The following is a 72,089-nucleotide window of genomic DNA, read 5'->3' as shown; positions in this document are numbered from 1 at the left end:
CCAGACTTAGGCTGAAGTAGATTTATGCATATCAGGGTTGAAGCCAAGGGTCCAAGGCGAGAACCTGATAATGCCCGGCTTCAGCGAAATTGCTCCATTTCCCCAAATTGATTGAATTGCATTTGCATTTGGCATAATAATCTGATAGAATCCTTTCCCAAGAGAAATAAGCTTCCAATCTAAATTACACTTCCATACCTGACTCAATTTTTGCTTCAGCTCAGCATGTCTCTATGGACGATCCCCCTTGTTTAGCGAAATACGACCAATGATCGAGTGTTGAAAAGACCTGACCCGTTCATCAGTAGATGTCTTGCCGTACTTTAACCGCCTTAAAGCCTCCCTCCTCCGATACCATCGGCTGAGAAGGTGCAAAAATTTCCACCGGGATCGCACCCTTTAGCACGGCTGCGAAGGAGGACTTCGTAGAGTCGACTGACTTGGGAACATCATCAGCTTCCAGAGAACTGAACCGGGAGAACGCCGATCTATCGAAAAGATGGGCTATGACGAACGGTGCCGCGCTGACAGGGGTGGACGATGATGGAGACATGAGGTATCTAGGTCATCGCTGTCTTTCTCAATCCAAATTTTTCAATCAAAATAATTTTTTCAGCACCTCACGATCCAACAAACAACAACCAGCAAAACCGCACAAAGCAGTACTTACAGCCAACAACACAGAACACAAAGAAACCCCAACCAGTAACACAAGTGATCAAAACGCACAAAACATCATCATAGTAACCAATACTCTTCAGTTCCGGAATAATCAATTGAAAGATTAAGCAAAAGTCACAAAACGGCAAAGATTATGAAGAATGCCCAATTTCTACCCAAACACAGATCCAAGTCCTCAAACAATTTCAATGGAGACCCGCAATTATCAGCACTCCCTAAAACAGTAAAAGATTCAAGGATAGACACAAGAACCTGAAAGAGAAGCCTCTTGTTCGACGATCCGGCCACCCCCTTTCTACCTCCGCCGCACCCGCAAAATTCGGAAGAGGAGACCAAGAAGAACCACGCTCAGTTTAACGGCGACCTCTTTCTGGTAGTCATCTCGAAGATTGTTCTCATGTAAATGGCGGCGAGCTGTTTTCCAGTTTCGAGAGCTCTAAAATGGCGGCGACCTCAGGTTTTTTTCAAATAAATTGATATTATTTTGAATCAATTCAAAATTGTACCATCATTAAAAAAATTCCAATATTCTAGTGAATGACTTCAAATTTTACCAACAAAATATCTAAATTTTGATATTTTGGTCAATAAAGTCATTACAGTCTCTCATCCTAAAAAACCCACTGAAATGATGAAATAACAAGACAAATCCATATCTAACTAACAAATGATCAATATCGGGTAACAAATTTTTAACATGTCATCACCATATGTAATTACATAGTTACAGCTATTTGAAAAAGTACTTTTATTTATACCATGGTACATGTTGTCAACGTGTCAAAAATCAACTAGTTTCAATAATCATTTCTTAGTGTTTTCTTTTATAGGTCATTATTGCAAACCAACTATAGAATGTTTTGTTATTATTATAAAATAGTGTGTGTTTATTAGGTTTAGTTAATTTTGTGATATTTACAATTGGTGCAAATTTAGCCACTTTTTTAAGACACAAAGTTAGCAACCTTAGTCCCATATATATATATATATATATATATATATATATATATATATATATATATATATATATGGAAAAGTACACAAATAAATCTTGTGGTTACACCTGTTTTCGATCGGCATCCTTATGGTTTAAAAATTTACAAACTGGTACCTTGAAGTTCATTCCGTTAGCAAACACAGACCAAATTGACTAACAATGTTAAAAAAAAGTCAAAAGTCAAAGGAAAAAGAGTTAATTTGATCATTATATTTATTTATTTTATAAATTAATTCCCTTATTATCTAATTATCAGAAAGAAACCCCAAAGCAAAACGAAAATTCAAACTCACCATCTTGTTCTCCTCTCACATCTCTAATAATCTCTCTTTTTTCTTCTCACCAACCCCCTAATTCTTTCATCCTCGCTCAAATCATTCCGGCTTTTCCATGATCTTTTTTTTGTTCTTTCTCTCTTTTCACAATTTTTCTTTCTTCATCCCTTATCCATCAACTCCGGCCACCCATTTCCTAATTTCACTTTCTTGTTTTTGTTTTTTCTACTCTGAAATTGGCAAGTACAACCTGCATCATCTCCCACCGATCAATGCGGCGACTGTTGTTTCGCCTCCTGGTCACCTAGCAGCTAAATACGAATTGGTTAACTAAAACTAATTCATATTTCAAAAAATGAGACTGTTTTCTAGCTTTAGCCAAGTGAAGAGATGTGTTTCTATTGTGCACGAAGTGGGTAAAGATGGTTTTGATGTTCTTCTTCTTATTTTTGAATTTCTGTTATTGAAGTCTGATTTTCTTGGGTTCATTTGATGTATTTTATGCTTTAGGTAATCCATTAGAAGGTTATTTTAGAAGATAATAGATTGTATGTAGTTCTTTAATTGTTTGAAATGATTAGGTATTTTATCATTCTTTTATCATGTGTTGGCCATAGGAATTATGAGACAGACAATAAATACTTAGATAAGATAATACTTGGATAAGATATTCGGATACTAGGCGTGCTTGCAAATATTCACATTTGGTATATGATTTTTTCCCATTAAATTTGAAAGCAAGTACATGGCTTGTTATGAATAGCCGGAAATGCGATGACTCCGCCTTCTCCTCCACAACCGCAGCAGCATCGCCGCATCAGAGTTAAAAGCAGTTGCGGAAAAATTAAGAAAGATGAGAGGGAAAGAAGAAGAAAAAGAAAAGATTATAGAGATATGGAGAATATGGTATAATTGATTTTTATTTTTAATTTTTGGGGTTTGTTTCTGATAATTAGATAATAAGGGGGGTTAATTTATAAAATAAATAGATATAAAGATCAAATTAATTATTATTTTTTTGACTTTTGACTTTTTTTTAACACTGTTAGTCAATTTGGTACGTGTTTTCTAACAGAATGAATCTCAAAGTACCAATTTGTAATTTTTTAAATCACCGGTGTCAATCCATTTTTTTTAAAACTCATTTTTTTTTACGTGTTCCTTTCCTTGCTTCCTCTTCCCTGTAATCACATAAATGGCACACCAATCTCAAATGACTACTATTTCCGGTTAATGGATGATCATTTACTGCTGAAACCTTGACATTTCTCTTATACTTTTAGACCGAAATCTTCCGAAACAACAATTGATTCTATCTTCTTGATTGAAAAGATATCCAGCCGATATCCTCCTTTTATTTCGGCAAAACACGTTGAACCTGGCCGAAATCCTCTTTTTGTATTGGAGAAAAATTTGAACTCAAAAAAGAAGACAAGAGGATGAAGAAGAAGGATCAGAAAAAGAACAATAATACATATGCGAGATCGAATATTTTCAGGTCATCTTCTCAAGATCAGGGATAGATCTAATTTTTGATATTTAAAGTTTTCCAGTCCTCCATTGTTGCGCCGAGCTCTGAAGGGTTGAAACACACAAAAAAAAAAATGTTAAAATAAGGGTAAATAATTTATTAGTCCCCTAGTTTTTACCTACCTCACTGTTTAGTCCTTTTATTTTGAAAAACACATTTTAAGGTCTCTATTTTTTACCAACATTAACTCTATGGTCCTTTTATCTATTTTTTTAGATTTTTAACCGAACATATCTTAGCTTTTAGGACAACCACGGTACAATACAAGTTGACCATGTTACTCTGTTATTTTATATATGTCTATTTATGTTAAAATATAATGGTTACAGGTCTAAAAAACTAGACAAAAGGACCAAAGGGTTAATATTGGTAAAAGCTAGGGACATTATAATGTGTTTTTCAAATTGAGGGACTAAATAGTGTGTTAGGTAAAAACTTGGGGACTAATAAATTATTTACCCTAAAGATAAAGATATAGGGCTTTAATTTGTTTTGTTGTTTCTATTTTACAAAACGCATCGTTCCATTTAAGTGGAACTGCACCGTTTTATAAAACAAAAAGCTAAAAAAAAAATAACACCCAAATATCTCTTCTTTGGATTTGGATAAAAGAAAGCTGTCAAGTCACTGTAAGAGAAATAAAATATTAAAAAATGAAAAAACATACTTTACCAAAATGACAACCTCGAATATAGTATCTTTTACTTGTCCCAAAACTCAGCAATGACAAGGATTAAACTTTCTGACTTTTATTTATTCACTATATTATTTTTATTAGAAACAAAAACAACATAGAACTATAATTATTAATATTGAACTCATCCTTAATTATAATTACCTATGCTTAACTTGCATTAACAAAATAATTAACACTAAATTGTAATTAGCTTGATTAGATTGTTGTTAATTATTGTTTTATATACTTTGATGTTTTATGTATTGGTAATTGTAATAATAATTTCGAAGTTGATACGAAAAATAAGTAAATTACCAATTACCTAAGCATATTAGTAATTTCATTGGAGTCTTAAGCAATTTATCAATTTAGCATTTTCAAGGTAACGTTAAGTTACATTACGTTAGGCCACGTTAAGTTACTTTACATTAAGATACGTTACATTATGTCACGTTAAGTTACGTTTTAGGATTAGAGTTATGTTGGGGTTAGGTAATGTTAAGTTACATTATGTTTCGTTTTTTTACTTTACATTACGTTATGTTATGTTATAGATTGTAAGTTCAATGATTGTTACAAATAAAAGCTTAAAAAAATTAAAAAAAAATAATGATTAACAAATTGTGTTTACAATCCTAAGGATTTATATATAGAGCTTACAATCTTGAGGATTTATAAATTGAGCTTATATTTATTACGTTACATTACTTTATGTTATGTTACATTACGTTTGTATGGGGATATAAATCAATTGCATGGAATGAGTAGTATTTAATACGACATCTAAATGGATGATATTACACATTTATTAATATCATTAATGTGGCATTATAATATATGAATTATAGAGATGGTAAGCTTAATGGTTGTTTATAAATAAATGAAAGGTTAAAAGAAATAAAAAAAACTTTAGAATTTACAATTGAGCTTACAATTCTAAGGATTTACAAATTGAGCTTTCAATCCTAAGAATTTATAAATTGAGCTTACAATTTTAAGGATTTATAAATTGAGCTTATATTTATTACGTTACATTATGTTAGAGATTGTAAGCTTAATGATTGTTTATAAATAAAAGAAAGCTTAAAGAAATAAAAAAAAAATTTAAGGATTTATAAATTGAGCTTACAATCTTAATAAGGATTTATAAATTGAGCTTACAATGCTAAGAATTTATAAAGTGAGCTTATATTTATTAACGTCACGTTAAGATACATTATGTTAGGTAATGTTAAGTTAGGTTACGTCACGTCACGTTAAGTTACGTTACATTACATCACATTATATTACGTTATACTACGTCACATTAAGTTATGTTACGTTACGTTACATTAGGGATTGTAAGTTCAATAATTGTTTAGGTTATGTTACGTTAGGAATTGACAGCTCAATGACTGTTATAGAGAAATGCATCACTAAAACTTATACTTTCATTTAATCCCCTTTCTACATGTAATATGGGAAATAATAATAATAATAATAATAATGTGAGTAGTAATTGAGATTATGAAAATGGCAATGGTAAAATATGAATAAATATCGGGAGTATCGAGTTTTAGATCTACGGGTTTCTAAAATTGATTTGTACCTCGTTCGGTTTTTCCACACTCCTGGATTATTATAGACAAAGAGTCGTTTGTAGCTTTTCTCACCAGGTTCTAGTCCGTGATTCTATACGACGCGACATGGGGTCCACCTATAACATATTGAGCAAAGGTAATATAATCTCATCACGAGGGTTGGAATATTCATGCTCACAGTTACGTTAGGTTATATTACGTTATGTTACATTATGTTACTCTAATTTACGTTATGTTACGTTATGTTATGAATTTATATATTGATCTTACAATCTTATGGATTTATAGATTAAGCTTATAATGTTATAAATCTACAACTTGAGCTTAAAATCCTAATGATTTATAGATTGAGCTTACAATCCTAAGGATTTATAAATAAAGATTTTATTTATTACATTACATTCAGGATTGTAAGCTCAATGATTGTTTATAAATAAATGAAAGATTAAAAAAATAAAAAAAACTAAGGATTTACAAGTTGAACTTACAATCCTGAGGATTTATTGATTGACCTTACAATCATAAGGATTTACAAATTTAGATTATAATCCTAAGGATTTATAGATTGAGATTATAATCCTAAGAATTTATAGATTATGCTTATAATCCTAAGGATTTATAAATTAATCGTATATTTTTTTACATTACATTATGGATTTTAAGATCAATGATTATTTACGTTACGTCATGTCATGTTACGTTACTTACATCATGTTACGCTACATCACGTGACATTACATTACGTCGCGTTACGTTACGTTACGTCACGTTATGTTACGTTACGTCACGTTATGTTACATTACATTACGTTATGTTACATCATGTTACGTTACGTCACGTCCCATCATGTTACGTTACGTCATGTTATGTCATGTTACGTCACGTCACATTTTGTTATGTCACGTTATGTTACGTTATGTTAGTTATGTTACGTTACGTACATCATGTCACGTTACGTTACGTCACGTCACGTCACGTCACGTCACATTATGTTACATCACGTTACGTTACATCATGTTATGTTACGTTATGTTACGTTACATTATATTACGTTATGTCATTTTACGTTACGTTACGTTATGTTACACTAAGTTACGTTATGTTCGGTTGGGGATCGTAAGCTCAATAACTGTTTATAAATAAATAAAAGCTTAAAGAAATAACAAAAGCTAAGGATTTTAAATTGAGCGTATAGTCATAAGGATTTATAAATTGAGCATACCATCCTAAGGATTTATAAATTAAGCTTATATTTATTACGTTATGTTACGTTAACTTACGTCACATCATGTTACGTTATGTTAGGGATTGTAAGCTCAATGTCTGTTTATAAATTGAGCTTATAATTATTACATTATGTTATATTACGTTACGTTATTCTAAGTTATGTTATTCTAACATACATTATGTTATGTTATTCTAAGTTATGTTACATTATGTTACGTTATATCATATTAAGTTACATGAGATTAAGCTATGTTCGATAACATGACGTTACGTTACGTTACGTTACGTTACGTTACGTTACGTTACGTTACGTTACGTTACGTTACGTTACGTTACGTTACGTTACGTTATGTCATATTACAGTGATGTTTCAGTTCAGAAATGTTTCAATTTAGTAATGTTTCAATTTGATAATGTTTCAGTTCAGTGATGTTTCAGTTTAGTGATATTTCAGTCCAGTAATGTTTCAGTTGAGTGATCTTTCAGTTCAGTAATGTTTGAGTTCACTAATATTTTAGTTGAGTGGTGTTTCAGTTTAGTAATATTTCAGTATAGTAATATTTTAGTTTAGTAATGTTCCAGTTGAGTGATGTTTCAGTTTAGTAATGTTTCAGTTTAGTAATGTTTCAGTTCAGTAATATTTCAGTTTAGTAAAGTTTCAATTCAGTGATATTTTAGTTCAGTAATGTTTTAGTTGACTAATATTTGAGTTTAGTAATGTTTCAGTTCAGTAATATTTGAGTTTAGTAATGTTTCAGTTCAGTAATATTTCAGCTCAGTGATGTTTCAGTTCTATGATATTTTTGTTGAGTGATGTTTCAGTTCAGTAATATTTTAGTTCATTTATGTTTTAGTTCAGTAATATTTCAGTTGAGTAATGTTTCACTTTAATAATGTTTCAATTCAGTAATGTTTTAGTTCAGTAATGTTTTAGTTCAGTGATGTTTCAGTTCAGCGATTTTTTGGTTCAGTGATATTCAGTTTAGTAAGATTTCAGTTCAGTGATATTTTAGTTCAGTAATGTTTGAGTTCAGTGATGTTTGAGTTCAGTGATTTTTTGGTTCAGTGATGTTTCAGTTCAGTAATTTTTCAGTTTAGTAATATTTCAGTTCAATGATGTTTCAGTTTAGTAATGTTTCAATTGAGTGATGTTTTAGTTCAGTAATATTTCAGTTTAGTGATGTTTTAGTTTAGTAATTTTTCAGTTCAGTAATGTTTCAGTTCTGTAATATTTCAGTTTACTAATGTTTCAATTTGGTAATGTTTCAGTTTAATGATATTCCAGTTCAGTAATGTTTCAGTTGAGTAAGGTTTCAGATTAGTAATATTTCAGTTTAGTGATGTTTCAGTTCAGTGATGTTTCAATTCAGTGATGTTTCAGTTCATTGTGTTTGAGTTCAGTGATTTTTTGGTTCACTGATATTCAGTTTAGTAAGATTTCAGCTCAGTGATGTTTCAGTTCAGTAAATTTTCAGTTTAGTAATATTTCAGTTCAATGATGTTTCAGTTCAGTAAATTTTCAGCTTAGTAATATTTCAGTTCAATGATGTTTCAGTTTAGTAATGTTACAGTTTAGTAATGTTTCAATTGACTGATGTTTCAGTTCAGTAACATTTCAGTTTAGTAATGTTTCAGTTTAGTAATGTTTCTGTTGAGTGATGTTTCAGTTCAGTAATATTTCAGTTCAGTAATGTTTGAGTTGAGTAATGGTTTAGTTCAGTAATTTTCAGTTTAGTAATCTGTAAGTTCAGTAATGTTTCAGGTTAATGATGTTCCAGTTCAGTAATATTTCAGTTCAGTGATGTTTCAGTTTAGCAATATTTCAGTTCAGTGATGTTTTAGTTCTGTAATATTTTATTTCAGTAATGTTTCAGTTTAGTAATGTTTCAATTCGATAATGTTTCAATTGAGTAAGGTTTCAGTTTAGTAATATTTCAGTTCAGTGTTGTTTCATTTAAGTGATGTTTTAGTTTAGTGATGTTTCGGTTCAATGATATACAGTTTATTAATATTTTAGTTCAGTTATGTTTCAGTTCAGTGATGTTTCAGTTCAGGAATGTTTCAGTTTAATAACATTTCAGGTGAGTGATGTTTCAGTTCAGTAATATTTCAGTTGAGTGATATTTCAATTCAGTAATATTTCAGTTGAGTGGTGTTTCAGTTTAGTAATGTTTCAGTTTAGTAACATTTTAGTTTAGTAATGTTTGAATTCAGTAATGTTTCAGTTCAGTGATGTTTCAGTTCAGTAATGTTTCAATTTAGTAATATTTCAGTTGAGTGATGTTTGAGTTGAGTGATATTTCAGTTGTGTGATGTTTTAGTTCAGTAATGTTTCAGTTTAGTAATATTTGAGTTCAGTAATGTTTGAGTTCAGTAATATTTCAGTTCAGTGATATTTTAGTTCAGTAATGTTTCAGTTTAGTGATGTTTTAATCGAAATAGGAAGGGAAAACCGTTTAAAACTGAAAAACGTGTTTCATATTTTTGGTAATTACGGAAACGTGTCTAGAAACATTTCTTATCGGTTTCCGAGAGTTTCCATTTCCCACATTTGCCAGAAACGGGGAAACGCTTGTCATGAAGAGTTGTTGTGCATTATAGGTTATTATTATTCTCATGAAACATTTAGGATCTTCCACTTACAAAGTCAATAATTGAAACAATACTGAACTGAACTGAAACATACTAAACTGAAACATCACTAGACTTAAACATTACTGAACTGAAATATCACTGAACTAAAATATTACTGAACTGAAGATCACTAAACTGAAACATCACTAAATTGAAACATCGCATCACTGAACCGAAACATTACTAAACTGAAACATTAACGAATTGAAACATTACTGAACTGAAGCAATACTAAACTGAAACATTACTCAACTGAAACAATACTAAACCGAAACATTACTGAAGTGAAACATTACTGAACTGAAACATCACTAAACCAAAATATTACTAAACTAAAACATCACTAAACTAAAACAGTATATTATGTTTGTTATGTTACATTATGTTACGTTACGTTATGTTACGTTACGTTATGTTGCGTTATGCTACATTACACTACATCAAATTATATTACGTTACATTACGTTATGTTATGTTAACTTGCGTCATGTTAACTTAGGTCGCTTCACGTTACATTACGGTAGGGATTGTAAGCTCAATGACTGTTTATAAATTGAGCTTATGATTATTACGTTATGTTACGTTACATTACATTACGTTATTCTAAGTTAAGTTATTCTATGTTACTTTACGTTATTCTAAGTTATGTTACATTACGCTACGTTATTCTAAGTTAAATTACGTTACGTTATTCTAAGTTATGTTACATTACGTCACGTTAAGTTACGTTACGTTATTCTAAGTTATGTTACATTATGTTATGCTATTCTAAGTTATGTTACATTATGTTACGTTATTCTAAGTTACGTTACATTAGTTACGTTATTCTAAGTTATGTTACATTATGTTACGTCACGTCACGTTAAGTTATGTAGGATTAAGTTATGTTCGATAACATGACGTTACGTTACGTTACGTTACGTTATTACGTTACGTTACATTATATTACATTATGTTACGTTACGTCATTTTACGTTACGTTACGTCAAAAGTGTAACTTATGTTAAATACAAAAAAATGTATTGCACACGTCTTAAAGAAAGTAAAATGACCAACATCGAAGTATTGTGGTACTAATAGATAAAAGAAATAAACTCTCACAATCATATACTTAATTAAAGACGTACAGTTAATTATATATCCATTAAAAAAGTTCCTAAAATGTAGGAGTATTAATTATAGAGTTAAGAAGATTCATTAATCCAAAATGTATTAATTATTCCATTAAAAAAATGAATTAATTATAGTTCTATGTATATCCACTAAAGTTAGAGATAAGATTTGTTGGAGAAGAAGTTAAAGAAGTCTATATGCCGTAAAAAAGAATGAAAAAAGCCTAGGTAGGAGTCTTTAAATCTAATAACCATTGTGGCTTATATTGAGTTAGTAACAAAGTGGAGTAACAATCCATTAGAGTGGATTAATTTTTCAAAATTTTATAGGGTCAAAAAAAAAGTATCAATTAACAATAGATACTAAAACTATAATTATTCTTGTATTAAAATGGAATTTATCCATCCTGTAAAAGCAGATTCTCAAAGTTAGGGAGGATGCCTAACTCGCCAGAGATGGCGCGTGTAAGCCACGCGCCAAATCTGGCGCTCCTAGCACCCTCCGTAGCTTACAAACATTAAATCTTTGGATTTTAGATACTTCAAAAGTTTGTTACTAAATATTATAACAAACTACATTTTATTACAACCACGCTAGTGGATAGTTGTTACTCCACATGTGTAAGTAACAACCAATTGACTACCACTAGGATGGTCTTAAGATAATAAAATTGAAACAATTTGAATGGGTCCTATCTAGCACAATGGCATCATTTTCTACACCGGAAATTATAAAAAATTGAAACCAATCTAATCTTTAATGGTATTACATCCATTTGGGTACCTAAACTAAAATTTTAAAATCAATTAGAACCCTAAACTATCAAAATCATCAATAAAGAACTAAGCAAAAATTATCAATTGAGTGCTCATTTTATTCTAAAACCGAAAACTGACTGTTTGATACAGATGGTAATAATTTCTGCGTTGGTTCAAAATGGATTTGTGGAATAGGGTCTGAAACTGTTTAGCGAATTATTTTCGATTAGGCCTCAATTGATGATTTTTATTTAGAATGTGGACTTAATTGATGATTTTTTTATTAGTTTAAGGATCTGATGATGATTTTGATAGTTTAAGGCCGTAATTGACTTTGAAACATTAGTTTAGGAAGCTAAATGGGTATTATTCCATCTTTAATCTTCTTCTACCTTGGGATATACTGGAAAGCTTAAACTTCCTTTCCACAGACAACAATGGCAGACTCTCAAAGATGAAAAGTTATGTACAAGGGATTTAATATGTTTTTACTGTGGATCTGTCACTATTGATGAATTGCAACTAGCTTTAGATAAAGCTTCAATGCCTAATAAAATGGTGACCATCATCGCAATCAACAAGGCTTACCCAACGCCGACGACGACCGGTAAATCGGAATCTTTTTCACCAGAGTTTTTGGTTAGGGGAAGACACTCGGCGACTTCTAGACCACCTAAACCATGGCTGCTGTTGAGTTTTTGTTCTCCGTCCACATTCATTCATACGAAAAAGAAAGAAAAAAACACCAAAAAAAACCACCTTCATTCCTACGAAGAAGAAAGAAGGCAGACACCAAAAAGAAAAAAAATGGATATAATAAGAACGAGAGAGAGAGAGAGAGACGGCTCATCTTGAAAATTGGATTTTAATTTAATTATTTAATTATTTAATTAAATTATAAGTGACTGTCACGTCATCAAGTAGCCATTTTATAATAATAAATAATAAATTTAGACCATTGGATCTTAATCTGATGGTTATTAAACACTTTCCATAAATGGAGATAATTTATCAATCTCCATTGAGAAAGCCCCCCCATATATATAAGAGGGATAAGGTGAAAACACCTTCCTGTATGAGAACAATTTGTTATGTGAGAACGTTCCCATAAAAAAAAAAAACATATAACATATGTAAGATTATTTTGAATATTTTACTTAATATTTTAGAACATATGCTATAAAATATATAACATATATTCCAGTATATGTACTATTGTCTTATGTTCTAAAACTAATTATTTAGAACATTTTACTTAACGTTTTAGAACACAGGCTATAAAATATAGAATATATACTCCAACATATGTTCTAAAACTAATGTCTTATGTTCTACAACTAATGTCTTATGCTCTAAACTAATTATTTAGAACATTTATTTAACATTTTAGAACATATGCTATAAAATATAGAACATATACTCTGACAATGTTCTAAAACTAATGTCGTATGTTCTATAAGTAATCTCTTATGTTTTGAACTAATTATTTAGAACATTTTACTTAACATTTTAGAACACGAGCTATAAAATATGAACATATACTCCAACATATGTTCTAAAATTAATGTCTTATGTTCTACAACTAATCTCCTATATACTAAAACTAATTCCTTATATGTTTTTAAAGCATACTGGCCGGAAGTGTGAGATTGATCGGAGACGAAGGAAAGACCGAAGATGTTGAACGCACGGGAGTGACGCTGGTGATTGAAGACTATGTTTTAAAAATAACAAAGTATTTACAATAATATCATTAGTGAGTGTTCTCACATAAGAGATGTGTTCTCACTTGAGCTATATATATATATATATTTTTTGGTAGACAAGGAAGAAAAAAAACAAAACAAAGCAAAACTTAACCAGGGATCAGCCTAGGAAAGCTGACCCCAACCCTATCTTCAAGAAGAAGGGAAGAAAGAAAAGAAGGACTAGAAATAATGGTAACTCCCAGCATCCCCTCATGCCCAGCAGCAGCCAGGCGGTCATCAATACGGTTTTGCTCTCTGTAGATATGTCTGAACTCAACAGACTCAAAGACGGAGACAAGCCTCCTAATGGCTTTAATGAGGTTTTGGCTATTAAAACAAATAGCATGAATATCAGAGATCATATCAATGGCCTCCTTATTGTCAGACTCCACAGAGAGCCTCTTGACACCCAGACTCTTGGCAAGCTTAATACCAGAGAGGATACCCCACAGCTCCGCCGAGAAGGGCGAGCCCATACCCAGGTTATGAGAGAAACCAGACAGCCAGGTTCCCCCTCCATCCCTCAAAACCCCTCCAGCCGCGATTCTCCCACTACTAAGACAGGAACCATCCGTATTAAGCTTAACCACCCCTTCGTTAGGCCTAACCCAACCTACAAGATGAACCTCTTTCTCCTGAGTAGCACTGGCCAGGGAATCCCCTTTAAAACTGTCAATAACTGAAGAGAGCTTCCTCGAGAAAAACTCAGATAAATTATGAACATACACCTCCCTCTCACCAAAGATTTCCTCATTCCTCCACTTCCAGATTTGGTAGCAGATAATAGCAAAGATAATATCCCCATGCTCCAAATTGGCCAGAAGCTTCCCACTCACCCCAAAGTGGAACCAATCATTCTCATGATGGGCAAGGAAGGAAGGAAGAATATGAGGAGGAAGAAATTTTTTCCAAACCTCCATACTTTTCGAACAATCCCTGAGAGCATGGCAAAGGGACTCAATATGGCCAGTACACCTACTACAGGCACCTGAGACCGCCAGATGCCTTCTGTGTCTGTCAGCATTGGTCAGCAATCTGTCCTTTACTCCCAGCCAAAGGAAACTCCTAATTCTGTAAGGGATCTTCATGGCCCAAATGGATTTCCAAGAAATGGAGGGATGAACAGACCCATTACAGGAGAAGGCTTCAAAAGCAGACTTACAAGAATAAATACCATTATTGGAAAGAGCCCAACAATGTTTATCCATGTCTTCCTCATGAGTGCTTATCTTGACTCCCCTGATTTTAAGGAGAGTTTCCAGGCTAAAGAAGGACTCAAACATAGGCCACCTTCAGTCCCCATCAGCGTCAACCACGTCAGCAATCCTCCAATTATGGATACTAGCAGGCGGGGGGGGGGGGGGGGGGGGGGGAGCTACAGACTTCCATAAGAGGTCTATCCCCAATCCAGGTGTCAAACCAAAAGCTAATGGATTTACCATTCCCCACATCCAGACCAACGCCTGAGCAGAACTCGGCAAAGACATCGCTAAGACCTTTCCAAGTAAAAGAGCAATTAACTACTCTATCTTTCGGACCTCCAAAGATTTTATCCTTTCTGTATTTACCACAGAGCAAACGCACCCAAAGAGAATCGGGGCACTGCCACATACGCCAGAGGAGCTTCATCAATAAGACTTTATTATTATCCTTAGCCTGTCTAATACCGAGACCACCCATGTTCTTAGACTGGCACACCTCCTTCCAGGGAACCAGGTGGATCTTCCTACCTTCTCCAGACTCTCCCCATAGGAAGCGATGATTAATCTTGTCCAGGTCATTAAGAACCGGCTCGGGCAACTTACAGGCTTGCATGATATGGTTGGGAGCCGCACAATTGACAGATTGAACTAAGGTAAGGCGGCCAGCAAAGGAGAGAGAATTGGCTTTCCAACTCGCACATAACCCATTAGTTCTATCCAGAATCTCTTTAAAGGAAGCTTTGGACACTCTATCACTGTGGAGCGGAACCCCCAAATACTTTCCCAAGAAGTGAGTAAGGGGAATGCCAGACAAATCACTAAGCCTTTTGCAAACACTCCTATCCATATTCTTAGAACAGAGCATTCGAGACTTATGGATGTTAATCTTCTGGCCCGAGGCAGCACAGAAACTATCAAGGATATTCATGATAACACCAATTTGCTCCTCATTCCCTTCCATAAAAAGCATCACATCGTCTGCAAAAAACAAATGGGAAATAGGAGGGCAAAACTTATTAATAGACACAGGATGGAGGGTTCCATTAGCCACTGCTTCTTGAATAAGGAGGGCCAGCCTCTCCATAGCTATCACAAAGAGAAAAGGGCTCATAGGATCCCCTTGCCGAATACCCCTAGAAGGAGAGAACTCCTCCGACATATCCCCATTAATCAGGACCTGGAAGACAGGGGAAGAGATACAATCTTCAATCAGCCTTCTCCAGTTCTCAGGAATGCCAACTCTAATTAAGTTATCCATAAGAAAGCTCCAATTTAGGCGATCATAAGCTTTCTCCAGGTCAAGCTTAAGAGCCACAATCCCTTTCTTACCTTTCCTCACTTTCATAGAATGAACCATCTCCTGGGCGATTACCACATTATCCATCATTTGCCTGCCAGGAACAAAGCTACCCTGGTTCTGGCTAATTATCCCTGGAAGGATAATCCGGAGTATATTGGCTATAATCTTAGTAACAGCTTTATACATAACATTACAAAGACTGATTGGCCGCATTTGCAAAAAAGAAGAAGGTTTCTCAACTTTAGGGATCAGAACGAGGAGGGTTTTATTCACTAGACTGATGTCAATGGAACCCCCAAACACCCCTAAGATAAAGTTGTAAACGCCATCCTTGACCGTATCCCAGTGTTTATGGTAAAAACTTGCAGGAATACCATCGATCCCCGGAGCTTTAGTAGCTCCAATACTAAAGAAGGCGAGATCGATCTCTTTAATGCTAATAGGCCGAAAAGCTTCTTCCCTAACATCCTCCTCTAATCTAGGAAAGGAAATCCCAGAATGAGCTCTACTCAGATCCACCTCACCGGCTTCAAAGAGGTTCTTATAGAACTCGAGAGCAAGGGGGCGAATAATTTCCTCCTCCTAAATCCAATCACCATTGGAGTCTTTAATAGCGTCGATTCGATTCCTCTTCCTCCTGATGATAGTAGAAAGATGGAAAAATCTAGTATTACGGTCGCCATCCTTAATCCAAGCTTTTCTAGACTTCTGGAACCAGAGGAGCTCCTCCTGTCTGAGCACCGCTTCCAATTCATTCTGGAGAGCTCTAAGCTGACAGCTCAGGCTATGGTCGAAGCGAGCCTCCAAACAACGCTGAATCCCTTCCATCATACTCAACAGTTTATTCTTCCTTCGGATAATATGGCCAAAGAGGTTTTTATTCCATCTTTCCACCTCCCTTTTGAACTCCTCCGCTGCTAGAAGAACATCAGAATGGGGTTGCCAATTATCTTTAACAAAGTTTCCAAACCCAGGATGGGCATCCCAAGCCACGAGGTACCTAAAAGGTCTATTCCCTTTCATCTTATTACTCTTAACCATTCTAACCAGGATAGGACAGTGGTCAGAGTGCCAGAAAGGAAGATTCAGCACGTACAAATCAGGAAATCTGTAGAGGGCGGCCACATTCACATAAGCTTTATCCAGTCTAACAAACACACTATTCATTCTCCATGTGAATTTATGGCCCGCGGCACCCAAATCAGACAGCCCACAAAGATCCATATTCTGCTTATGATTAAGGCACCGGTTAACATAATGATTACCCCCCCCCTTTTTGATCACTCATGAGGCCAATATCATTAAAGTCACCAGCAACAATCCAAGCCTCCACCATACTAGTACTAATAGAATACAAAAGCTCCCATAGACGTTTCCGGTTAGAAAGAACCGGGTCAGCATAAACAAAAGTCACATAGAAAGGGTTATTACCTGGATAACAAACCTTACTATGGATGCATTGTTTATCCAGATTAATAATATCAATTCTAATCCGATTTGGCTTCCAAAAAAGCCAAATCCCCCTAGCCCGACCAGTAGCCTCTGATCTGATACAACTCCAAGACTTAAATTTACTAACCACCTCATCAGCCTTGACTCCACTAACCTTGGTTTCGAGGAGGGCAAAACAAGAGGGATTAAACTGCTTGATTAGATCGTTTACATGAATGCGAGTAGCCTTACTAGCCACACCCCTAACATTCCAAACGCAAAAATCCATCAGAAAAGAGGAAACTGATCAAGGCCCAACCTTAAGCAAGGTATTTATTAGGGCCTCCTGAGAGCCTAGAGGAGGAACCCGCGGGTCCCCTCTTATCCCAAGACCCCACAGAATTCTGGCTCTTCTTGGGTTTAACTTTAGGTTTCTTCAATTTCAACTTGTTAACACCCATTGCTTTCAAAGGAGGACCATCCACAGGGGATTTAGAATTATTGACTTCACTGGTTGATACTCCATCCCTAGGGCCAATGACTAGGGAATTTACCTTAGTAGTAGCATTAGGATCAAACAAAGGATTGATAGAGTCACCCAGGACGGAGTCTTGCTCAGCAGATTCCAGGCCCGGCACATTTAACTCCAAGCGCTCCTTAGATAAAGCGTTATCCTGACTTACATCCAGGGCCAGGGCACCAAATCTCGACCCAGAACCGGAAGTAGAAGCAACCTCACCACCGGTCCTAGAATCAGGGGGCCTAACCTTGATTTCAGGATTAATCTGCAAAGCATACACCTTCTTACTAACGTCAGAGCTCTGGTTACGAGCAGGAGCAACCTGAGGCTTTCGTCTAACCGTCCTTTTGGCCAGCATCCAAGGGCCAAAATTCTTTTCATCCATCTGAGGCTCAGCTCTACCTATGATAGGTTCCACCATCTCATCAACCGCCTTCCATTTCCTAGGGCATCCCTCAACGGTATGACCAAACAAGCCGCATTCAAAACAAATATTATGGATCCCTTCATATTCAATATGAAAAACTTTATTACGGATGTTGAATTTGGACAGAAGTGGCTTAGCCAAATCAATATCAATACAGACCCTGGCAAACTTGCCTCTCTCTGCCCCAACAGTGGTTTTATCAATATGGTGGACTTTTCCAACTAGACCACCAATTTTATTTAGGAATCTTTCATTATAATATTCTAAGGGAAGACCTGGGAATCTAACCCATGTTAGGATCCTATTAACCGAACAGTCATGAGGGTCAAAGTTTGGGACCCAAGGTCTCAAGGCCAACACATGATTGGAAATAATATAGGGGCCACCGTTGATAATCCTATTATAATCCTCAGCCTTAGTGAATTTGACGACATAATAGTCATTCTCCAGGTCAGTAATGGTGACCTTCCCTTTACCTGCCCATTGGGCCTGAATCCTCTGAGCAAAATATTTAAAGCTTATTCTTTTTCCAAGAACGGTGACAATTAGAGACAGCTTCCATTTTGATCTTAAGACACGTTTGTCTTCAGAAGACAGACGGATCTTCGGACAAAGAGGGTCATCTTGCACCCCTTCTTCCTCAGTATCCGAGTCAGAAAACTCAACCTCAGAAACATCCTCTCTACTGACATCTTCCACCATGGGGTCCTCCTCAATCACCCCTAAAACTTTGTCTCTCCAGGATGACTTCCCAGGACTAACCCTATCAGTAGGATTAACCCCGGAGGCCATCGAATCCACCGGATTCCCTCCTTCTTTCCCAATCTCCCCACAACCTAATTCAGATATTCTTACGGACTGCCCGGCGTGCGCGGCCTACGCGTTCAGCGAGGCCAGCGCAGCCTGCGCGTCCATAGTGGCCTGCGCTAATTTCGCTGCCATAGAGGCAGCGCTCCCTTCTCCCACACTCACACCAGGTCCCTTCCCACCAGTTCCAGCCGCAGCAGGGGGAACCTGCGCGCCAAGGCTGGGTTGCCTCACCACCACACTCCCAGAATCGGATCCGAAAGCAAGGCCCCCCGCAACAGGAGCAAGGCCACCGAAGGATAACGCACCGCATAGCCCTCCATCCCCAACACCAAACGCCGAAGACCAGGAGGGCCGCTCCCGACCCCGCTCCAACCCGACGTCTCCCGCACCCACCAAGCGCCCCGCCGGATCCGTCACTCCACCCCCATCACAAGCCGCACGGTTCCGCTCCTGCGACCTTTCCCTCACACGATCGCCGCTCCTCCGCCTTTCACGCGGCAGATCCGACAAGCAGCCATCCCCAACCTCCAGGCCACCATCCCGCGGACCCACCATACTCCTAGCACAGACCTCCCTTGATCCGTTCGCCAACGGATCCTCCTCCAACGCATTCCCCTCCGCCAGATCCAGCAAGATCCGCGTCGCTCCGCCGCCCACAACCCCTATCCCTGCAGCCGCCTTCGTCGAAATAGGTTTAGTCATAGAGAGAGAGAGAGAGAAACTTTAAAATCCCTTTCTTTATTATTATATATATATATATATATATAAAAGCTTGCTTACAAGTTTTTTTATTAAAAACAATTTGTTTCAAATAGTTATTCAATCATATAACTCCTACAACTTCTTCCATAGTTTATACGGATACGTGGTTAATCATCGATTTTTTAAATCAAAAGTCATAACCTAATAAATCAGTATCGGTTGACTTATTTTTTAGTTTCAGAAATTGGCTTTTCGATTATTTTTGTGCAATCTTAGTGTCAAGTTGATCAAAATTAAGAAGCTAGAGACTTTTTTATTAGCATTAATTAAGATGTATCATAATTTTAATGGAATTGTTTATGGTTTTTATGGTCAATTTAAAATTTTAGTTAGGGCTTGTTTGGTTCCGTGTAGCTGATAAATATTAGTTAGTTTTCTTTTCAAAATAATTATTATTTTCATTCTAACTAAACAATCACATTCTATTATTATTTAAAGTAAAAAAAATCTAAAAAGAATCAAAATGACACTTAATTAATATCGCACAAGAGAACATTAGTTTTTAATGGATTAACTTGATCCATAAATTTTCTTTTATAATTAATCGAAAATAGAAAAAATTGAATGACTCAAAGGGGCCTAAGAATTTTAAAAAATGAACTCCTTACAAAAAAGGATGTATTTATAATTAAGGTGAGACAGAGAGATGTTATTGTATCCTTAGGGAGACATGAGCCAAGCACTTCCATTTGAAGCATTCTTCATCCATTTAATATTTGCCATTTGTTGCTAATTCAAACCATATAATCTCACCATTTCAAATCTTTACCTATAAATTCTTACTTTTCTTATCTACATTACTACGACAATAAATACATTTAAAATGACAAGCCAAAGTTTGTTGGACAAATCTGATATCGGACAAGCACAGGTGCTGGTTTTTCTTTTTGTTTTGTGTTTTTGTAGAATATATGTGTTTAGTTAGAATCGATAATAACAACAACAAACAATGGATATGAAACATATTCGGATTGCAACCATTAAATTATCGTTATGAAATGTGTGGATTGCAGTTGATAAGGGAAGAGTATGCAGACCAAGCATCTGATATATCACAACAAGTAGGTCAATCTGGGGGAGACAATTCATATTCATCTCAGGCATCTAACTTTATTCAGCAGACAGGAGAGCAAGTCAAGAACATGGCTCAAGGTGCAGCTACTGTTATGAAAAATACACTTGGTATGAAGGCTGCAGATGACACTCACCCCTCCACCAAAAACAATAACAATAACCATCCTCCCACTCACTCTTCTTCTTCTAGCCTTTGAACCTTTTCCCATCATTTCCTCTTTCTAATAACTTGAAATTATTATTTATATAATGTAACCAAAATTCATTATTTACAAGGACGAATCCACACCATGGTCAGAGGCTTTCGCTCTTTGATCAATTTAAAAATCAATCTTATTATGGTTGGTAAAGGATTTTAGTACAACTTAAGATCCCCAGATGGCCCTTGCCACAATCCAATAGTCCTATTTATTTTCCAAATCCAACTTCAATTTTGTTGTTTTTCTTGGTCTTTCATGATATCGGCTCTTCTCAAAATGTTCAATTTTTTTTTAATTTGGCATTCGTTCCGCCCTGTTGCAAATTTATAATTATAGATTTATGTTATATGAATTTGTATGATCAATATCTTTCATATTATTTATATTAAGTGAGAAATCTCTAATTATTTTAGTGTAAATTTGATTATAAATGATTTTCTCAACTTGAAAGAGCAATGGTTTCTATTTTGATACATTAAATATAACATATATTTTTTATATATCTTCATTATATATGATAAAAAATTATTAAAAATTTAGCTTTCCATGAGATTTTATCATGCATTGACTCTGATTATGTATACTAACTCATTACTTTTTCTTAAAGAAACAAAAAGAAGAAATTTTATAGATGTTGTGATTGTTTTTAAGATTTGGGGTTGAGATTCAAATTCATCTCCAGTCTCCAGAGATGACAAAGCAGAATATAGATCGCACATATATTGTCATGCATCTTGAAAGGGTTATAAATAATAATATTTTCATCCAAATTAATTTATGTCTTTCTCATCCGTAATATTAATTATGCATAAATACCATAATTGATATGAAAATAATAAACATTCACTGATTAGGATTTGATATAACTGTTTATATATATATATAAAGACAAGGTACAAAAACCGTTAAAGTTTACGGTCAAGAATAATTTAACTTTTATTGTCCGAAATTGTGCAGTTTAATCTATATAGTTTTGATAAATTAAATCCATTTGGAGAATTTCTACAATGGTCTTGAAGTAATATATTGGACCAATAAATTGATACTACTAGTATATATTTATTTCTTAACACCGAACATGTCTTATGAATGAAGTGGTATGTATCATTTTTTTTATTGGTCGGGAGTATTACTCTAGGAGTATCAGTAGAAATTCTCTAATTTCATACATGTTTGTCATATTATCATTCATCAGTAATAGATCACATGCATATATACACATGAAAATAAAAATAAAAAAAATATTCTCCACGTGTTGAACAAATAAAAATAATTCGTTGAGTTTAAAGAAATTGCATCTCCAAATATATTCTCAAATTAACAAAAAAAATAAGAATCTTTTTTAGAACCAAATGATATCCAACTTGTGCATAATATGAGAAAATAATATTTGCATTTCTTAATGATGTTTAAATTTGTTCGACTTACCAAATTGATGTGGTTGAATCTTGTAAGTCCATTTATAAACCTATAATTGGATAAAAATAGGGTCAAATGGGGGATGGGGAGGCAGAGTCTGGCTAACCCGCAATGAGCATGAATTTCCATCCAGTTTTCATGATGAACATAATTACATATTTGCATCCGATTCGATTAAACGAGTCAAAATCCAGTTTCTCGATAAATTCCAAACTCTGAAACCCCTGCAACGGTTACATTAAGACCTTACAAATTTTATTTTGAGGATATATCATTACATATTTTCGTATTATATTTTTTTGTACATTCTTCATAATTTTTCTGAGAAACCCCGAAACGCTGTGTTTCCCTTCACAGACCAAGGCGAGGGCGAGCTTGGAAATGTTTAATTTAGTTTTAAAAATAAAAATTTTATTCCTGGTAGTAACTAAGAATTTACAATTTATTTCAGATTTTTCTGAACTTTTTTCGGTTTCCGTGGCTCTAATTCACGCTCTCAGCTCTATTTTTAATTAATTAGAGCCGAGCCGCCTTAATTAGAGTCGAATGATACGAAAATTATTGTTTAGATATGCACGTCCCAACACGAACTGATTGATAAATTTTTTTAAAAATATCGTTGAAAAAGTATGCACTTTTGTACGACTTTGAGCTAGTCCGGCTTTATCCCTGCCCCCCAGCTCAAATTTGTAAAATGCAACACATTTTGGATTTCAGGGATTTATTTTTCTATAAATAACAAGCAATGTTTACTGTTCAATAGATAAAAAACTTAGAGCTAAAATTACTCTAATTCATAAAAAATACTTAGAATTTTTTTTAGGAAACTTTTTTCTAGAGAGAAAAACTAAGTAGAAAAAGAAAATAGTGTTTTCTTTAATTTATGAATTTCAAATCAAGGTTCTGGGTTTTGATTGATCAATAATAAATATTTCAAACATTTTTTCACCTTTGTTCGGGTGTTGCAAATCAGAGTCAGGAAGGATTTGGCGGATTGAAATCAAAATCGCATTAGAAGCAAGCTCGAAGTGTAATTCCTAAGAAATAAAGTAACATTTTACTTCATTTTTAGTTAGATTTATTTATTTATGAGTTTTTTACTTTGATTTGAGGTTATTCCAACCTATTTTCAATTTATTGTGATTTTTTGAAGTTATTTTTCGAAAAACTAAGGGCTTTCTAGGCAGGGGCAGATGTAGGGCGGGGCATTTGCCCCCCCCCCCCCCCCCCCCCCCCCCCCTTTCATCTCGAATAAAAAAAAAATTTAGTCCAAAACGACGTCATTTTGGTTCCCCTCAAAATGACGTCATTTTGCCTTGTGGGGTTTTGATATAAAAAGAAGGGTTAAGGTGCAAAAATACCCCTAACGCTTTGGGCCAGGAGCAATTTTACCCTTAACGTCTAAAATGGTGCAATTTTATCCCTAATATTGGAAGCCAAGAGCAATTTCACCCCTAACGTTGATAAATTGGGTCAATTTGAGAAATAATTCATCAAATTGTCTTCTCGGTCATGAATCTTGTCATCTACACTTCACACATGCGTTATTTTATCAGTAACAAATCACAAATATATGTTGGGATGTGAAAAAAATATACTATCTTTTGTACGAATTAGATAAAAAAATTCAAAAAAATTCACCAAATTTATAAATATTAATCTCCAATTTTATTATTAAATTACAAAAAACATTATATCATTTTTTAGAACAAATTGATATGCAATTGGTGCAAAATAAAGAAAAAAATGACTGTATTTTATAATAGTGTCTGAAATTGATCCAATTTATCAACGTTAGGGGTAAAATTTCTCTTGGCTACAAACATTATGGGCAAAATTGCACCATTTTAGAAGTTATGGGTAAAATTGCTGCTGATCCAAAATGTTAGGAGTATTTTTGCACCTTAACCGTAAAAAGAAGCAGTATAGGTAGAGGCAGCAGATCGTTTTCAAGCTATGACAAATCGTAGATGTCAATTGTCACCTCGTAATCGTCGATCTACTTAGGATTAGAAGTTTTTTTTTTTATTTTAACACATTTTGTATCGAATAACAATTATGTACTAAAGTATATTTTTTTCAATTAATGTTATTTTGTCTAAATTTTTTTTTTTATATAGAGTTTTTTCCCCTCTACCTCCCTCAAATCCTGGATTCGCCATTGTTTCTAGCTATGTTCTTGATGAACAAAGCCATGACTCTTCCCCTTTTGGATCCGTTTTTGAAATATTTTTTTTGCTAAAATCAAGAAAAAAAACTGCAGTTTTCAAGAAAAATAGGTTTAAAATGAATTTTAAGTTGAAGAGCTATTCATTTTGCATTTTCTTTAGCTTTTTAGTTTATTTTTTGAGATTTTATTATTAAAAATAGACCCTTTACAAATATAAATCTTATATTTTTCCTAAGGTTCAAGTAGCATTCAACTGAATATTATGCTTATTGGAATATTTTTTGAAATTATTATATATTTATTATAATATTTATAGCTTTTATTATGAAAAATAAATTTATTTCTGATAAAAAAAACTCTCCTTTTATTTTCAAGGGTTCCAGAGGTATTATAATGAATATTTAAGTATTATTTTGTTTTTTTTACATTTTATAGAGTTATTCACTATTAAAAATAGGAAATTTATTAATAAAAGTTCCACGTACTTCTAAAAAAATTCAGAAATATTCAAATGAATATTCAACTTTGGAAGAATCTTTTGGAAATATTTGGATAATTATTATAATTTCCTAAGTTTTTTTTAGATTTTATAAAAAAATTTACTATTGAAAATAGGAAATTTATTAATAAAAGTTTTTCATTAGCCATACATAGTCTTGTACATTCACTTTTCGGTGCAAAATTAATACATTGTTATTCCATCCACATACAGATTTTTTGTGTCATTAATCGTACGTTGTCCCATACATTCATCTTTGATGAAAAATTAATTCGCCGTTATTCCATTCACATACAACCTTCGTGTGTGATTAATTATACGTATGCTCGTACATTTACCTCTTCGGTAAAAAATCAATTCGTCGTTATTCCATTCACATACAAATTTTGTGTGTGATTAGTCATACATATTCTCGTACATTTCCTTTTTGGTGTAAAATCAGTATGTTGTTTTCAGTTCACATCCAAATTTCGTATGTGATTAGTCCAGTGAATTCCTTTTTTTTAGTATAAATCAATAGGCCATTATTATGTTCACATTCAAATTTTGTGTGTGATTAGTCGTACGTAGTCTCGTACAATTTCCCTTCAGTGAAAAATCAATTTACCGTTTTTTGTTCACATTCAAATTTCATGTGTGATTAGTCATACCTAGTCTCGTACAAATCTCCTTCTATGAAAAATCAATTCGTTGTTATTCTGCCTGTTGAAACAAAATTTCTATAGAGTTTTTTTTATTATGACAAAAATAACAGTTAAGCAATTAGATCCGCAAGATATTTAATTTCAGAATTGAATTAAGTTGTTTTTATACTAATATGTTTGTTAAGTGTTTATTCTAACTTAAACATAAAATCAAAGACAACTTAAAAGGCCTTAAAAGAAATTAAAGGCCCAAGTCTTAAGTCTGGCCTAGAAGCCAGAAATGGAACCAAAAGCCCATTGACAACCAGTCAACTCAAAGCGTTCCAAAAGAAGTAAAAACACAAAAGACCCTGTCATACAAACGTATCTCTCTATCAACCAATTAAGGAAAGATTTGGATTGGAAGTTTGCAACGCTAGAAGTTAGAAGGCAATGATTGACACACGGCTCAACAATTGATAGAATCCTGATTTCATCAACGACAACTTTCCCCTTATGGATAATTTGGCATAGTGGTAAGAAGTATATCAGAAGATAGAAGAGGTTTTCCCTCCAACATCTTTTCTAAATTTCAAACGGTCTTCTCCAAATGCTCCACTATAAGAGCCACCTCAAGGGTTCATTTTCATAACTGATCTTCACGCGAAAAAGAGATAAAATCTTCAAGTGAAAAACTAGAGCAAATTGCTATACATATTCATTTTCATATTTGTGTAAATTCAATAAAGAGAGTAGTTCAACTGATTTATATATCAGAACCATTTTCTATTGTAAATCAGAAGCTCTGTTATTGATTTAGTTATAAGCGAATAATAAGAGAGATAGATAGTTGAGTGTTGTTGTAAAGGAAGGTACTTTACTTAAGCTTTTTCTATTGTAAATGTTTATGCTCTACCTGTGAAAGAGTTCAATAGTGGATTAAAGCTCAAAAGCTGGAATTATGAGAACTAGACTTAGGCAGGAGGCTGAACCATTATAAATATGATGAGTAACTTATTTCGTAACTCTGCCCTTATGGATAATTTGGAGAAGATCGTTTGAAATTCAAAAGAGATGTTAGAGGGAAAACCTCTTATGTCTTTGGTCTTCTCCAAATACTCCACTATAAAAGCATTTTAAATGGTCTTCTCCAAATAACTTCCCCTCATGTATAATTTGGCACAGTGGTCAGAAGCATATCAGAAGACAGAAGAGGGTTTCCTTCCAAAGTATCTTCTAAATATTGATTTCTCTGATAATTTATCTCACACATAAGCTCTGAGTATTATGCGCACAATTAAGTGTCATCTATCTTAAGAATCTTCAGAAGCACAGTCCTCTAAGCGCATAAATCAAAAGCAGAATAGGCTGGACTTGCCTCTAATTCTGAAGTTTGCCTTTATGCTTGCTCTTGAACTAAAAGAGGAAAAATTATTAAAGGTTAAAATTAACCAATACTTCCATTCACCTCCATTTGGAACTAATCTAACCTCACAAGGGACCAACACTATCCATATAGAAATTTCGTGTGTACTTAGTCGTACGTATCCTCATCCATTTTCCTCTTCGGTGTAAAATCAGTACGCCGTTTTTTTCTGTTCACATTCAAATTTCGTGTGTGATTAGTCGTATGTAGTCTCATACATTCATTTTTTAGTGTAAAATCAATACACGTCTATTCCATCAACATACAGATTTCATGTGTGGTATTTTTATAATGATGCTAATATTTCATTAAACAAAAAGATTGAAAGTACAACATGAAAGCAGTAAGGTACAAAACCTCACATAAGTATAGGTTATGCCTAATACATGATCCACTAAGGCAATAATAAGACTACAAAAAGCAGAAAGAGCCATAAAAGGTACAACTAACATAAATAACAACAAATAAATCATATATTTCTCGCAACTCTAAGTTCGCAGAAAAGCAGTTGTAGTCCAATCTCCAACATTAGAACCATTCCGAACCTTCGGATCTGAGTCCTTTCTATCATAATCCCGTAGATCCAGTGATCTATGGAGAAGATCTACCTTTTCCGTTCTTGCTAAATCAGAAAAGGTTATGAATGAAAAGATTAAGAAAAACAGATGTAGTTCAAACGGAGTAGGAGATCCGGAACAATATATAAGATCCAACTAAATGAAAGCTAACAAAACAAAATTAGGAAAACATAAAGGTGCACTATGCCATTTTCCCTTTCACATGACACAATATACATGACAGAGATTTGGTTTCGTGTCGTCTGATTATTTTTCGTGACAGTATATTAAAATTCTATCATCTTAAAGCGTAAGTTTAAATCAACTCAATTTCGTTGTGGCCTTCGGATGACACAAGTCTATCATCTATAAAAAAGAGCACGTTTAAGTCAAAATTTACTTAATCATTAGATGACAGCCGTTATAAATAACTGTCATTGTTTGCGGAAAACAAAAAAAACGACAATGAAATTTTCACTTACCCTGCCAACGAAAACTTATCGCGCTCAATGTGTTTGACTGAAATTTCAGCTCATATATAAACCCATCTCTCATTCCAAATCCCTAACTAGGTTTCGCGCAACTCGTCTTCATCTCTCCCACCCCTCTCCTTGGCTATCTCAGGCCGGTTGCTTTCTCAATGGGTCGAAACAAGGTAATGGTAAGCAATAATTACTTCATTCCTGAATGTATTAGAGTTTATTCCTTACAATTCCTTTTCCTCATCTGATTTACTCATGTGTATGTTGATTTCAGCAGCTGGAAACGATATCTATTATATTATTGAAAAGGTTAGATCTCTGGTCTTTATTTTTTTTAACCTAGGGCAATATATAGTTCGTGATGCTGACATAGGTAAATATTGCTTTTTTATTTGCAGGGATAGTACGCAAGAGTGCTGAAGTATATGGGATGGCTGATGGAAGAGATGGTTTCATGCCTACAACATATGGGAAGATTTCTTTTAACTTGTTGAGTACATATATTGTTATATTGGTTGCATGTATGATGTGGTTGTATGCCTTAGTCAGACATGAGTATGTGATAAAGGGTTGTGTATAGGAATTGTCATGTACTGAATTCGTTTGTATATACAATAGTCAGACATGAGTATGTGATAAACTATGGTTGTGTATGTGTATTGCTATGAAGCTTATGGTTAACGTTCTGTTTAGGGAGCTAGAACTGACTATGAGTATGTTTATGAACATGCTTAGTGCTACTTTGTATATGACTTGAGTACAGTGAATGTGTATCGTGTCACTTAGCTTGGTATGCTTATGGAAAAGCATTCAACATGGTGTTGTTTATGTGTATTGCTATGAAGCTTATGGTTGATGTTCTGTTTAGGGAGCTATAGAACTGACTCTGAGTATGTGTATGAACATGCTTAGTGCTAGTTGTACATAACTTAATCAGTGAAGTATGGTGATACAGTCAACTGTTGCTATTTGTGTCACTTGAATATACATATACAACATGTTTTGTGTCAATTGAGTATTGTGTTTGGCATAGTCATATGGTCAACTAAATCTCCATACTATGTATCTTGTCAATTGGATTGGTATGCTTAGAAAAACATTCAACATGGTGTTGTTTATGTGTATTGCTATAAAGCTTATGGTTGATGTTCTGTTTAGGGAGCTATAGAACTGACTCTGAGTATGTGTATGAACATGCTTAGTGCTAGTTGTATGTAACATGCTTAGAACTGAATCTGAGTATGTGATAAACTATGGTTGTGTTGGTATGCTTATAGAAAAGCATTCAACATGGTGTTGTTTATATGTGTGAACATGCTTAGTGCTACTTGTATATAACTTAGTCAGACATGAGTATGTGATAAACTATGGTTGTGTATGTGTATTGCTATGAAGCTTGCATGTATGAAGCATAGTCACCAAGTGAAGCATAGTCATATAGTCAACTAAATCTCCATCACTATGTATCGTGTCACTTGGTTTGGTATGCTTATGGAAAAGTGCTTAACATGGTGATGAAGTTGTATGATTCTAACAACATAAGTTTATGACTAAGCTTGTGGTGACAGTATCATACACTTCATCACCGTGCTCACTTCATCATGAACTGTACAATCCAAGTGGCAGGTACATAGTAAGGAGCTTTCAAGTATCATATAGCATATTCTATGTCCCTTGTATATATTGTGATTGGCCATACTCTTATGATATGAATGTTCATTGAGTGAAATAATGAAGTATATGGGACAGCTGATGGAAGAGATGGTTTCATCCCTACAACATATAGGAATACTCTTATCCTATGAATGTTCATTAAGTGAAATAATGTTCATTCCTACAACATATGGTTGTGTGTATAGGAATTGCCATGTACTGAATTCGTTTGTATATACAATAGTCAGACATGAGTATATGATAAACAATGGTTGTGTATGTGTATTGCTATGAAGTATGTGTATGAACCTGTTGCTATCTGTGTCACTTGAATATACATATAGTATGTTATGTGTCAGTGAAGTATAGTGATGGATTTATGATGCTATCAGCACAAGTTTTATATCAATGTAGGAATAGACATGTATACACTAATAAGTTGTCTACTTGTTATATAGTATGTTCTGTGTCACTTGAATATACATATGTCTACTTGAATAAGTTGTCTATTTTGTATTACAAAAACGGATAGCGTGTAAGGGGGGCATGATGATGTGACATACGAATAGCGTACAAGGGGGGCGTGATGCGTGAATAACAACAAAGGAGATTTGGATGCTAAACAAATACTGGAGCTGGATGGCATGGAATACTAGATATTGGGTGCAGGTGGATCTTCAAGAAGAAGACAGACATGGATGGAAAGGTTAGCACCTACAAAGCTAGATTAGCAGCGAAAGGATATAGTCAGAAACAAGCAGTTGATTATGACGAAAATTTCTCTCCAGTAGCCATGTCCAAATCAATCAGAATTATGCTCACTATTGCCGCTCACTTCGATTATGAGATTTGGCAAATGGATTTGAAAACAACTTTCCTAAATGGAAACCTGCTTGAGGATGTATATATGATGCAACCTGAAGGTTTTATATCAAAGGATGTAACCAAGGTTTGCAAACTTCAAAGATCCATTTATAGACTCAAGCAAGCATCAAGGAGCTGGAACAAACGTTTTGATGAAACCATAAAACAATTTGGTTTCGAGCAAAACTGTGAAGAAGCTTGTATTTATAAGAAAGTTGGTGGGAGCTCAGTCGCATTTCTTATACTATATGTGGATGACCTATTACTGATAGGAAATGACGTAGCTCTGCTACAGTCGGTGAAAGAATGGTTATCAGGTAACTTTTCCATGAAAGACCTAGGTGATGCAGCTTATATATTAGGGATAAAGATCTATAGAGATAGATCCAGAAGACTCTTTGGTCTTTCACAGGCTACATACATTGAAAATGTGTTAAAGCAGTTTAACATGCTTAAATCGAAAAGAGGTAACTTACCTATGTAACATGGGATGAAGTTAAATAATCATCAGTGTCCCAAAATAGAAGATGATAAGAAACGCATGGCTGTAATTCCGTACGCCAGTGCGATTGGTTCGATTATGTATGCTATGCACTAGGCCTGATGTAGCGTTCGCGTTGAGCATAACTAGTCTCTATCAAGGGAATCCAGGTGATGAACACTGGAATGCTGTCAAGAACATTCTTAAGTGCTTGAGAAGGACTAAAGACATGTTCCTAGTGTATGGAGAAGGGGAACTGAAAATAGAGGGATTTTTAGATGCCAGTCATCTCACAGATGAGAATGATTTTAGATCCTAATTAGGATACCTGTTTATCCTGAATGGGGGCACGGTCAGTTGGAAGAGTTCCAAGCAGGGAAGCGTGGCTTTCTCTATGACCGAGTCGGAGTACATCGCAGCTGCGGAGGTAGCAAAGGAAGTGGTTTGGATTAAGAAGTTCATCACTGAACTAGGTATGGTGCCTGACCTTTTGAATCCCATTACTTTGTACTGTGATAACAATGGAGCCATTGCACAAGCAAATGAACCACGGCCTCATAATGCATCCAAGCATTACCTTAAGCGATACCACCTTATAAGAGAGATTGTTGCAAGAGGAGATGTGAGAATAGAAAGAGTACCTACTGAGGATAACGTTGTAGATCCGTTGATAAAGCCCTTAACCCAAAAAGTACATGATCGTCATCTGAGTTCTATTGGGATAAGTTGTAGAAACAATTGGCTTTAGTTCAAGTGGGAGTATGTTGGGGTTTAGTGTCCTATAGTCAATTATTTTAGGATATAAACCAACTGTAAATGAATTGTTCTTTTATATCATTTGTTTTAATAAGATATGGGTTTCAACTATATAAAGGCAATTACTTTTAAAGAACTAAATAAGTCAAATAAAAGATAAATCCTTAAGTTTATTTGAAGTGATTATAAAGTGTTCATACAAGCATGAAGTGAGACAAAACATTATAATAAACTAATAAACTTAAAACCACCCCAAGTCAAGTAATATGTTTGAACAGGGATTGACATAATATTGTTGAGACTTGCATGTGACAATGTCTTCTGTTGTGAACAGAGAGTTGATCTCACAAGCTCCAGATATGTAGATATATGGGCAGTTACATGGATCCAGTGAATGAGTTCATTAGGATTAGGGACCCGACTTGAGATAATAGGATGGATGGATTTATTCTAATGAATGTGATACTTTGACTCTGTTTAAGTAATCCTCAGACTCAAATTGGTATTAATAGGTATAAGTAATCCTCAGACTCAAATGAATATTAATTAGTGATTCTGGATTATGGAATGTGATACGTTGACTCTGTTTAAACATGATCCATAACAGAGATGACTCTGGGGTATATGTGGTCAGGCATTGGGTATCATAGGAAGTAATTGCAGAATAGTTAATATTGGATTGAGCATTTGTCACTCCTGATAAATGGGAGATATGTCCAGGGATCACTTGTGGAAGACTTAACTCTAAATCCTTGCAAGGTGATGGATTAAGGGTTGAAATACAGATTTCACTTAATCTATCTATTCAGAGTTAACTCGGCCTGTACAAGTAAAACGAACATCTCGCTATATGAGACTTGACATAATCAATAGTCATAAGATTCAGTTCAAGGATGTAGTTGATAAAGGATCAAATTATACTGTACTTAATACGGAAAGGTCAACGACAGAATCAACCTGTCTTCTTATAGCTCTGGGGGAATGTTTACGGTTTTGCTATTCACAGTCCACGCACTCATTCCGTTATACAAAGATTAAATATAATTTTGGGAAATTAATTTAATGGTTGTATACGGCTAGTAGTAATAAGAACCCAATGGGTCACATATAAGACTTAGAACCAAAAAAGGAATGGATAGTAATTAATAGATGGAGGCCCGAAATAGTTTCTTAAGGCCCAATAATGGGGGGGGGGGGGCGAATTGTGCATAGGTTTAGCACATGTGGGAATTAATTTATTTAGACAATTGTGATTAGATTATAATTGTGGTTAAATTAATTATAGGATAATTAAATTAGAAGGTTTAATGTGATTATATTTCTTCTAATTATTATTCTATCAAACAACTAAATATTATCTTTATATTTAGATATAATTATAGATAATATTTATAGAGTATTATTTAGAATAAAACTCTAAATAAGTAACCTAATTCTATCTAACTAGGGTTTAGATACAAGAGGTTATTTATACCCCCCATTATAGGAGAATTTTGGCTAGCCCTAACCCACTGCAGAGAGAGAATTTCGAACCCTACTGTAGAAGAAGAAATTCCTCCGCTCGCTTCCATCCGATTAATTCTATCTCTTCTTTTTTTTATCTTTGATTTTGTGTTGATTTGTTAGAGACAATCTTTAGTGATTGTTTTCTTTTGGTTGAGATTCTGACTGATCTATTCTTGTGTTTTTCTTTGAGCTCGTGAACTCGGAACTAGAGTTGAGGGTACTTTGTTAGCAATGCTAGATAGTACGTCAAATAAGGTATTTCCTTCTACCTTCTTTGTATGAAATAACGATTAACGGATATTGGTTTAAGGAAATAGGTAAAAAATTTTGTATTTTCGCTACCCTGTGATTGCCTATTTTCCTTCATCGACCTCCACCCACTTAGTGAAGTAATTAATTGCCACCACAATGAACTTGTGTCCGTTTGTGCATTCAGTCTTACTGCAGTAATGATGTCTATGCCCCAAGCTGAGAAATGCTAGATAGGTGCCAACACATGGACTTCTGAGGTTGTCATATGGTTCAAATCGCCATGTGTTTGGCAATCGTGACACCTCTTGGCATACCCGTGGCAATCCTTCTCCATCCTTAACCAATAGAATCCCTGCCCTAGGATCTTCTTCACTAGCATTGTTCCTCCCATATGGGCCCCATAGATACCTGAATGTACTAATTCTATTGCCTCATGCGCTTGTCTTTCATCAAGGCATCTTAAATGTATTCTTTCTGTATGCCTTTTGTAAATCATAACGTTGTGCAGTAGAAACTATTGGGCCAATCTTCGGATCACCATTTGGTCTCTCGGCTTTGAATCTTGTGGATAAGTGCCATCCTTGATGAAGGTCATGATATCAAAATACCATAGCTTCTCATCAACCCTAGGAGCATCATATGTTCAAAACAGGGTTTATGGGATCGTCAGAGCACCAATGGCTTCGAGGTAAGATTCCGGGAATTGTCTCATACTAAAACCAAAGTAGCCAAAGCATCTGCTACTTGATTCTGAGTGCAGGGGATATGGTAAAAGTGACATTCCCAGAACCTCTGTAATAAACCTTCCAGCTGATCTAGGTACAGGCGCAACCTTTCTTCTCTCAACTCCCATTGCCCTTGGGCCTACTCAATTATCAACTTCGAATCTCCCCAAACCTCCATATAGGTTGCCCCCAGTGCATATAATGACTCTAGACCATAGATGCAAGCTTCGTATTCAGCCATATTATTGGTCAAGGGGAAAGATAATTTCTTTGCCATTGTGATTCTCTCCTCTTCTGGTGTGATAAGCAAGACTCCCACACCAGCACCACTTGAGTTTACTGCTCCATCGAAATACATCTTCAAAGGCAACACTTCTATTGCATTTCAAATGTTCATCTGGGAAGTCATAGTTGACTTTTTGATCTTCTGTACATAGGGGTTGATTATCTAAGCATTCAACAACTTCTCTCCCTTTGATCACCTTATTGGTCATATACTCTATGTCGAATTTAGACAAAAGCAATAACCAACTTGCCAACTTCCCAGTTAGGGATGGAGTTTGGTATAAGTATTTCACTAGATCCATCCTTAAGATGATGATGACTTTGTAAGATTGGAAGTAGTGACTTAGCTTCTTGCTGATCCATACCACTACAATGCACGTCTATTCTATCTTGTTGTACTTGATCTCATAATTCAACAACTTCTTGCTCAAGTAGTAAATGGTGTGTTCAACCCCCGTGTCTCCCTCTTGTGCTAGTATTTCCCCCATCGACTCTTCTTCAAATGCTAAATATAACAACAAAGAGATTAGTTAATAAGAATTAACCTTCAATTCAAGTCAATGCAAAAGAATTTCAAGAGTTCAATAAGTTTAGGTTAGATATTTTTATTTAAATATTCCGTCTCATTCAAAAATCTTTAGAAGATTTGTGCTTAGTATCAATAAATGTATAATTTGCAATGGACACAAAATAATTTCTCTTGAAACACATCATTAATGAATCAGAGAGAGATAGAGTAGTTAATAAATTAACTTGCAATCCGACTCAATCTAAAAGAATTTGGAGAGTTTAATAAATTTACGTATTTCATCTAGTTCAAAAATCTTTAAAAGATTTGTGCTCAGTTCCAATAAATGCATAATTTGCGGCGGGCAAATTTTGTTTATGTTGAAACATATTTATAACGAAACTGAGAGAGTAGTTAATAAGAAATAACCTATAATTCAACTCAATCCAAAAGAATTTTCAAATTTCAATAAATTTAGGTTAGATTTTTTTGTTTAAATATTTTATCTAGTTTAAAATTCTTTAAAAGATTTATGTTCAGTCCTAGTGAATATATAATTTATGATGGACAAAGAAAAATTTCTACTGAAGCACATTTAAGTCAATCCTAGTTCAATAAATTTATACTAGATTTATTTATTTAAGTATTCGATATAGTTCAAAAATCTTTAAAGGATTTTGTGTCGAGTCCCAATAATCAACAAAATCAAAAGAGGAAGATTTGAAAGTAACACGAAGATAAACCGCCACTTTACGGGTCCTAAGCCCAAATCCATGGGTGAAATCATTTTAACTAGTTATTATTAGAAGCCCTCCTAATAAGGTTAAAAATGCCTTTTAAGGTTAAGAGATCACACATGGTTGTCAACTGCTTATTATGGCTTTATCTTAAATCAAGTATGGTTGTCAACTGCTTAGATTGTTGCGACAAGTGTAGATTTATGACAGGGGATACTTGAGTGTCTCTTTAACTATCTTCTATCCCTATAAAAAGTAGTTTACTTCTTGTCTTCTTATGCACATTTTCCTCAACTTTGTTTATTTCTGCATTTTTCCTTCCATATTTGTTTCTTTCACGTCTTTATCCCTTACTTTCTCCTGCTTTTATCATGGACACCCATGAAGATTTTTGATTTAGAAGGATATATAGAGATGTTTTTGGAAAGAGTTGGAAATACATTCGTTTTTCGAAAAAAAACATCTATATTTTTAGACAATAATTACACTTTTCGAAAATAGTCGTTATAAAATACATAATTTGTAATCCGCACAAACCAATTTATATTAAAACACATTTATAATAAAAATTTAATCTACAACTCAACTCAATCCAAAAGAAATTAAAGAGTTTAATAAGTTTAAACTAGGATTGTGCCCGCGCGTTGCGCGGGCCGATAAATTTTTTTGTACATAAATTTAATATTTTTTAACTATATCATCTATATATAATGATATTAATATTTTTTAAGTAATTTTAAGTTTTAAAAAATAATAGTTTATAAAAAAATAATTTTGTATAATTTATCTATCGGAAAGTACAAATGTCGTAGAATCATTTAAGTCTTGAGCTACTAGCTTGAGTTCATATCTACAATTGTGAAAGAAAAATATATCCTTATAATTTTTTTTTAATATTGCATGACAAAACATTGTTATTTTATTATTAACTTATACATTGGAATTGCAGTTCTTGGTTTTCAGTCACATTTCTCATACCAAAATGTATCATCATTTAGCTTTACTTTCTTTCGAAAAATTTCACATGCTAAATAATATCATCTAAATTTATCGTTGATACTTTTTATTGTAATAGCCACCGTGAAAGTCTTCTCTTGTCAAATTTTATAATTATTATATTGTATTATTTTATTTTTAATTAAATTGTATAAATGACTTTTCAATTTTGATTCATCACTAAAAAAAAAAAATACACGTGGAATGATTTCAGTTTATTATAAACTATATATATATATATATATAGCTTTTCAATTTTTCTTTGTTACTATTTAGACAACTCATCAAAACTAACTATAAAACTCTTTTTGTTTATTTCTCTATGCTTTTGTTATTATATATAGTATAGATATGAGGAATGAATAAATGACTTTTCAATTTTGATCCAACACTTTTCATGTAATCAGCTAAATATAATCACCCCACCGGTAGCAGCTACCTTACCATTTTCAAGAAGAAGATTGATTAGAAACATAAAATAAGTCAATTGCATTTGTTAATAGAAATTCCCTAAATTCATAAAAATCTTCATCAAATGATGAAGAAACGAAAGAGTCAGAGAATGAAGAATAACACAGTAATTCTAAGCGTTCTTATATTAAGCACCTGGTCTTCCATGTCACTCCGAGGACCCCAATTCACATTTGGACACGTGTAGTGTGACCCTACGTAATAATTAAAATAGTGGTGTCTTTTATAATATATGTGGGTTCATATTACACGTGTCAAAATATGTTTGGGAGGTCCTCCATTTGACATGGAGAACCATGTGCTTCTAATAATTTACTTGAAACATGAGATGCTATTTATAATTCAAGGTTTTGAATTGATGAAAATATTTGATGGTATTTGCATAGACGGTGTAATTAATGAATTTATTTTAACAATAAAACTGAAATAGTATTTATGATATTTCAATTTCTTAATTACTATTAAACTGAAATAGTATTTATGATATTTCAATTTCTTAATTACTATTAATGTAGATAATTTAAACTTGTATATTCTCTCTTACGATGCCAACTAAGCAAACATGCCTCTAAAATACATTTTACAAATTCTCGCTGCTTCCGCTATTATATATAGTTTATTAATGTAGATAATTTAAACTTGTATATTCTTTCCTACGATACCAACCAAGTGAAAATGCCTCTAAAACACATCTTACAAATTCTCTATGCTTCCGCTATTATATATAGTTTATTAATGTAGATAATTTAAACTTGTATAATATTTTAATATTTTTTAAATTTTATATTATTTACATGTAGTGATATTAATTTTTTGTTTTAAAATAATTTAAATTTACAAATTGTAAATAAATTAACATACATATCTTTGCTTGATAATAGGTTTTGAAAGTTGTTGAAGTCATAATCTATTGCCCATGTTAACATGTTTGCAAGGATCATGCCTTTCCGTTCTTGTATAATACTTTTTCTATATAATCTTGCAATTTTAAAATATTTAAAACACTTTGTGCCGATGTTTTTTCAATCAAATTCTAGCACTCCTCAAAATTCTTTTTCTTGTGCTTCCAAAAATATTTGATAAATCCACGAATTTGAAATACGCTTGTCTTTCTTTTTAAATTTTATTTGGTTTATATAGTAGTTTGGATGTTTAAATATTGTGTTAATTATTACAACAAAAAATTAAATGTATTCTAATTTTTTTAGTTCTACTGATTTTAATGTTATTCATAAAAGTTAAATGAATGAAATTTGAATGGATCCTTACATATTTTTTTTATCGTTAGTAATTTATTTTTGTTGTGATATTTTGTAAGTTATTTTATTATATCTATTAAATTTAAATATAACTTTTTCAATTACATGTTGGTTTTAATGCTATTTATTAAAGTTAAATGAATGGAATTTGAATGGATCTTATATATATTTTTGTCAATTTGTTATAAAAAAATTCAGTTTCATTGGTTTAATGCTATTTATTAAAGTTAAATAAACGGAATTTGAATGGATCATTACATATTTTTTGTCGTTATATAATTTTTGTTGTGATATTTTGTAAGTTATTTTATTATATATGTTAAATATAAATACATTTTTTTTTCAGTAATATTGGTTTTAATGCTATTTATGAAAGTTAAATGAATCCAATTTGAATGGATCCTTACATATTTTTTTTTATCGTCATATAATTTTTTTTCATTGGAATATTTTGTAAGTTATTTTGTTATATCTATTAAATATATATTAGGTTAGATATAATAGTTATAATTTTGCTTTACTACTATTTTGACAATTAATTAAAAAGGTCTTTAAAACTCCTCTAATTAATTTCTCTATGCTTCCATTATCTATACTATATATAATTACGGACGCTGAGAGAAATGAGAAGAAGTGTTTTAGTGGTCTTTTTGATGAGTTGTCAACGTAGTAAAAAATCAGATTAAAATATTTAATTAATTAAAAATAACAAATTTATATTTATAATATATTAAATAATTACTAGCCTATTTCTTACCAAAAAAAAAAATTACTAGCCTATTAATTAAAATAATAAAAGAAAGCAAGAGTTACGGGAAGATAAAAAAACACAAAGCAAAGGGAATTCAAAAGTCACAAATAAACTTCTATATAAAGCATGATAGATAGTATTCCACCATTATATTCATTGGTCACGATAGATAGTATTATATTTCTGAAAGTAAATATTCAATTTTTTTTATATGTTGTAGTTATTTTGTTCTCAATTATGTTGTTGTTTTATTTTTATTAAACAATAGTTGTTATAGTTTCATCTTTCAGATTCATTTCTGTTGTTACCCTGGTTCTATACCTCTCGCTATCTTATCCATGTTTTCTTTTTTATTTGTCTTTTTTTTTTCCAAACTGATAGCTTCAATTGAAGAAATCCGACAGAAATAGAAGATGCATGAACAACTAAAACCGAAAAACACAAAAGTGTCAAAAATTACAAGAAATTCTTATGTTTCTCAAGGTAATTATTCGATTTTTTTTCATATGTTGTAGTTATTTTTGTTCTCAATTGTGTTGTTGTTTTCTTTTTATTAAACAATAGTTGTTATAGTTTCATTTTTCATTCTTTTTTATTTATTTATTTTTCAAAATGACTAAAATAAAGATTTTGTATATTTGCATTCTTTTTTAGTATATGTTCCTAGGTGTTATCGTTTTGATTGTTCACTCTATCTAAAATTTAGATTTTCGGCTTTTTATGAACTCAATTTTTAGTTTTAATTGAAGTTAGATTAATTTTTCTAATTCGGAACATGTTGAAATCCACTCATTTTTTTAGTTTGAGTTTAGCTAATTGATATGGATTGTATTTTTTATTTTTATGCATTTTGGTACAAATAGATATAAAGTTTCACACGATAGTTGTTCATTGAAGTTTGAGACATATTAAATAAAATATTAAAGAGATATTGGAATATTATACTTACAATGAAGTTTATTTCAATATAAATTATGTTGAGAGAAATGAGAAGAAGTGTTTTAGTGGTCTTTTTGATGAGTTGTCAACGTAGTAAAAAATCAGATTAAAATATTTAATTAATTAAAAATAACAAATTTATATTTATAATATATTAAATAATTACTAGCCTATTAATTAAAATAATAAAAGAAAGCAAGAGTTACGGGAAGATAAAAAAACACAAAGCAAAGGAAATCCAAAAGTCACAAATAAACTTCTATATAAAGCATGATAGATAGTATTCCACCATTATATTCATTGGTCACGATAGATAGTATTATATTTCTGAAAGTAAATATTCGATTTTTTTTATATGTTGTAGTTATTTTGTTCTCAATTATGTTGTTGTTTTATTTTTATTAAACAATAGTTGTTATAGTTTCATCTTTCAGATTCATTTCTGTTGTTACCCTGGTTCTATACCTCTCGCTATCTTATCCATGTTTTCCTTTTTATTTGTCTTTTTTTTCCAAACTGATAGCTTCAATTGAAGAAATTCGACAGAAATAGAAGATGCATGAACAACTAAAACCGGAAAACACAAAAGTGTCAAAAATTACAAGAAATTCTTATGTTTCTTAAGGTAATTATTCGATTTTTTTTTCATATGTTGTAGTTATTTTTGTTCTCAATTGTGTTGTTGTTTTCTTTTTATTAAACAATAGTTGTTATAGTTTCATTTTTCATTCTTTTTTATTTATTTATTTTTCAAAATGACTAAAATAAAGATTTTGTATATTTGCATTCTTTTTTAGTATATGTTCCTAGGTGTTATCGTTTTGATTGTTCACTCTAACTAAAATTTAGATTTTCGGCTTTTTATGAACTCAATTTTTAGTTTTAATTGAAGTTAGATTAATTTTTCTAATTCGGAACATGTTGAAATCCACTCATTTTTTTAGTTTGAGTTTAGCTAATTGATATGGATTGTATTTTTTATTTTTATGCATTTTGGTACAAATAGATATAAAGTTTCACACGATAGTTGTTCATTGAAGTTTGAGACATATTAAATAAAATATTAAAGAGATATTGAAATATTATACTTACAATGAAGTTTATTTCAATATAAATTATGTTATATTATTATTATTATTATTATTATCAATAAGTTATTTTTTTCCAATTTTCTTGACAAGGAGATTGTAAGCGTCTAATACGCTTGATAAGATGTTTATTCTTGAAGAATGTGGATTATGCTAGATACGAATTCAAAATCAAGGTAAATAAAAATAAATTTTGATGCTCAAAATCCTAAAATGTACATTAATTATGGATATTGAGATAATTGCTTTTGCAACATTGGCTTATATAATTTTTAACTATTATATTATGGTTCGTACAAAATTGTTAGTATTTCAAGAGTTTTTAACAGATGAAAATGAAATATGATCATAGGACAAATTATTGAAAAATATTAATTAAGAAAATATTATTATTTGAATCTCTTAAAATTCTCAAATGTTGAGCATAATGATTCTAATTAATATAATTAATTTCACATATTAATTATAAAACGTTTTTTTTTTGTACTGAGTGGTTACAATTGCGATTTAATTCTATTTAACTAAAATTAATTTATGGACTTAATACTTCATTAAGAAAAAATAAAATGTTTAATTAATGGGCAAAAAATATTCACTCTCCTCTTTATACGCTTATGTCTCGACATTCTCTCTTATTTTCAAAAAAAAAAAACCCGAGAGGAAGATGGTTCTCTCCTAATTATCTTTTTCGTCCCTTCATTTTTTTTCAATTCTTTTGTTTGTTTTTCTTACTTACAAAATTCAAGAATATATAATTATTAGAAAATAATAATGAAGTCAAATAAGTGATATCTGCGAGTATGGCTGATATTCTATATAGTGAAAGAATGAAGAACAAATTGATCGAATGTCTTGATGAGATATTACGAGATGAAAATAGGAGAAATCATCATCTTAAATTGATTCAATTAGATATATTGGGTTATTGTAGCAGAATGAATAATTGAATTCGAATACTTGGTGATCATGAAATTCCATCAACCAAAATAATTATCATCAAGATGAATTTGTGACTAATTCTTACGAATTTATTTTTTTTATATGTAACATATTGAATTGATAAAGTTTCTCCATATGCAACATTAGAAAAATATTGATTGTAATAGTTTATAGAATAATATATTGATGTTGCTTCCATTTTAACATGTCTATGCATCTTCTATTTCCATCTGATTTCTTCAATTGGAGATATCAAAGTCTAAATTCTCCCAATTCTTAATTTTTTTTATTAATACAATTTATCAATGGAAACCGCTCTTAAATAAATCTGAATCTCTTAATGAAGTAAGAACAAAATTATAAGACTATATTATTTGAAGTAAGCACACAATTATAAGATTACGAACAAAACTAATACATAATCAAAATTAAAGGAGATCTTTGATATCCGGTGGCCAATGAATATGGTGATGAAATATTATATATCATGCTTTATATATAGGTTTATTTGTGAGTTTTGGATTTCTTTCGCTTAGTGTTTTTTCATCTTCTTGTAACTCATACTTTGTTTTATTACTTTAATTAATGGACTAATAACTGATAATAAGTAATGTGTGAATATAGTATTTATGATGTAGAGATAATAAAAGCCTATTAACTCATTTATTCTTTTTTTCAAAGAAAGAAAACCCATTTATTCTTTTTGCTTCTACGATGCCAACTAAGTTAAAAAGTCTCTAAAACACTTTAAGATGATGATTTCTCCTATTTTCATCTCGTAATATCTCATCAAGACATTCGATCAATTTGTTCTTCATTCTTTCACTATATAGAATATCAGTCATACTCGCAGATATCACTTATTTGACTTCATTAATATTTTCTAATAATTATATATTCTTGAATTTTGTAAGTAAGAAAAATAAACAAAAGAATTGAAAAAAAAATGAAGGGACGAAAAATAAAAATTAAGAGAGAACCATCTTCCTCTTGGGTTTTTTTTTTTGAAAATAAGAGAGAATGTCGAGACATAAGCGTATAAAGAGGAGAGTGAAAATATTTTTTGTCCATTAATTAAACATTTTATTTTTTCTTAATGAAGTATTAAGTCCATAAATTAATTTTAGTTAAATAGAATTAAATCGCAATTGTAACCACTCAGTATAAAAAAACGTTTTATAATTAATATGTGAAATTAATTATATTAATTAGAATCATTATGTTCAACATTTGAGAATTTGAAGAGATTCAAATAATAATATTTTCTTATTTAATATTTTTCAATAATTTGTCCTATGATCATATTTCATTTTCATCTGTTAAAAACTCTTGAAATACTAATAATTTTGTACGAACCATAATATAATAGTTAAAAATTATATAATCCAATGTTGCAAAAGCGATTATCTCAATATCCACAATTAATGTACATTTTTAAGATTTTGAGCATCAAAATTTATTTTTATTTACCTTGATTTTGAATTCGTATCTAGCATAATACACATTCTTCAAGAATAAACATCTTATCAAGCGTATTAGACGCTTACAATCTCCTTATCTAGAAAATTGGGAAAAAATAACTTCTTGATAATAATAATAATAATAATATAACATAATTTATATTGAAATAAACTTCATTGTAAGTATAATATTCCAATATCTCTTTAATATTTTATTTAATATGTCTCAAACTTCAATGAACAACTATCTTGTGAAACTTTATATCTATTTGTACCAAAATGCATAAAAAATAAAAAATACAATCCATATCAATTAGCTAAACTCAAACTAAAAAAATGAGTGGATTTCAACATGTTCCGAATTAGAAAAATTAATCTAACTTCAATTAAAACTAAAAATTGAGTTCATAAAAAGCCGAAAATCTAAATTTTAGTTAGAGTTAACAATAAAAACGATAACACCTAGGAACATATACTAAAAAAGAATGCAAATATACAAAATCTTTATTTTAGTCATTTTGAAAAATAAATAAATAAAAAAGAAAACATGGATAAGGTAGCGAGAGGTATGGAATCTGTATAACGACAGAAATGAAATTTCATCTCTGAAAGATGAAACTATAACAACAATTGTTTAACAAAAATAAAATGGGTAAATAATTATTAGTCCCCTAGTTTTTACCTAACACACTGTTTAGTCCTCCTATTTTGAAAAACACATTTTAAGGTCCCTATCTTTTACCAATATTAACTCTGTGGTCCTTTTATCTATTTTTTAGATTTTTAACCGAACATATCTTAGCTTTTAGGACAACCACGGTACAATACAAGTTGATCATGCTACTCTGTTATTTTATATATGTCTATTTATGCTAAAATATAACGGTTACAAGTCTAAAAAAACTAGACAAAAGGACCAAATGGTTAATATTGGCAAAAGCTAGGGACCTTATAATGTGTTTTTCAAAATAGAGGGACTAAACAGTGTGTTAGGTAAAAACTAGGGGATTAATAAATTATTTACCCAAATAAAATAACAGCACAATTGAGAAAGCAAAAAATTGAGTTCATATAAAGCCGAAAATCTAAATTTTAGTTAAGAGTTAGCAATCGAAACGATAACACCTAGCAACATATACTAAAAAAGAATACAAATTTACAAAATCTTTATTTTAGTCATTTTGAAAAAAGACAAATAAAAAAGAAAACATGGATAAGGTAGCGAGAGGTATGGAACCTGGGTAACGACAGAAATGGAATTTCATCTCTAAAAAATGAAACTATAACAACTATTGTTTAATAAAAAGAAAACAACAACACAATTGAGAACAAAAATAACTACAACAACAACAACAACAACAACAAAGCCTTAGTCCCGAAATGATTCGGGGTCGGCTAACATGAACCATCATATAAAAATAACTACAACATATGAAAAAAATCGAATAATTACCTTGAGAAACATAAGAATTTCTTGTAATTTTTGACACTTTTGTGTTTTCCGGTTTTAGTTGTTCATGCATCTTCTATTTCTGTCGGATTTCTTCAATTGAAGCTATCAGTTTGAAAAAAAAAAGATAAATAAAAAAGAAAACATGGATAAGATAGTGAGAGGTATAGAACCTGGGTAACAACAGAAATGAATCTGAAAGATGAAACTATAACAACTATTGTTTAATAAAAATAAAACAACAACATAATTGAGAACAAAATAACTACAACATATGAAAAAAAATCGAATATTTACCTTCAGAAATATAATACTATCTATCGTGACCAATGAATATAATGGTGGAATACTATCTATCATGCTTTATATAGAAGTTTATTTGTGACTTTTGGATTTCCTTTGCTTTGTGTTTTTTTATCTTCCCGTAACTCTTGCTTTCTTTTATTATTTTAATTAATAGGCTAGTAATTATTTAATATATTATAAATATAAATTTGTTATTTTTAATTAATTAAATATTTATTTTTAATCTGATTTTTTACTACGTTGACAACTCATCAAAAAGACCTCTAAAACACTTTTTCTAATTTCTCTCTGCTTCCGTAATTATATATAGTATAGATTCTCACAGCTTCCGCCACAATACATAGTATGGATAGATGAGATCAGGGGCGGAGCTAGAGGGGGCGGGGAGGGTCGGCCGACCCTCCGGCTCACCGAAAAACCCTGGAAGGGGTTGGCCGGTGAGCTCCGCCCCCTGTTGGCCATGGCTGGGAGCCCCTCCAGCCATGCCAACCAAAAAGAGATGAGGATGAGCCCCATCTTTTTCTATGCCTTTTTTTTTAAAATTCTCCTTAAATCCAAATCTCAGTTCAAGAATTTAAGAGAAAATAAAAGAAAAGTGAAGGAGATAAAGGTAAGATACGGATCGAATGAGAAGAGGATGGGCGGTGGAAAGGAGAGGAGGCCGGAGAAGACAGTTCAATAGCAGCGAACAAAAAACATTATTTATTTTCTTTAAGAAAGTTTATTTGTTTAGTTAATTAATAGGTGGCTACTTTTTAACTGAGTTGTTTAACTTTTTTTTTACTGTACTGATTCTTCTTTTTTTTTTCCTGGGTGCTGTACTAATTCTTTGTTGAGATCAAGATAGGAGAGGAAAAATGAAAACTTAATATTTTTTTATTTAAATTGATTTTTATTTTATTTTATAGAGATTTAAATTGTTTATTTGTAAGATTAAACCATATTTAACTCGTGTGGTATCCAAAATTTTATCATTTGACTATTGTAGTATTATTTGATAATATTTGTCTCTTAGAGTATTTTCATAGGTCATCAATTTATTTGGCAAGAGGCCGCTCCTAAGACTCGAACCCGTGACCTCACGACAACAACGTTTACCGTTGCGTCAAAGCTCGCCCTCTTGGTCACACGACAATTTATGTAGGTAAATAAGAAAAAAAACTAATTCTTTGTTTATCCACATGCTATATGAAAAAAAAAATTAAATGAATTGTCAAGTGTTTTTTTTATTTGTATTTGTGTCTTAAATTGAACTACATTTTTCTAGATTTTAGCTCAAGTAATTATTAGTGAACAGTGACACTCACGGAAAAAAATTTAAAGCAAAACATTGAGTCGTTATTAAAAAAAATTCTACATATAATGTAGCCCCTCCGGACTTTAAGTCCTGGCTCCGCCACTGGATGAGATCTTTTCATTTAAGTATTGAGTCTAGTTAAAAATCTTGAAAAAGATGTGTGCCTGGTCCCAATAATCAACAAAATCTAAAGAGGAAGGTTTGAAAGTAACACGAAGATAAACTGCCACCTACCACACCTTATTATTTCCTTCGATGACGCCCTGACACACAGACGCACACAGCTCTCGATCATCCCTAACTAGGCAAACCTTAAACTCCGCCAATTTTCAATTGAAAGATGTCTTTAACAAGCGTGAAATTGTCCGAGGATGTTTGGTTAACATGTCTCACCCACGCATTGTCCACCGAAACTGAGGAAATCATGGGCCTCCTTCTTGGTGATATCGAGGTCCGATTTTGTTTTTTTGATTCCCATGTTTTGAATTTCAATAATCTTGTTTCTTTCTTTCTTCTTCTTGCTATTTGTATTGGTGGTTGTATAATGACTCCAATAGGAGTTTCATGCAATTTTTACTTTATTTTCATAAAATTTGGATTTTACCTAGTTCTTCACATTTTAACTAGTTTCAAGCATTTGGTCGTTTGTATTAGACTTGTGTTTGTTGCGTTGATGCTATTGAATTTGACTGGAATTTGCAGTCTTTGGATTTCTAGTTAATAGAGGTTTTTGGACTATGGAATTCCGATGAGCTTTTGATTACCATTTTTCAAGTGTAAGGTTTCCAGTTATGTTTTTCTATTTAATTTTGTGGGTTTTTTTGTTTGTTGCCACAGTAAAACCTATGTACAGGAATACTCTATACAGTAATAACCTCTATTTTGTTATAAAAAAACTCTGTCCCAACTTATAAACAGGAATAACCCCCCAAAGTTTATCTGTTATACACTTTTCAAGTCCCATCTTTAGAAACTATGCCCCTATATAGTAATAATTATATATATACATTTTAACTAGTTTCAAGCATTTGGTGGTTTGTATTAGACTTGTGTTTGTTGTGTTGATGCTATTGAATTTGATTGGAATTTGCAGTCTTTGGATTTCTAGTTAATAGAGGTTTTTGGACTATGGAATTCCGATGAGCATTTGATTACCATTTTTCAAGTGTAAGGTTTCCAGTTATGTTTTTCTATTTAATTTTGTGGGTTTTTTTGTTTGTTGCCACAGTAAAACCTATAAATATTTGGAAATTATCTATGAGTTGGAAACACAAACTACAACTTGAAATTATAAATATTTAGTATTCTCATTGATATTTACATTTTTTCCATAAAACTCTTCCAATTATCTATGTATTGAAAACCTAAACTCTAAATTGAAATTCTAAATATTTAATTTGTTCTATTAATTATATATAAACCATGCATGCCTATGATAAAAATTTAAAATTTTATGTGTTAGAAATTTTATTATACCAAACTCTATTTAGTAATAACCTCCCAACTGTTATACAAATAGCCCGGTCCCAAGTGTATTCCTATATAGAGATTTTACTGTATTTCCTTTTGTTGATAAGTTTTTGACTTTGCTCCTACAGACTTTACCATTGTCTGATTTTATTTTACTTGAACAGGCTCTACAAATTCTAGTTTTACCCTTCTTTCATAGATTTATTTTACTGGACAGCTGGTACTTGGTAATGCTGCTTTAAGATTGAGATTTGGTTTCTTATTTTGAAATTTTGAACTGTTAAGTTTTGTGAGTCTTAAGCATCTGTGGGCATGCAATTCTATTTCTTGTTTTGACTAATCTCTTCAGAATTTTCTTTGATTGCAGCGAAAAAGTAAAGCTGTTGGTTTTCTTTCTGAAATGAATTTTTCGAAGTTGTTATTCCTGATTTTGCTATAGTTGACAGGACGTTATTTATGGAAGTTGAAAAAGTCTGGGTTAATCTCTGTTGTTTGTGATATTTTTATTGCATTATGTAACTAACATAATTGTGATATCCTGCAATTAGCTGAATAATTGTGATATCCTGCAATTGCATTATGTAACTAACATAATTGTGATATTTTTCTATAAATTTGGTGGTTATCGGGTTGGAGATTTCAGCTTAAATAACATCATAGGAGTAGATAAAGGTGGCTGCCAGCCATTTCTATTAAACAGGCAGTCAACTGTAATGCTTATCTATCCTTTTACAGACATTTTTTGCAATGATGTGGCTGTGTGCTGCAACGAGGTTTAGCTTTTGTCAGAGCCATGATTTTTACCACAATGTGAATTATGCAAACTTAAAGAAAGGAAAAATCACTAATCTGCAAATACCTGACAATTCTTTGACCATATAGTAGGGTCTATTCATGTTAAGGGTGTTAGCCACTGAGTCTTGTTATGTCCAAATTCAACAGTTCTCCTTCTGCAAATCAGAAATTTTAATTTTATAAAGAGTCTTTTCAAGTACTTTTTGCACTTCTACACATTTCCCCTTCTTCTGTTGTTTTCTTCCATGTCCTTTTTTTTTAGTCTGTGAATCAGGATCTTTAATCTTGGGAAATTGCATTGTGATGGGAAGGTTTTGTTCCTTCATGATACAGTAAAACCTCTATATAGGAATACTCTATATAGGAATAACCTCTATTTTGTTATAAAAAACTCAGTCCCAACTTGGTAATAACCTCTATTACCAAACTCTATTTAGTAATAACCTTCCAATTGTTATACAAATAGCCGGGTCCCAAGTGTATTCCTATATAGAAGTTTTACTGTACTATTGTTTATATATTTGAATATTGAATGGAATATTTCAATATCATATTATAACGGTGTGTCCTAATGTTAAAAACTGTACTAAAAAAAGTGTTTCTGCAACAATCCGGGGAGTATTAATTTTCATTTTTCTTCAATATGAGGGATGTACTAAAATTAATGGTTTTCTTCTATTCTTCAGCATACTATGAAGAGTAAAAAATAAAATAAAATCTGTAAAGTGCAAAATACTGAACAACCCTTTGACCATATAGCACAGGCTCTTCATGTTCAAAACAAGGGTGTTAGTTATAGTCTTTTGTTGTATCCTAACCATTCAGCAGTTCAGTTCACATGTGAAAAGTTTAGCATTTGAATACGACTTCTTTCAAGTACTTTCCTCTCTTATACACAATCTCATTTTCTTCAATCAATTTCCCGCTTTGATGTCCTTTTTTTTTTGTCTGTGTTAGGATCTTGAATTTTGGGAAAGTGCATGACTGTGGAATGGGTCTGTTCCTTCATGCATATGCTAGTGTGTTGGATGAAAAATGTGAATTTCATATTATAATAGCTTGTCCTAATGTTGGAAATTGCAGTACTCAAAAAATGGTAGTGTTACTGCAATAATCTGGGGAGCATCACCTCAATCAAGATCTGATAGGCGAAAAGACCGTGTAGAGACAAATCCAGAACAGTTAGCTGCTGCATCTGCTCAGGCCGATATATCCTTTGCTCTTCCTTGTGTATTTATTTACTGATGTACTGTTTTTTTTTTTAATTAGCCTTTTCTTTTATAAAAGAATAAAGGAAGAACAAATGGAAGGCAGTTTTCTTTAATAATGACACGAAATGAAATGAAATGCAATCTTCAAAAATATAGGATCTGTCTTCTTGTATATCAAAGTTATGAAGCAAATCTTCTCTGTTTTATTTCATTCATTTAGGGCTTGCATCTTTGCTTATGAATCCCACCTCCTCAAGATTAGAGTTTGATAACCTTTGTTGTATAATCTTTTTTGCAATTGCAAGTATCACGTGGTATTCTTGTATGCTTAACTGTAAGACACAGAATGACTGCATCAACAGGACGAACAACAAGGGTGATTGGGTGGTATCATTCACATCCTCATATCACGGTTTTGCCTTCTCATGTTGGTAAGCCTTTTTTCTTTTTTTTTTCTTTCTTTTCGGTCTGTCAAGTTGGAAGTTGGAACTATGGAGACAAACTTTGGAATCTAGAGGTTTTAAGTTGAGCCGAAGCAAGACAGAATATTTTGGAGTGTAAGTTTAGTGGCAATAGGAGTAGGGAGGCCAGGACAATCACCCTGGATGGGAGAGTTGTCCAGGCCTCAGATTGCTTCTGGTATTTAGGTCTATTATCCAAACGGATGGAGAAGTACATGGAGATGTTGCTCATAGGATTAAATCTGGTTGGTCGAAGTGGAAGAGTGCTACGTGTTTCCTTTGTGACCCCGACATGCCTAATAGATTGAAGAGAAAATTCTATCGCACAACAATTAAACCAGCATTGTTATATGGTACGGAGTGTTGGGCAGTGAAACACTCTCACATTCATGAGATGTCGGTGGTGGAGATGCGTATGCTGAGATGGATGTGTGGTCACCCGATAAAGGATCGGGTGAGTAATGAAATAATTAGGACAAAAGTAGGGAGTTACATCTATTGAGAATAAAATGAGGGAAAACCGATTAAGGTGGTTTGACCATGTAAGACGAAGAGCGCTTGATGCGCCGGTTAGGAGGATTGAAGAGTGGCAAAGAGATGTAATGGTGAGGGGTAGGGGAAGACCTAACCAAACTTGGAAGAGGGTGATCGAGAGTGATATGAGTTTATTGGGGATTGAGGAAAATATGGTAGTGGATAGGACGGAGTGGAGGGAGAGAATTTATGTCGCTGACACGACTTGATTTCACGGTTTTATATGATGGTTCATGTTAGCCGACCCCGAATCATTTCGGGACTAAGGCTTTGTTGTTGTTGCTGTTGTTTCAGTCTGTCAAGTTGGAAGAAAAATTTAAAGAGCATTAGAGTACTCTACCCCTGATCATCGAGGCTTTTTATTTTCATGTACAATATTCCATCATTTTGTGATAAATATAGACCAGTACGCAATGATAAACCATTTCTACAATATTGTATATATTCTAGTAGAACTTATTGATGATATACTTGTTGTAATTGGATGATAGAAATTTGAAGTAACTCGTTTTTCCTTCCTTTTGCAGATGTGCGGACTCAAGCAATGTACCAACTGCTAGATCCTGGGTTTATTGGTCTAATATTTTCCTGTTTCAGTGAAGATGTTAATAAGGTCTGAATTAGGTGTGTTCTATATAGTGAATTTTCTGGCAAAATAATTTCCTTGATGGCCATAACTGGTTATGGTTAATTTTCAGGTTGGGAGAATCCAAGTCATTGCTTTTCAGTCCTCTGATGGAAAGCAGAATAACATAATCAGACCCGTTTCTGTGCAATCTGTAAATAAAAGCTACGTAGATTTAAATAAAAGTTACATAGATGTTGAATCATCTTTAAGTTCCTCAGAAAATGCATCTGTGAGATCTGGATCTGGAAGGTTGGATAGCCCTGAGCCAGACACTGCTGATTCAAGGATAGCTTCAAGGTCAAGTAAGGTACAAATTTTGATTTCCATGACTTCGGTTTGTCAAAGTAATTATACGAGGCAGTGAATTAAAGAGATGAAACGAAAGGTTGGATTAATAGACCTTTGCTTTTGCTATTTTAAGGGATAAAGCATGCTTGGTCCATTAATAAGCACGTCTGAGGGGGCTTCATTTTAATGTTAAGTCCCCTTGCTGCTATATGGAATCTGTCATGATATTCCTGTCTATTTGCCTGTCTTAAGTTTAGCCCCTTGTCAGAAATTAAGCTATAGCTGGTAAACAAAAGGGCCAAAAGCAAAAAACAGGGCTGTCACTTGTGCTGGTGTAGTTTACATGGGATTTTGCTAATTCATTGCTTACATATGTTACTTCACAAAAACATACAGTATGTTGTAGTTGGGATCACTGCGTCCTCCACAAAAGCCAAGATGAAGGAATCCAAATGTACCTTAAAGAAGCAAGGTCTATTGTAAAGAATACACAAGTTTCAGTTATATGGTTTAACGAGGAAGCTTACATTAGAATTATATATATCTCAAAGTATCAATTAGAACATTCAACTGCACCTTTGTTAATATCCCAAATTTTGCATTGAATACTGCAAATCCTGATTTTCTTAGTCTCCACCTGATTCCATTTGAGTGGGAGTCAACAGACAGCACACAATTCTCTTCTTATGGGATTATTGTGGACAGAAATGACTTTGAAGGAGCTTTTGAAGACTTCCCAGAGTTTCTGGAGGAACGATGTCTGATGACTTATGGAGGGAGGAGGAAGAAGTGCCAAGGTGGAAAATAAGTTTGGTGGATGGTCAAGGGAAAGGGATGATGGGTCTTGAAGCAAAGGGATTTGGTGACAGAAAGAAAAGTGTCAAAATAATTGTCATAGTTTTTGATGAAGATATCAATAGCAATTCCCTTGGTGCTGAGTGTGAGACAGGGAGGAAGAATAGAAGAAATAATGCTGCAAAGCTATTTGGGGGTCAGAGTCATTATATATGCTGGGGTTTTCAGATATTATGTCAAATTTTGGGTTGAGCTTTCCCCTTATGAAAGAGAGTAAATATTGAAATACTTGTTTTTTAGTAGTAAAAACTACAAAGTATTGATTGCTATGTGGGAAAATTGTTGCCATGTCAACTGTTGAAAGTTTCCAAGTAAGATTTATTGGGCAAAGGGCAACATAAATCCAACTTTGCAAACTTGAATATGGCATTGCTTCAAATGGTATAGATGTACAACTGCTAGGGATAAGTGTATGAGCAACAGCTGTTTTTTTTTTTCTAAAAAACCTAATAGGCCCTAGTTAACTGTGTTCAGTTGTGCTACTAGTTAGGAACTACTAGGTATGATTTTTCCCGAGCTCTATTATATATATTTTCTTAGAGATACTAAGCAACTGAGTGCCTCTGATTCTATGAATTTAGCTAGAATACTTTCTTCTTGGACATCATATAAGTTGTATTCTTAGTAGATTTAGTGAAGATTATATATCATCAAACTGTTCATACAAATTAAAAGTTATGTTTTCTAGGCTTATAGATCTTCAGATGATATAGACTTATGCTGTTGTTTCTTTTAATTTTGTGCCTCAGCTCTTAGGATGATATGATACTGTCTCCACTTTGTTTGTATATTCCTTGAGTGCTGTGCATATGCTTAACAGGGTGGAGGAAAATCTTTGGAATTGGGGGATTTCTTTGCTAATGCTGATGCCAACTATGTTGGGAGAGAAGGAATGGGAGGACCCTATCATACTGGCATTTCAGATAGCACAGTTGTCGATTTAGACCCCATGGATATGACAGAAAGTATGCAAGAAGCTATGCATCGCTCTAATTTGGATATGAGGTATGCTAAGGATCGAGTATGTTCTCCATCACTTGGTTCCCTAACTGTTTTCTTCAAAACGGAGTTTATCTGCTGTTAATACATGTTTTCTTATTGTGAAGTCTCTATTTTTTTCGGAAAAAAAACAAACGTTTAGGCCTCGTTTGTTTGCCGGAAAACATTTTGTTCTAGAAAATGTGGTGTAAGAGCATCTTTTTTGTTGGAAAATAAAACATTTTTCAGTGTTTAGCTACAACACTGGAAAACAGGAATAAGTGGTAGGTGGCTACTCTTTTAAAAAAGATAAGAACTAGAGTAGGGTTCCAAAAAGCCTAGGAAAATGTTTTATCACTTTATTCATATATTTTTTCTCTTGATTAAGCTAAAATTTTCGGTTGACTTATTTTCCTAAGCAAACAAACACCGGAAACTCAGGAAAATATTTTCCAGCAAACAAACGGGGCCTTAGTAATTATATTTGTACATATGTATGCTTGTGGTAATTTTCATCTATATTAACTAATCAACTACTCTAACATAAGCAGAAGACAAGTATGTAATAAATTCTGAAACTGCTTTTGTCAACAGTGGTGCAGAGTACATTAGAAAAGAAATTCCTCTACATGTTTTTCCCATTTGGGTTCTGCTTAAACTTGATTCACCTCTAACATCATTTACGGATTTGCAACGCGTATTATATGAAGAGGAGCGGGGAGCATATAACCAAGCTGTCTTACAAAACCTGAGGTGATCCTCATGATATGCTGTAATCCTTTTTTCTTTTCATATCTTGTATATTGGTTGTCCTTATATATCTCCTTACAGCTACTGTAATTTTCCTCAGGGGTGGAAAAGTGCATCCTCTTACCTTCATACATCACACAGCCACATATCAAGCTTCAATGTGCAAATTGATTGAGTATTGGTTAGAACTCTCTCTCTTTCAGCTTTTTGTCCTTTGTCCTTTTAACTGTATTGTTATTTTTAGCCAGTAATTACATGCTTCTGTTGAAACATGTACAGTTTAAGTCCTGCCATAAATGCACTCCAAGATCGCTTGAGAGAGAATGAAATACGGGTAAGAATGGAGCTCAATATCTGTTTGACAGCAGTAAAGAAGGCTTATAATTACCATAGCTGTACTTCTCAAATCTATATGCTATCTATGTTAGATCCACTTGTACTGATTTTTAAAACCGTTCTGTCTTCAACTGATATATTGTGATTGTCGTTTTGCCATGCAGTTTTCATCTCTTTAATTCTCTGCAACTCCCTGACGAACATTATGACATAACATTATGTTTTCAGTCATCCATCCACATAAGATAAAAATCTTATATTCTATATCTTGATTGATGCTGTTTTCCCTGGAACAGTTAGCAATGCTCACTGATGAAGCCAAAATTTTGGAGTCTGAAGCTTTGAGAGGGAGTGAGCCAGCTTCCAGATCTCCTCGTCATGTTCCATCTAATGTGTCTCGTGGAAGGTCTGTCGCTAGTTCTGGGTCTTCTGGCAGCCGAAGCAGAATAGGGTCTTGATGGGCTCTACATTAATCTTGTCGGCATTTTGTAAGTTCTACATTCAGATGGTTAATATTTTGGCCCCTTTTTTTACTAGTTATGTGGTAGATGGCGATTCAATTTCTTTCGAAAGATGAGATGGATGACTAGAATGACAATTTCACAAAGTCGCTGTTCGGTTTTGTACAGGTATACACTGTCTGAAGTGTCTGCCAGAGAAATTTTTGCAATGTGTTGGGCTCTAGAAATCCCAGGTCTGGTTGTGCATCTAATGAGTCTCTTGATGTGCATTGATGACCTATTGAAAGTTGAGTTTTTGGGAGGAGCCTGGGAGTGTGCAATGGGCTCAATTATATATGTAGATGTATATATTTTTCTTTGGCTGTTTAATGTAATTCTGTTTTCTAGGTTTTTCCTATTTCAGTATGGGATTGTTTATTTGACTGTTTTTCTGAGTCAGTTTATTTATTAGGGGGAGGGTTCCCTTGTTTGTACTTTGTTTGTAGTCTATAATGTATTTTTAACAAAATGCTGTGCATTATTTATAAAAGATGTCACTTCGGCCATAGAGTTTTCAGTGTTTCAAGCTGTTTATTTGGAAGGGTTACATAATTTTTTTAAAAAAAACTCGCCGAATTTAGGTCATTTCGTAGTTAAAAAAAAACTATTTTTAAAGGCCTGTCTAATATTTTTGTTATTCTTATGAACTTTCAAAAGTTTCAAATGACTTTAATCCTGTACGATTCCCAATTTTAAATAAAGGGTTAATTTAGAGTATCTTATAACTACTTGTTATATTCTTTCATTAAACTCTATCCCATTGGAGTTAGTTTATTAAGTTTTTGACTTTTTATAATATACTTTTAATTTTTAAAATAACATGATAGAGTTTAATTAGGTGATGGATCTCTTTTGATTGGTGGATATCTTAATGATTGTGTAGTTATAGAGTTTAACCATTGGAGCTTATAGTTTAATAAAATAAAATTTATTAAAAAAGTCTTATAATGATGATGTGTCATGTATATTAAGTGGTTTTGAATATGAATTATTGAAAATGCTTTTATGTTAATTGGAGGCCGTTGTCTGGTTAATCTGTTTTGATGTTTAAGTTAGTTTATGAAAAGAAAGTGGAGGATAATCACAATCGCTAAACAAAAGTCGTAATGTAAATTTAATAAAATGAATGAAATAATGTACCTGTAATATACATTGAGTTGAGCTTATTCTATTTATACTGCAATCAGACTGTAGATGACAGTTATGAGTTGAGGAGCGGGGTGAGACACGTCTCTTGTTGATAAGAGGAAGTACGTCCGGATATCATAGCCTAATATTCCTCAATCTCACTATGCTCGTGACTTTCGGGATTGAGTGTGATCATGGTAACGATTGGATTATTGACAGGGTTCGAATAAAGGTTCCTGATATGCAGTCGCACTGCTATATTTCACTAAGGAGATGCCATATACTCTTTTTTTAGAGTTCGTTCGGATCTCTTCAGCGCCACGTGGAAAAGTGAAGTTAAAAGATAATTTTTGGATTTTTTTTTGAGAAATGAGGGACTGGTGAGGAGGTTTTGCGGGCTTTTGACAGATGATGTACCTGTCACTTAGTCTGCTCATTAATACAACTCTTAGAGCATGCTTTTCTGTGCGTTTCGGCGTTTTTCAAATTAACAGTGGTTCATCTTTATTCGCCACGTACCACAGTTCCTCGTTTTTTTGAAAAGGCGTGTCAAGATTGTTAATGCTCTTCAATCATTACTTGTTAGTAATTGATAGTGCAGCTCGATTCGTTTGCCTTATAGGTAATTTACAAGGAGGAAGGTCTTTGTATGTATTTCCTTCATTCCTAATTTGTCTGCCTCGTTTTCTTTATTATTTCTTGTTATTTTAATATTAGGGATGTGTATCGGTTCTGTTTAAATCGCATATCGAACCAAACTGATCAAATTCAGTTTTTCGGTTCGGTTTTTTTGACATTTCAGTTCGGTATCAGTTTTACTTTTAGGTGTATTTTGGTTCGGTTTGATAAAAAAATGTAAAAAAATCGAACCGCACCGAATTACACACATTATACATTATATATACATATACATATATATTTGATTGTGCAAGTTTAATTTTTTTTTTATTGTTGTTCAGATAAAAGGCCATATAAAAATATTTTGAAATTATTTCAATTTTTTTTAAGAAAAATTTAATGAGGAAATATAACGATTTTTTTTATTTCTTTTTACTAAATTCAGGTTAAAACTAAACCGAACCGAATATTTCGGTTCGGTATTATTTCGGTTTTTTTATGTTATTCGGTTCGATCTCGATTATTTTGATAATTTTGGTATTCGATTTTTTGGTTCGGTTCAGTTTTGAACTGATGCACATCTCTAGATAATATCACAAGATTCTTTTGAGGAGCAATCTTTGATATTGATCTTGGAGAGATCGTGGCTATCTTCTCATGATGGGTGTGCATCTCTCCCCTTTATTAACTTGAATATTAGGTATTTATGTCCGATATGTTAAGTTAGGGCAACAATTTTCTTTTATGAGCAATGTTGTGGGCATTCTAGAGGATTTGTCACTTTATCTTTCTGGCTCTTAGATAGAGCTTCTGGTCTTTGTGAAAATTGTTGAGTTTGATCTCGAATGAGAGAGAGTATGTATGTTAGGTAACCTAGCCTATTTTGTATCCATTCACTTACCATATCCAGAGGGACATCATTTCATTCCGATCCTCTTCATGCCGTCGGTTTGTGTCTTCAACTTTGTTTTGTTGTTCTTTTGTTAATGCAAAGATAGTACTTTGATGAATATAAAGTAGTTTTGTACGATTTCTCTTATCAATTTTTAACTGAACCTTCAGAGTTTTTGCTTCGATCTTTGTGGTATGATTTTTAATCGAATAGACGTATAGATGCGAGCTCCAGAAGGTTCAGAGTCCTTTTATGTGTTAAAGTCTTTTCGACCACAGATTGTGATCGAAATCCTTGTAGCATGCATAAATTGACCTTTAATATAATATAATAGGACTTTAACAACCACAGTAGAGCCGAAGTGAAGATAAAGAAATGGTGTAATTTTTTATTATTTGTTTTCGACTATCTTTGTAGATAGGAAGTTGAAATAACAATTTCAATTGAAAATCTTTATTTGGAGGGCATGGGGTGATTTTGAGAAGATTCTTTATTGGTAGAACTTTTTGAGTGCGTTGCGTCTAGGTCGGGGGGACTGGCATGCTATCCAACTCTTTTAACATGTATGTGTGCAAGTTTATAGATTCTATTATCTGGTATGGGCCTTCCCACCATGCTGCCAGTTTGCCCTTGTCTTTTTTGGATTGCGTTGCCTTTATGCTATGTGATATGGCCAAGTCATTTGGGTTTTTATTAGAAAGACCTATCATGACCCGAAGACCTCAGATGGGCCTTGGCCCATTCAAGATAATGGTGATGGTTAGTCTTGATCGAAGCTTGACCAAAGTCAAAGCTTCGGGCATCTTAATATAGCCGAAGGCTGTCTACGGAGGAGTGTTTGGAGACACGTGGACCAATCAGCGCGCTGGATTCCAAACACACGCTCCTCACTTTCACAAATAAATTGGCACGCAAAGATAGAATTCCAGGTCCTATCATAAGCTGCCACGTGTCCACAATGCATCTCAAATTACTTATAAATAGTAGAGGCATTCTAAGGTCCCAGGTATCTCATTTTCAATTATAGAACTCTATTTTATAATTGTGTTAGCTCGATATTCCATAATATCACCGAGTTTAGCATCAGAGAGGGTTGGCCGGAACTCCAGCCCCTTTTCTGACGTCTATTCTGGTTTTCAGGTGACCGAAAGATTGGTGAAAAATCAATTGCTAAGAATTATGGTAAAAATATGCATCACGAGGTCGTCCAAGAAGAATTGTCGCGACCTGGATTTCTTGTTATGGGTGGACTTGTGTTTTGTCTGTATGCCTCCATGCGTACAGTCATGTATGTAAGTGAGAAGGGCGTTTTACTCGTAGCTGTTCAGGTTGTTGTCCTGTAGGCCCATAATACAGTGTATAACTGTTTCAACTAGTCGAATTTGAGTCTTTCCAGCATTTTTTTGAGGCCTTGCATGATAATTCTGCTTGTGGCCTTGGTCATTCCGTTTGTTTGAGGGTGTGAGATGGAGAAAATAGAGTTTCTTTTGTAAGTTTTTACAATAGGTTCTACAAACGGTACAGTCGAACTGTTTCCCATTGTATGTGATTATAGTGTGGGGGATGCCACACCTGTTTAGGGTTTGCCTGTTGACGATGTTGATGATTTGATTCGAAGTGATGTTGGAGGCTGGTGTAATTCTACCCACTTGATGAATTGGTCCACTGCGATGATCATATACTTCATTTGGCGAGATACTTCGGGTAATGCTCCCACTATATCGATCCCCCATATGGAAAATGCCCTGACTGGTTGGATGACCTTCAAGACTAAGGCCTGGCATGTAGCTTTGGCCGTGCACACATTTCTTATGAAATTGGTCGTGTCTTGAGCCATTTGAGGCTAGTAAAATCCATGGAGTTGGCTTTCCTTACCAGAACATCACTTCCCTCGTGGATCCACACATCCCTTCGTGGATCTTTTGGAGTACGTAGCTTGCTTTGGCAAAGCCTATGCATTTTAGCCAGGGATGGATGAAGGAGCGACACTATATGACTTTCCCAATCGCGACATATTGGCCTGATTCCCGTATTACTTCTATCCTTTCATTTTGATCATCCGACAATATGTCTGAGGAGATATATTGGTATAGAGGGTAGAACCATTCGTTAGTTATGTTGGTGACCATATCTTTGGTTCTGTCGATGCTGGGTTGGGTTTCTTTCTTTGGGAAAGCATAAAAATAAACCATGTGGTTTCAACCATTTTCAAACATAGTTTCCTGTTTCAAAACGTGACAAACAAGGGTCTAAGTTTAATTCCGTTAACAAAGACAGTCCAAATAACTAACAGTGTTAAAAAAATCAAAATCAAATAGTCAAAAGGTTAAATAAAATTTCTTATTTCATTTATTTTATCACCCTTTCCCTCTCTTTAATCTCTCTCCCCAATCTCTCTTTTATTTCTCTTATATTCACTCTCTATACAAACCTCCACCCAATACTTACTAGAATTATTTTAGACCAAAAAACTCTGAATTATGTTTTAGGAGAAGGAGGTGGGGTGATACATGGTAATGCAAGTGATGATTCTAGTTGCACTACTAGCTGTTCGTGACAAGTTATTGCACGGAGTTGGCAAGACTGCCCTTATCAAGCTTGTGGTTTATGGCTAAAACATACACTATAAACAAAGATACAATCAATTGGAGGATATGGCTATGTAGATATAGATAGAGCAATGCTTAACATTTAGAGATAGAACACTTGAAAAATGGTATATGAAATGAAAATTTCTTTTCTCATGTTTTCAGTTTATTTATTAAAGTGTTTGTTAATGTGAAATGGTGTTTGAGGGATATTTGTGTATTGATAGCAATCTCACAAGAGAGAAACATTAAAGAGAGAGAAAGAGTAATAAAAAATAAAACAAACGAAATAAGCAATCATATTTAACCTTTTGACCATTTGACTTTGGATTTTTTTAACATCGTTAGTTATTTTGACTGTCTTTACTAATGGAATGAACATCATGTCCTTACTTGCCACATTTTGAAACATGGGACTATGATTAAAAATGGCTGAAACCATAATGTTTATTTTTGTACTTTCTTCTATCTGATGGGGGGAGTTTTTCAGGCCCTTTGTCGTTGATGCTACTTCGGCCAGTCTGTATGCTTTAGAATTTTCCTCTCAAGGAATTGATAGGGACGTTTTGTCCCTATCTTTTTAGGGTGATTCACTATCTATTTTGAGCTAATAATTAAGTTTAATACCTAAAAACAAGCGTGTTTCATTTAATTAGTCAAAAAATAATAAAATATGTACTCTTGATAATTTTTCGTTCTTTTTAATCATATTTCAGTAAAATAAAGAAATCAAGTAATCTCGGGTTTAATGGTTGTGCTTTACAGGTTTAAAAAACACACACGAGATGCAAAAGACGATAAAAGCAAGAAACACCGATATATGAGAAGAGGAATCTGTTTTCTCACAGCCACGTGGAGCGTGACATCATCCACGTGGAGCGTTGACTTAATGACATAGTGTCCACTGAATTACGACAGTCAACGAAGTCAATCTGAACCTTGTCCTCTAGTCAACAAACAGTCCAAGCGTAACGTGAAACCTTTAATAAACGAAGATAAATCTCAATAGCTCACTCACGCGGAGCTTGGCTATCATCACACGGAGTGTGGACCAGGTCAAATAATGGGGAATAAGTCTTTCAGTGGTGTGAAAACTGCAGGTCACGAAGGAAAACATACCACGTGGAGCGTGACATGTTCCACACGGAGCGTGGACCTTATTCTCAGCATCAAATGTGAATGACCGAAGGACCTTTGTAATTTATAATTATGCCCCGATCTTGGTTTGTGTATAAATAGGAGTGCTTGCCACTCAAATCTTCATTCAGTTTTTGTGTAATAAAACTATACCACTTTGAGAGCTTGTTATTATCCTCCCGTTTTCCCGACGAAGTTACGTTCCAACCTCGTTCACCAAGCTCGAGAGTTTCACCTCTGAATCCGAAGTGACGGCTTTGAGTCTGGTTAGCTAATTCTAAGGGCTGATTCTTCTCCCTTTTTATCTTGTTAACTAGCTTGGACTCTTCCTATGTACTAGATTCGGTTGTATTCCGTGTTTATGTTTTCCACAGTAATAATATATGATTTACAGTTTTCAATTTCACTATACTTGTTGATATTTGTTCATTGCTTTGATACTTATAATTGATTATTGTGTAGGTCGCTCACTATGCCATTTTCCCTTTTACATGACACAAGATACATGACAGACATTTGTTTTCGTGTCATCTGAATATTTTTCGTGACAGTATTTTAAATCTATGTCATCTGAAGGCGAAATAAAAAATGCGCTCGATTCTCAGATGACATTACGATTACAGTCTCATGTCGTCCCAAAAGAACGCGATTTTGATGGAAAAGTCACTTAACCATTAGACGACACTTCGAATAAATGACTGTCATTGTTGCGAGTAAACAAAAATCTAAAATTTTCTAACTTCGCGGACGGAGCAAAAAGTATCGAAAAATTGAACGCGCGCCCAAAACACCAAATATATGATTTTACCCCTTTTCTCTTTTCTCTCTCTTTATGATGTGGTCTCCTCTTCATTTTTCATTTTCTCTCTCAGAAAACCTAAGGGAAACGTTACAGCCATGCTTCTTCTTGATGACTCAATCCTCTCTTTCTCACCGTAACCTTACAACCATCGCCATCTTCCTCTTCCTCCTCCTCCTCCTTCCTTCACCTTTACACATATATACACCGTTCAAAAAACCCTAAAAGCAACTAACCTTTTTTATATCCAGAAGAGAAAATGGCTGCCAAGTCTATTGTTTCCTCTACTTTCTTCACTAGATTTTCTCCGCTTCTCCCTCATTACGATCTCAATCTGTTATGTGTCAAAAATAAGCATTGCCGTTTTTTATTTGTTTGCTGCGTTTTACTGTTTGTTTGTTAGCTAGCTGTTATGTGTCTGTTAGCAAGTTGTTAGAAGAGAGAGAAAGGGAAATGATGCAAGCGTACCTTGCTCGGTACAACGGTTATATTATCTGTAATTCCTAAATAGTCATCATGAATGAAAATACAGAGTCTTCTTCCTTCTCTATCAGTTTCTTCTATTCTTTCTATTTTCCCCAATAACATTTGGTATCAGAGCTTCCTTCCTCCCCTGTGGTTCTTACCCGCCATATCCAAAACTCACCATGACAGAAACTCGTTCTCAAGAACTAAAAAAAATGGAAGAAAGCATAAGAAATATGGTCAAGGGCATGTTTCTAGAAAACAACAAAAAACAAGAACATGCATTCACGGAGCTTATCACTAAGCAGCAGAGCACCATGTTGGATGAACTCAAGGGATTCATTTCCAATCTCAACTCCTCTGTTTTCCAATCTAAACCCAACGAGTCGGTGAATCTCAATGGCTCGAATTCAGAAAACCCACCATACCAGTTGGCTACGCGTTTCACTAAGGTTGAATTTCCTAAGTTTAATGGCACAGACCTAGAAGGTTGGCTATTCCGCTGTGAGCGTTTCTTTCAAATCGATCTCACACTATTAGACTCTCAAGTGAAGCTGGCTTCTCTGCATCTTACTGGGCGAGCACTGGAATGGCATCAATCATTCCTTAAGAACAGAGGTAGGATTGACGATCCACCATGGAAGGAGTATGTAACTGCAATCAAGGGCAGATTTGGGGAGATAATATACGAAGACCCTATGGCTGACCTTAAACGGTTAACACAGACGGGAGCTCTAATGGAATACATAGAAGCGTTCGATATATGTTCTCACAAGGTCTCCCTTTCAGAAGAGTATGTTCTCAGTTGTTTTTTGAGTGGACTTAAGGATGAGCTTGGCCTTCCCCTGCAGATGTTGGGTCCCAAATCGCTGCAACAAGCTTACGCTCTAGCCAGATTGCAGGATGCTTACCTAAATGCCTCAAAACCACCCAGAGCCATTACTAATAATAAACCCCTGGTAACATTTCCTTCTGTAGCTACCAACACCACAAACTTCAAACCCCCACTTCTTCCTACACCAAACACTCCAAAATTACTCACAAACTACACCAACACCTCTAACTCCAGACCTTCTACTTCCTCACAACCCACTAAAGTTTTTCCCCAACCTAAAGCCAGGAGACTAACAGATGCTGAGTTAGCAGACAAAAGGGCTAAGAATCTCTGTTTTTGGTGTGATGAAAAATTTACTCCAGGGCATCAATGTAAGAAAAAATATATGCACATGATACTGGTCCAGGAATGCAATGAGGAGGGATTAGAAGGAGACCTGGAAGTGACTGAAGAAGCCAATGACATACCAACCATATCTATGTGTGCAATAGGAGGTCTTCAGGGGCAACCTCCTCAAACCATGAGGCTGGTTGGCAGCTTCAAGAAGAAAGGGCTCCACATCCTCGTGGATTCAGGTAGCACTCATAACTTTATTGACATGTCTGTGGCAAAAGGAATGGGCTGTGTATTAAAAGCTGTTGATCCTATGAAAATTGTTGTGGCAAATGGTCAAACGATGGTTTGCAACTATGTGTGTGAACAATTCAATTAGGTAATGCAACACCAGCATTTTGAATCTGATTTTTTGGTCATGCCTTTAGGGGGATGTGAGATGGTTTTGGGTGTTCAATGGTTAGTCACTCTAGGGGATATAACCTGGAACTTCAATTCCCTAAATATGACATTTACACTCAATGATACTACCTACACTTTGTAGGGCCTTACTAATACATCAGTTAAGGTCATTTCTGAGAGCAACATGCTCAAACTCTTCAACCATGGACATCCAGCCTTCCTAGCCCATATCTAAAAGACCCACACACAACAGACTAACTCTAATGAACTCCCTATTGAACTACAACCTCTTCTTGATGAATACCATTTTCTCTTTAACAAAATTTCTTCCTTACCCCCTCAGAGATCACATGATCACCAAATACCTTTGGTTGAAGGTGCGTCACCTGTCAATATTAGACCTTATAGGCACTCACCCCTGCAAAAGGATGTCATAGAGAAAATGGTCCAGGAACTTCTGGATAGTGGAACCATCCAACACAGTGTAAGTCCCTATTCTTCACCAGTGGTGTTAGTGAAGAAGAAGGATAATACTTGGAGGATGTGCATAGATTATAGGGAGCTTAATTCTAAAACTATCAAAGACAGGTTTCCTATCCCTGTGATTGAGGAATTGTTGGATGAGCTTCACTCAGCATCTGTTTTCACAAAAATAGACCTTACCTCTGGTTACTATCAAATTAGGATGTGCCCAAAAGACATTCACAAGACTGCCTTTAGAACCCATGAAGGCCACTATGAATTTGTGGTTATGCCATTTGGCTTAACAAATGCTCCCTCCACCTTCCAGAGCCTGATGAATGATATCTTTAGGCCCTATCTGCGCAAATTTGTTCTGGTCTTTTTCGATGACATTTTGGTATACAGTCCAGATATGTCTGCTCACATTCATCACATTCGAGCTGTTTTTCAAAAATTACAGGAACACCACCCCTTGGCTAAGAAAAGTAAATGTACCTTTGGGAGCAACTCAGTGGAATATTTGGGCCACATTATTCAAGATGGAGCAGTTTCTACCGACCCAAAGAAGATTGTAGCAGTTTCTCAATGGCCTATACCTACTAATCTTAGGCAGCTTCGAGGATTCTTGGGTTTAGCCGGCTACTACAGGAGGTTCATAAGGAGGTATGGAGTAATCAGTCAGCCATTAACTGATTTACTTAAGAAAGATGGGTTCCATTGGGATGAACGAGCTACAGAAGCATTCGAGAAATTGAAATTGGCTCTCACATCAGCACCAGTTTTAGCTTTGCCTTCCCCTGAAAAACAATTTGTCATCGAGACAGACGCGTGTGAGGTGGGAATTGGGGCAGTACTTATGCAAGAGTCTCATCCTATTGCATACATCAGCAAGGCCTTGGCCATGAGGCATCAGACTTTTTCTATTTATGAAAAAGAACTTTTGGCAGTAGTATATGCTGTGAAACGTTGGGATCATTACATCGGACATAGGAAGTTTTTAATTAAAACTGACCACAAGAGCTTGAAGTTCCTTCTAGAGCAGAGAATCACCACATCTCACCAACAAAAATACATTGCTAAACTCTTTGGATATGACTTCGAAATTAGTTACAAGAGGGGAAAGGAAAATGTGGCAGCCGATGCTTTGTCCAGACTTCCTGCAGTAGAGCTGGCAGCTTTGACAGTATCCACCCCAGTTGGGAGCTTGCTGCCTGAGATTGAATCAAGTTGGTTGGAAGATCCACATTTATAGGAGATCATTAAAGAATTGCAGGAGGGAGACATCAAAGATGGGCCTTATACTTGGCAAAATTCATTACTGCGAAGGAAAGGTAGACTTGTGGTGGGAAGCAATGTTGCTCTAAGGCATAAGCTGCTTCAATTGATGCATGATTCAGCTGTGGGAGGTCATTCTGGGGTTCAAGCGACTTACAAACGGTTACAGTTACTCTTCTATTGGAAAGGTATGGAAAGGGATGTACGGAACTATATTAGGAACTGTGCCATTTGTCAAATTTGCAAATATGAAACCACAAGAACACATGGCTTACTACAACCTCTGCCAATTCCTGAAGGCATCTGGTCAGAAATCAGTATGGACTTTATTGAAGGGTTACCCAAGTCCAATGGTAAGGAGGTCATCTTAGTAGTTGTGGATAGACTCAGCAAGTACGCCCACTTCATGAGCATAAGTCATCCTTATACTGCTGCATCTGTAGCACAAGTATTTCTTAACAACATTTATAAATTACATGGAATGCCTTCAAGCATTGTGAGTGATAGGGACCCTGTTTTTCTAAGCTCGTTTTGGTCTGAAATGTTCAAATTGCAGGGAGTGACCTTACTAAAATCAACAGCTTATCACCCACAGACTGATGGGCAGACTGAAGTGGTCAATAGATGTCTTGAAACCTACCTCAGGTGTATGACAAATGGGAATCCAAAGAATTGGGAAGGGTGGCTCTCTCTGGCAGAATGGTGGTACTATACTAACTACCACACTTCTACTCAATTCACCCCATTTGAGATTGTGTATGGTAGACCTCCACCGCTGCACATTCCTTATTTTCCAGGAGATTCCCCACTAGCATCGGTGGATCAACTGCTTCAAGATAGGGAGATAGCATTTCAAGTGATGAAATATCAATTGAAAAGGGCGCAACATAGGATGAAGCAGCAAGTTGATAGTCACAGGACTGATAGAGTTTTTAGCATTGGAGATCTGGTATATGTTAAGCTGCAACCTTATAGGCAACAGAGTGTGGCACAACGTTCAAATCAAAAGCTTTCTCCTCTCTACTATGGACCGTATGTGGTGGACGATAGGATTGGGGCAGTCGCTTACAAGCTTAGGCTACCGGCAGGCTCCTCCATTCACCCTGTTTTTCATGTGTCACAATTGAAGAAGAAGGTTCATGATCAACAGGCTGTCTCCGCACAATTACCTACAATAGAGGATCAAATTCCAGTTCCTATAGCAATTTTAGACCGGAAGATGGCCAAATGAGGGAACCAATCAGTCACTAAAATTCTGGTTCACTGGTCTGGAAAGAGTTTGGAAGAGGCTACTTGGGAGTTTGCATTTGACATCCAACAACGTTTTCCTGAGTTTAATTTAGAACCTTGAGGACAAGGTTTCTTAAGGGTAGTGGACTGTTATGTGTCAAAAATAAGCATTGCCGTTTTTTATTTGTTTGCTACGTTTTACTGTTTATTTGTTAGCTAGCTGTTATGTGTCTGTTAGCAAGTTATTAGAAGAGAGAGAAAGGGAAATGACGTAAGCGTACCTTGCTCAGTACAACGGTTATATTATCTGTAATTCCTAAATAGTCATCATGAATGAAAATACAGAGTCTTCTTCCTTCTCTATCAGTTTCTTCTATTCTTTCTATTTTCCCCAGTAACACAATCACAGGTAATTACTGATTTCTTCGATTCTCTATTTCTTTTTAATGGCGATTTGTAATTAGATTTTATTTGAATTATAGGAATCCATTGGTGTTGCCTTGGGCTATTAATTCGAAGAAATGGAGCACTGGTGGTGTCAATCAGAAAGCTTTCAGATTCTGGTAGGGTTAATTTTTTAGGGGTTTTAGCAAATGGGTATCCATTATTTCAGATGTGTTTTCTAATTTTTGATACTTGTGTTTGATAGCAGAAAGGCTGGGCAGAAAGGAAATCTGGAGGCAGTTTGATACCTGGAAAAGTTTAGAAAAGAGGGATAGAAGGAGAATAAGCTATAGATAGAGGAGAAAACTCTGTATTTTCATTCATAATGGATATTTTGTGATTACAACCTAAAATAGCAGCACCCCTGGGCAGAGTACTAACTGTTGCAGGAAGAGAGCCACGTATCCCACCCTTTCTCTCTCCTTAACTAATTCTCTGCTAACAAACAAAATAACCAAACGCAACTTACAAGACTCAAAACGACATTTCTTATTTTTTAACACATATCATTCCACTCCCCTTAAATTAAAACCTTGACCTCAAGGTTCTAAATTCATTGATGGAAAACGTTTTTGGAGGTCAAATGCAAATTCCCAAGTTGCTGCTTCTGGGCTCCCATCAGACCATTGAACTAGAATCTTAGTGGCTGCTTGATTTCCTCTCTTGACCATCTTACGATCTAGAATTGCCACTGGCACAGGAGTCTGGTTCTCTTCAGCAGGCAAAAGTGCAGAAACTGCCTGGGTACTGCTTACCTTCTTTTTCAGCTGCGAAACATGGAAGACTGGATGAACAGTGGTTCATGCAGGCAATTCAAGCTTGTAAGCGGTTTGTCCTATCTTGTCCTCCACATGATAAGGCCCATAGTAGAGAGGTGACAATTTCTGATTTGAGCGATGTACCACACTTTGCTGCCTGTATGGCTGAAGTTTGACATATACCAAATCGCCCACTTAGAAAACTCTATCAGTCCTATGGCCATCGGCTTGTTGCTTCATCCTATGTTGTGCCCTTTGCAGCTGGAATTTCATCACTTTAAATGCTAATTCTCTGTCCTTCAATAACTGATCAACAGAAGCGATGGATGAATCACCAAGGAAGTAAGGAATATGCAGAGGGGGTGGAATACCATAGACAACTTCAAATGGTGTCATCTGAGTTGAGGTGTGATAGTTGGTATTATACCACCACTCTGCTAGGGGAAGCCAACTCTCCCATTTCTTTGGATTGCCATTTGTCATGCATCTGAGATAGGTTTCTAGACATCTGTTGACCACTTCTGTTTGCCCATCAGTTTGGGGATGGTAAGCTGAAGACTTCATCAAGGCCACCTTAACTCAATTTGAACAATTCATTCCAAAAAGAGCTCACGAACACTGGATCTCTGTCACTAACAATGGATGCCGGTAGTCCATGAAGCTTGAATACATTCTGCAAAAATAATTGTGCAACAGATGCAGCAGTGTATGGATGACTTAAGCTCAAGAAATGTGCATACTTACTTAGTCTATCCACAACTACCATGATGACCTCTTTACCATTGGACTTGGGCAAGCCCTCAATAAAGTCCATACTAATATCTGTCCAAAGGCTCTCTGGTATTGGTAAAGGCTGCAACAAACCTGGTGTACCAACATTCTCATACTTACAAACTTGACAGATAGCACAATTCCTAACAAAATTCCTCACATCTTTTTCCATCCCCTTCCAATAGAACAGTAATTGCATCCTCTTATAGGTAGCCTGCATACCGAAATGACCACATACAACAGAATCATGCATCAACTGGAGTAGCTTGATTCTCAATTCTAGATTGTTTCTGATGACCAACCTTCCCTTCCTTCTTAGTAAGGACCCTTGCCAAGTGTATGGACTATCTATAATAGTGCCCTCTTGCAATTCTTTGATGACCACCTGCAAGTGAGGATCAGCAAGCCAACTAGATTCAATTTCAGGTAGTAAACTACCAACTGGAGTAGATACTGTTAGAGCAGCAAATTCAGCCGACGGCAGCTGATAGGGGTAAAAAACCCCTATCTTTGGGTACGGTTTTAGGACGGTTTTTAGTGTTATTTCATGAATAAGCGAGCAATTCTCGCATTTATATGCTTTTGTGTGAGTTAGTTAGGAATTTGAAATGTTTTATTAACTTTTCGTTGTTTAGGCTCGTTTTCTGATCATTTTAGGCAAATAAGGCCAAAATGGCATGTATGTTATAATTCCGTTATCTTTTATAGCTAGTTGATCCGCCAAAAGTCGCACCAAACGGAGAGTTTGTTCAAAATGAGCGATTAGTGGGTCAATTTAGCCTTGAGACTAATGCTATTTGGAGTTTTCGTGCATACGCAGGGATAAGTTTGGGCAAAAGTTACATCATGGGACATCGAGCGACAGTGCAGAAGCGTGCAGGGCAAAACTGTTGGTCCCTTGTAAGGTTGCAAGTATAGTTCCAAGGGGGGGGGGTTAGGAACTATTCTACCTTTTAAAACGATTAGGGCAGATTTCTCTTTTCTTAAGAAAAGATTATATGACAGCGGCGCTGATCAATCGACAACACACTGGCTTAGTCAACTAGTGACTAGGTCAGTTTCGTTGCTTAGGTCAGGAAGTAGCACTTAGAGTCTATTCCTGAACTAATTCGTCGGCAGCGCACAACTCAGCTTGACCTCTTTTACTTGGTCAGTTTTAGTTTGTTTTAAGCAAGCAATATAAATAAGGAGTTAAGGTTTAGAAATACTTCACTCAGCAGATTTATCCAGGTTCGGCTTTTTCTAAGCCTACGTCCTGTCCCCGGAACACTTCCGAGATTTCAAATCCTCTACTGAGCTCTTTAAAGGTAGAGCCTCAAACCTTTTACAATATCAGCAATTGAGTATGACAAGAGTACCTTCCTCTATACTTCTACTCAATCCTAATCTCTCCGCTGAGTACTTAAAACCGAGTACTCAGCCTCTCCTTTCTATTTCTAGAAATGATAAGTGTTTTTGTCCTAATACAAAGATGTGCTAAGACACTTTAGATGATTTACAATCACTCTAGACTTTTACACAGATATGAAAATGTAGTGTAAGAATTTTTGCTTTGCTTCTTGCTTGCAGAACTTATAGAGATTTGGTCAGCGTAATGGCTTGATCAAGTTCTGTCTTTTGTGAAGCTTGTGATGGCACTATTTATAGAGACGTCTGGTCATTCGGTCATTTCGAATTTTGAAATAACCGTTAGAGGGAAACGGCTATGTGTCGTTGTCATCCTGACTTGCATAGAGCTCTCGGCCAATCACAATCGTGTATCTTCTGTCCTCGATCAGCACAGCAGATGGTCTCTCCTTTTATGGTAAAGTCAACTGGACAGCATACTGTGTCGTCTGAACTTTGCCAAAAGAGGAAACACTTTGTCTGGAAGTTTTCCTTTGCCAGTCTGCTGTCTTGTACGCTTTGTCGAGACTACTCAGCAGCTTCATTGTGAAGTTGTTCCCAAAGGTCTTCTAGATCCTTCCGTTTGCTGAGTTGCGTTTTTGTCCAAAACGACAACGTCTTGACATACGCGGGCCGAGTGTAATGAGTTGTTTGACTTGGGCCTTGGCTTCCGTATTGGTCTTGGGCCTTCCAATCCTTATGACTTATAACATTTATACTCAACATTGAACAAACACATTAGTAGAATAAATCAAAGCATTTAAACTTAGTGTGTTTAGAATATGTATTCTAATTTATACTTAAACAATTTTGTCAAATCAAAATTATGTGGAAAGGTGTTTCAACAAACTCCCCCATTTTGATGTTGGCAAAACTATTCAGCAAGGAACTCAGTATGAGCTCCCCCATGATAGT

General features: G+C 34.2%; 1 protein-coding gene across 2 annotated transcripts; it reads left to right on the top strand.

Annotated features, from left to right (window-relative positions):
* The first annotated feature begins 47,021 nt into the window (after positions 1 to 47,021).
* Positions 47,022 to 56,157, top strand: LOC136223436 (uncharacterized). 2 transcript variants are annotated; one of them, XM_066011428.1, is made up of 11 exons: positions 47,022 to 47,296; positions 50,194 to 50,320; positions 50,666 to 50,752; positions 51,844 to 51,929; positions 52,015 to 52,251; positions 53,908 to 54,092; positions 54,660 to 54,818; positions 54,916 to 54,996; positions 55,095 to 55,149; positions 55,448 to 55,639; positions 55,781 to 56,157. In XM_066011428.1, exons 1-10 carry the CDS (start codon positions 47,186 to 47,188, stop codon positions 55,607 to 55,609), a joined length of 1,290 nt encoding a protein of 429 aa, XP_065867500.1. In that variant the 5' UTR covers positions 47,022 to 47,185; the 3' UTR covers positions 55,610 to 55,639; positions 55,781 to 56,157. The 2 variants fall into 2 exon arrangements, with proteins under 2 accessions (XP_065867500.1, XP_065867501.1); XM_066011429.1 differs by lacking the exon at positions 47,022 to 47,296 and adding an exon at positions 50,085 to 50,105.
* Positions 56,158 to 72,089: the final 15,932 nt, after the last annotated feature.

This window comes from Euphorbia lathyris, chromosome 3, assembly GCF_963576675.1.
Source record: "Euphorbia lathyris chromosome 3, ddEupLath1.1, whole genome shotgun sequence".
NCBI lineage: Eukaryota > Viridiplantae > Streptophyta > Magnoliopsida > Malpighiales > Euphorbiaceae > Euphorbia > Euphorbia lathyris.
This window is presented reverse-complemented; position numbering and strand designations above follow the sequence as displayed.

Excerpts from the sequence above, each read along its gene's own strand:
- LOC136223436 (XM_066011428.1), top strand. The coding sequence starts at position 47,186 with ATGTCTTTAACAAGCGTGAAATTGTCCGAGGATGTTTGGTTAACATGT. Across the intron at positions 50,753-51,843 it reads GGTTTTGCCTTCTCATGTTG|ATGTGCGGACTCAAGCAATG; the intron begins GTAAGCCTTTTT and ends TTCCTTTTGCAG. Across the intron at positions 51,930-52,014 it reads TCAGTGAAGATGTTAATAAG|GTTGGGAGAATCCAAGTCAT; the intron begins GTCTGAATTAGG and ends GTTAATTTTCAG.